Source organism: Scardinius erythrophthalmus (assembly GCF_964197995.2).
Source record: "Scardinius erythrophthalmus genome assembly, chromosome: 9".
Taxonomy (NCBI): domain Eukaryota; kingdom Metazoa; phylum Chordata; class Actinopteri; order Cypriniformes; family Leuciscidae; genus Scardinius; species Scardinius erythrophthalmus.
This window is the reverse complement of record NC_138229.1, coordinates 39,422,903-39,494,991: the sequence shown is the minus strand read 5'-3', so window position 1 is coordinate 39,494,991 and position 72,089 is coordinate 39,422,903. Positions and strand designations below refer to the sequence as shown.

At 39.4% G+C, this 72,089-nt stretch overlaps 2 protein-coding genes across 6 annotated transcripts; one reads left to right on the top strand and one right to left on the bottom strand.

Moving 5' to 3' along the window:
• The first annotated feature begins 20,883 nt into the window (after window positions 1–20,883).
• On the top strand, window positions 20,884–22,624 carry LOC308695465 (cerebellin-2-like). Its single transcript, XM_081373615.1, has 3 exons — window positions 20,884–21,208; window positions 21,646–21,786; window positions 21,892–22,624. The coding sequence occupies exons 1-3, from the start codon at window positions 20,908–20,910 to the stop codon at window positions 22,173–22,175; spliced, it is 726 nt and encodes a 241-aa protein (XP_081229741.1). The 5' UTR covers window positions 20,884–20,907; the 3' UTR covers window positions 22,176–22,624.
• Window positions 22,625–40,647: 18,023 nt separating this feature from the next.
• LOC308696403 (uncharacterized protein) lies at window positions 40,648–54,250 on the bottom strand. 5 transcript variants are annotated; one of them, XM_081375122.1, is made up of 11 exons: window positions 54,158–54,250; window positions 53,341–53,456; window positions 52,489–52,554; window positions 52,297–52,377; window positions 50,964–51,017; window positions 50,132–50,197; window positions 49,940–50,020; window positions 47,628–47,681; window positions 46,217–46,315; window positions 42,725–42,803; window positions 40,655–41,966 (listed from the first exon to the last, which is right to left on the bottom strand). In XM_081375122.1, the coding sequence occupies exons 2-9, from the start codon at window positions 53,374–53,376 to the stop codon at window positions 46,301–46,303; spliced, it is 453 nt and encodes a 150-aa protein (XP_081231248.1). In that variant the 5' UTR covers window positions 53,377–53,456; window positions 54,158–54,250; the 3' UTR covers window positions 40,655–41,966; window positions 42,725–42,803; window positions 46,217–46,300. The 5 variants fall into 5 exon arrangements, with proteins under 5 accessions (XP_081231247.1, XP_081231248.1, XP_081231250.1 ...); XM_081375123.1 differs by having other exon boundaries at window positions 41,954–41,966; window positions 42,760–42,803; XM_081375121.1 differs by having other exon boundaries at window positions 40,648–42,803.
• Window positions 54,251–72,089: the final 17,839 nt, after the last annotated feature.

Genomic DNA, 72,089 nt, shown 5'->3' with positions numbered 1-72,089 from the left:
GTTAATATTTACATCTGAGGAGAGCTCGCGGTTATGAAGGGGCGGGACATTTCCCGAACATGTGCTAAGCACAGCCAATCACAACACACTGGGCCAGCTAACCAATCACAGCACATTTCGTATTTCGGAAAGAAGGGCTTCATCGAAAACAACGAGTTTGAGCCAGACTGGGGAAATAGGTGCTGTAATAATGTAAAATATGTGGAAAATAATGAGTTTTTTTTTTTAACAATCAAGCATGAAAACATTCTAGTACACCCCAAAAACAAAATCAAGACTTTGGAAAAGGGCATGATAGGCTCCCTTAGTTAAAATTTTTAATGTTTATTAAAAAATATATATATATTATTAATATTGATTATTACACGTCTCTCAGCAATTTTTGAACCACAAATACACTATATATATATATATATATATATATATATGCTGGAAAAACAAAGACTGTGCAGAACATGGAGGACTTTTTCTGAAGAACAATGGACAGGCAGTTTAACTGATCAGAACAAACAACGGAGTCATGAACAGCAACAACAACAACAAATAGTTGTGGATCATCCAGGTAACAACACACAGCATTAAGGATCAAGCATCTGTAAACTTTTTATTTTTATTATATGTAAACATAAAATAGCTTACTCAGGACAGAATTAAACAATAAAAAAACAACATTGAATTTTTAGGATCACTCTTATTTTGTTAAAATTATTAACCTTGTGTGTATATGTATAACATTTGTGTCCAGTTGTTGTTTGTTCAGATAACACAGGAGAAGGGAAGCAAATTAAATAATTGTATCAGTTTCTTTTTGGCTAATTCATCAATTCTTCAAGACAAAATTAACTTCTCAATTAATTTCTTTCCTGTCCTCCCACAGCCACCCTACAAATTCCTCTGAGCACTCACCAATGAATGGAACATTCCTAGCAACAAACTCGGATTGGTTCAGTGATCCAACAATGCCACACTGTACTTAACAACACATAATGACATATTAACTGAGGTAAAAAAAAAGAAATCATTCTCATTGATAACAGAGCTTAAACCACATAAAGTTTCATACATTTGCTACAGCAAATTAAATAGTTTCATTACTGGTTCTGGAGTGTGCTCCGTTGCTCCCCAGTTGTCAGGAAACAAAAATGCACACAAACAGTGTTAGGCATGTTTTCTGGCATTCCAGAAACCTACATAATCTATTTAGCTTTAAAATGTTGAAGGTGACCTGAGCATGTGATTTTTCAGTTACACCAGAGAGAATTGGGTTCCAATAATGATGAAATACTGACAAAGAAAGAATCCAGTCATCACAAACTGGATCATATATTTTGTAGTAATGGTCTGGAAACTCCATCCCTGCAAGTGTTGTGAGTTTGGGACACTTTTAACATACATTTGAAAACAAGGAATGTGCCAGCCATCTTCTCTAAGATGTAATGATAATCATTTACAAATCTGCCATCAGATGAATGAATGAATAAATAATGCAATTGTAATACAATTATTTGTATTTTTATTATTCAAATTATTATAATGAAAGACAATAGTATAATAAAAATATATTTCTTTCTTTAATTGCTATATTTCAACAAATTATTATTTGTTGTATAAAAACAATGAATGTGGTCTGAGACAACTGAAGTTTTCAAACTCTGCTTAATAATACAATAAAACAATATATAACAAAATAATTGGTGAATTATTTTTTGGGTTAAATGGTGCAGCTTTACACACAATCATAGCAAAACTTAAAAAAAATGTATTATTAGATTTGTTTCTCCAAATTGTTAAGCTTTGGTAGTAACTGCTTTTGTTGTTGTTTTAATATATTCAAGTCACTAGCCATTGGCAGATGTGGAAAAAAATGAGTTTTGACTTATTTCTCAAAATTTCGAGTTTACATCTTGCAATTTTTTTTCTCGCAATTGCGAGATATAAAAAAAATATATATATTTTTTTTTTTCTCAGAATGGAGAGAAATAAACTTTTATAACTTATAAACATTATAACTTGAAATTACTACTTTATAGCAAGCAATTGTGAGAAAAAAAAGAAAAAAAAATTTCGTGGCGGAAACAACATACCTGCAGGCATTCAGGTGCACTTTAAATATTATTTTATCAGTGTTTCTGGAGAATATTTGTGGATGTAATGTTTGATAATATGAGTATTATTCTCTGTCTGCATGAGAAAAAAAAGTAATAATAACATTTCTATTGGATTCCTAAAATTTCATGGGCATCCTGAACCTGAATCTGAGCCACATTCATCTGCATGGCAAGCAAACGGGAAGGAGGCTCCGAAACCCCACTTTCTACGGCAATTCAAGGTTGTTTAAACTAAACCAACTGTTCCTACGACATCTCAAATCCCCCTCCAGCACAGGCCAGAGCCGCGAGGCCTGTCAGAGGAACGCCGCTTTGCATGTAGCCTTGATTATTATCTGCTCCAAAAATTACTTACAGCTGCCCTCTTCATGGCTGACGGTCAAATTGTTTATATATCGAATCTGTTGGAATGCGGACAATTACCGTTTTTATTTTCTCACACCGCCCTCCACCAAATCCTCCCCACATTACAGTTTACATGAACCTTCTTCTTTAAAATCTTTGTTTAAAAGGTTTTTACAGGCCTCGGGGGTTTGCTGCTGGAGATGAGGAATTCGCTTCGGTGGTCATGTTCTCGCCGTGTTCTGGTAGCTCGCATCTTTAACTGGGAGAAAGGGGAGACGACCGGAGCGCCTTGCCCCCCTAGATACCCCTCCAAAGACAAGCAAGTGATTATAGATATAATGTTTGTCTGAGATTTCATTTGTGTAGCGATACCATCGTGCCTAATAGAGCTTTAACAAGGCTTCACACCGGCACATAAAGAGAGGGTTCTACCACCCACCATTAAGGTCTGCTGAAGGTTAAACCAAGCCAGATTTGTAAGTGGCCCTCTCTCACGGCTGAAACTCACTGGGGTCGCTATCAGGGCAAACTCTGGAGAGCGGAGCCAGAAAACGAGCTCGGTTTCGGCTAAATATGTTATCAACCCAGTCGTGCATGATTTGATTTGTTGCATGGGAGCCAGAAGGGGCTCGAATCACTGAAACTTTACTGCTCCCATGTACGTTGGTGAAATCCGAAGAAAAAGTCATGACAAAGTGCTGAAGTTGCTCTTTACTGACATGCTCGCTGCAAACGTGTGCGCACTTGATGCTGTCGAACATACTGAGACTGTGTGCGAGAGTGCACGTGTGTGTGGTTTGGTGTTTTGCTGTCCCGCTGTCAGCAGTCAAAAACAATTCTGTAACCAAATTTGTACGTGCTCTTGGCATTTAACCCATGATTATTACAAATGAGGTACTCACCTAATAGCACCTAATAGCTTCCAAAAGGACAGATATGAGATAATTCTGAAACTTTGGCCCTTTTCAAAAGATGATATTCTACTAGTCTTTATTTTCTGATAGACAAAGTTGGAATTACCTGCTTTTTTTTCTCTTGATGTTGACCAATTAAACTCAAAATTTAAATTGAATAACTGAACCAAAAAAAAAAAAAAAAGACTCTGGCAAGCAGATTTACAATATGTCTCTTCTACCTTTGTTTAATATATGTCACATACTGCCTTGACTTGATAATCCAGATTTAAGAGGCTTGACACAGATGAACAGTGAAATCACATATACACAATATCACAAAAAAAACCAAGGGAAAATAACGACAATATATATAGTGCACTTTGATTGACTTTTTTGCCCGTCTTTCATAATTCAAAGATTTGTCTCAAGCCAATAAATGGCAGAACATACAAACTCATATGTGACCCTGGACCACAAAACCAGTCTTATGGGTAATTTTTTTTAAAAATTGAGATTTATACATCATCTGAAAGCTGAATACATAATCTTTCCATTGGTGTATGGTTTGTTATGATAGGACAATATTTGGCCAAGATACAACTATTTGAAAATCTGGAATCTGAGGGTACAGAAAAATCTTAATATTGAGAAAATCACCTTTAAAGTTGTCCATTTCTATTGGCGATTGTGCTGCATCCATTCACAAAAATAAATGTTTTATATATTTAAGGTGGGAAATTTACAAAATATCTTAATGGAACATGATCTTTACTTAATATCCTAATGATTGTTGGCATAAAAGAAAAATCTTTAATTTTGACCCATACAATGTTTTGTTGGCTATTGCCACAAATATACCCGTGCAACATAAGACTGGTTTTGTGATCCAGGGTCACATATTTTGTATCCCATAATGTTGTAGAACTCTTTTTTTTTCTGGTAGCATTACAGCATTATGAAAAAATGTAAACATACACTTCAGAAGGAATCTATGCAACAAGATGGATGGCAAGAGATCACGGCTGATTCCTAAATTGAGAGGTCACTGAAAAATGTCAAAGTTCAATCGTAAAATCGTCTGTGCAGTTACGCAATGACTTCACATAAAACTGTCTATAATAAGCAAAGAAGCCATTTTGGGTGGTGAAATGCAGGAATTGCAGTGTGACTCGCTGTGACCTTTTTTGGGAGTGGAGAGGAGAAACTGGCAGGAGGTGACATCAAAGAGGAATGAGTACTGCTGCAATCCAAATGTCCACTGAATGCCCCATAAAGAGCACCCCAGCCTTCACTCTTGACAAAGAGCAACAAGGGAGATTCCAAAGTCAACAATGTTTTCTCCCCCCAAAAACCGCTCCTGTGTTTTACTCTTTTGGCCATGCCCTCAAAGGCGGTGGGGTGGTCTTGTTAAAAAGACCTCCAAAGGACCCCCCTTTCCCCAATTTGTTTTCTTGTGGACAGAAATAACATCAAGTTCCCTTGAAAAATCCCCTCACCCACCCACACACACAGTTAAGTGATGATTAATGAGTCTATCGCAAAAGAAGCTGCGGGGATGTCTGATCGCTAAACTCCAAAAGAGCAGAGAGTCCTTTTTTTTTTTTTTTGAAAAATTGAAAGAGTGGATTCAGGCCCAAAGGCTAGAAGCTGAACCTGAACGCAACGTCAACAACCTTTTGAAGTCTTTCCTATAGTGTCAGTCCAAGCACTGCAGGATGCGCCATTTGACAGAAATTGTGCTGGATATCTCCTTTATTTGTACTCATGAAAAAGAATGATGCTCCTATGCTGAATAGCAGTAATATGGAGCTATAGCTGCGGTTCCTCCCAATATTTATCCTTTCAGGATTATGGATAGTGGCCAAAAGGTGGAAACTGGGAACATGGTTCCCAACACAATAGAAATAGTGAAAAAGAAAACAGAGATAATGCACCTGAGCCACTCTTGAATCCAGTGATGGCTTGAAATCATCTTTTTCTTCACAATGTCCAGCTTCTTGGCGCAAGGCCTGTTCACTATGAAAAAGAGATTCAATAAATGGAACTCTGAGGTAAGAACCTTTTGAACATGAAATGTTATTCAAGTCAGTGCACTTCTCTGAGAATTAGTCATGTTTGTAGGGACATGAGGAGAACAGCTCTCTCCACATCAGTGGCAAGAGCAAAGAGCAGTGGATCCATTTAAAGATGTGTTCAGGTCTTAAATAATATACAAGCTATTGCCAAACAGTGCGAGCAATGTAGAAGTAGGCTGTAGTTGAATATATGAGGACATTTGGAGTCATTGAAAAGGCGCAAAGCCAAATTTCTAGACACTTGTCATTGCCCTGTACCTGAGCAGCAAGTCATTGAGACACTGGGAAAGACTCATGAATGCTATCCTCTGGTTAAACTAAGCCTATATTCTTGCTTTGCATTTGGTGGTGTCATTCACTGAAAACCTGTTTCAGCTCTTAAAGGTACTAGAAGATCTCTAGCATCTTATCTTCACAAACCTATTTTGGAGCCTCATCTTTGTCATATTTAAGTAACAATGACTCACCCTTCACCCTGCAAAATAATGCTTCAAATTCCCATTTAGGGTTGTGGCCATGGCCTAGCGGTTAGCATCTATCACCTCTATTATGTTTCCTCCTAACTTCATGTCATCTCTTTACTGACCAGGAAACAGGATCAACACTGTTCTACGATTATGCATTTTTGTATCTAAAGACAAGAGGCTGTTTATCTTGGTTAAAGTGGCATGGCATCAGTGTCATCGTGGTCCGCTGGCCACATCCGCTTGAGCTGTGTGCAAACCTCATGCCCCCTCTTGTGTCCAGCTGCAGCAAAGGGAAACAGTGTCCATTTAACTAAAGAGGGGAAAGGTTCAGGGGGGTTGAGACTTGGCCTGTCTGGGAGAGAACGTGATGTATGCTGGGACGGAAAACCGCATATCTGCAGCTTGACAACTGGACTGTTTTTCTGGATGGGGAGGCAGACGGAGTGGAGCGCGGTCCCACTGAGATGAGTCTGAGTCTGACTCTGGCCCACAGAGGAAAGATCCATTTGGGTTGCACTAGAGGCTATAGCAGCCCTGCTTCACCCAGCCAAATACACACACACACACATACAGGGTTTTTCATTGGCCCCCCTCACACTTAACACCGCCAGCCAAGTCTCTCAGACAGTACAAACACACACACACACACACACACACACACACACTCTGTACACTTGGCATAACCCTCTTTAACCCCGTCTACTGAGTCCCAGATAAGTACACAAAAATGTGAAAAGAACCATGTATTCTTTAAAATTACATTCTGATGAACACTCAAATACTCCTATGACAAGCAGAAGGAACAGTCTAATTTATAGAGACCATAAAAGCAAAGGGATAAATATGGTTGCACTTGATCCAGAGAGGAACAATTTATTGGTTAAAATAGCATAGTTTGGGTTTGTTACTTCTAATGGCAGGAGAATCTAAATGTGTGCAGTGTCTCATGCACACACATAGTGAGAATTTTAACACATATTATTGGGAGTGCTCAATACCCTGACTTAATATGCTGGCCAGACATGCAGAAAAAGGGCTTACTGAAGCAAAACCTCCCTCACACAGTCAGGGACATGTAAAACACCCGCTAGACTGTGGCTCCACTTTCACTCATACTGGAGGAGAGAAAAATAGCACTCCATTTTTATAATTCCACTATTTCTCTGGAACATGCACCGAAATCGAAACGACCATAATAAATCCATTCTTAATGGTCTTTGTGGGAGTTTTTGAGCTGCAGTCTGGGGTAGAGGAACACTTGCACTTTTAGTACAAAAAAAAAATACAAGAAGGGGGGGTGGGTGGGGGGGGGGGGGATTTGTATGGTTGGGGGAATGAAAGAGAATATGATCAGCCAGTAAAGAGACGACAGAGATGAGCCTTTGAAGGCATGTTTGATTGAAGAGTCAAATAATCGAAGAATCAAATTTCTTGATCCCCAACCCTACTCTTCAATCAAACATGCCTTGTATAGTATATATCATAAAATACTGGAACTGAAAGATTTTTGTGACATTTGGTTCCGTTAATAGTTTTGGAACATCTACATTCTTCCGCCAACAGTTGGAACACTAAAATACTTGAATGCTGTTTTCTGTACAGCTATTTGGGGTGAATTCATAACAATCTTGCTGTATAGCGTGACCAGTGTAGTCTGATTTGGGATGCTTTTCATATCGATCAAAAGACCAATGACTCAACTGTTTATTTGCATTTGACTTGAGTCAGTGTAATTACAGACAGATTTTACATTATGACAGAGTGTAGTTAAACATACTGTAGAGTCTGAATTGTTAAAATGCTTACAATTCCCATTCCTATTAAAAGGACAACCTCCTCTTAGAGTTTGCGCTGTGCATGTAGGTTTTATCAAGGTTCCACATCCAATAATGAGCTTTTTTTATTACTGTTGTCTCATTTTCAAGAGTGTAAACCTCAGCAGGCACCTGGTTCATCCAGGCCTGAGTCGACTATGAAAGGCCCCATTAAGATAACAAGGGTGTCCGTGTGCCTCAGGCCCCGAACATGTTGTTGTAATGCAGATCCCCAGGAGCACCCAGCTGCACTGAGCTCTGAGTGCCACTGCCCCGTGAACCATGGAAAACGGCCCCACTGCAGTTTAGCTCGTTCACTTTTCAACAATGTAAGGTGTGATTTTGCACAGGCAGCTTGTGTGGATTCAGTGTACCATTTGTGCCAGACGCTGGCTCAGATTCTCTGCTTTACGTCAAACCCAGCTACAGGACAAAGGTTTAGGTATAGATCATTAAAGAGGTTTATCAGTAAAACTAGTTTCCAGCGCTCTGGAAGTATCTGCTGCTACAGTAGATCATGCAGTAGAGCGAATAGGTGGTGATAGTTATGAACTTTTTTTCCTGTATTAGTGCATACATGTATCCAGACAACATGAAAAAAGCACAGTTTGAGTCGGGGCAATGCTGGAAAGGGCCAGATTTGCAGGACGGCATCCATCAACAATCTGCCCCAAATTCTGCACATTAATTTTCCCTTCCAAGGAAGTCAGGCAAAAAGGAATGGAACAGAGTAAGAGGAGAGAAAAGGAGAGGAGGGAGTAGAGCAGGCGTAATTTAAACAGGCGGCAGACAGGAAATTAGCAGATGGCTAGTTCCTGCATTTAGATGGTACCAGGAAGAAGAAAGCGCAGTAGTGTCGGTAAGGTAACAGTCAGGTCATTGAAAGCATGGCTTCCTTCTTTTTAAAAAACATGATTTTTTTTCATGCTGCCTCTGCTATCTTTGTTCCCACATCCTCTCAGAAAGCTCATTTCAATAGCTCGGTTACAGAATATAAAGTATGAATGCTGCAGTCTGCGTGAGGCCTCCCGCTGGTGCGGCTGTTCCGTTCCAGACGCCAGTTGTACCGTTCAGTCCATTTCATTCTAGAGTTGTTTTTGTGTGCAAACGTATTGCTTCGTCCAATGGGAGGAAGTCAGGGCATCATATGAATGCGAGATCAAACGGTGTTAGACGGGAACTTAGACGTGATCTGATTAGTAACTGTTAATGGAATCTCCTGACTTGCTTTTTGACTGAAAGCAGAAACTTTGGCGGGCCAGGCGCATGTGGTCTGCTCAACATGCTCTGCTGGTAGAAAGCTGAGGAAGCACAGATGTCTGCTAGATTACCATCGGTCTAATCAATATGTTTTTGTAAATGCAGCAGACATCTTGGCTCAAATCTTGGGTGAGCATGCTGTATTCCCACAGTATAGTCTGCCACATCCAGCGACAAAGTTCACCATTTTACGACATGCTAATTATGATGATTCTTGTGTAGCTAAAGAAGATCAAATCCCACAAGGGTTCAGATTAATCATACAGATTCTTTCTGAGCCGAGAGTTGTTTACGTGTTCTATCCAAAATTTGAAGAACACACACTGAAAGCATCAACATTTTTTGTAAGAGTAAATAACCAATTCAGTAAGCTTGTTAAGAGCTGAAATTTGTCCATCTAATACACACTACAAATGTGTTTTTTTTAACCATGCAAGATGGTTTAAAGGAAGGTTTTGAGTTATTTTCAATCTAATGTTTAAGTGCCGCATCTGTGGATAGCTGTTGATTATCATAGCTGTCATTTTATTCATATTTCAGTGTGTGAGCAAATTCAAAAATGTGTGTGCAGTAAATACTCTTACAATGTACATTGGACTCTGAAAGCATTTTCATTATTGATCATAACCAATTGGCCAATTTAATGGACTCAATCAATCTAAATTCACACTCTGTTGCTATTATGCCATTTCTTCAATCTAAGATACAGCACTATATATGCGAATAATTCAGATGGATGGATGCAGCACTGGCTCCACTGAGACTCCAGGGCATTTGTGTGCTCTATTATATAGACGAATGGTTGATTCTAGCACAGTCTCAGGAAATATCGGTTCGACATTGAGATGTCGTCTTCATCCAAATAAGGCATTTGGGTTTGAGGCTCAACTAGGGTGACCACCTGCTAATAAGCCCAAGGGGGGACAAGGGGTATGTTTCTGAGGGACAATGTGGGACACTGCCTGGCGCGGCGGTGCCCCCACCCCACTGGCAGACTCACTGATAGTGGTTTACCCATTTCTAGCACATACCACCTTACATATTAATAATGCCCTATTCTACTAAACATGTAATTGCTGATGTATGCTCATGAATAGGCCAACCAATGTGTATTTTTTTTTCTAAATAAATATTTTGAACATTCAATGAATTGACAGATGTACTTCCACTTAAGATTTACTATTTAATTTTATTTATTTTCCATTACAATGTATTCACTTTAAATAAATTATAATATAAAATTGATTAACAGGAATTGTAGTTGCTCAACACCACAGGAAGAGTAAAAAAAAAAAAAAGAAAGTATTTACAAAAAAAAATACGATTGACATCGTATTCCCCTCCATGTCCGATTGAGAAGGACGTTTTGCAAAAGTCACAAAAAGCCCTCTCTGTATCCCCCTCAACACCTGTGAGCCACAAATATTCATTTTCCCAGTCTTTTTAATTGATGATGGCGGTGCCTCTCAGACTCAGCCTCTTTATCCATTTTTCGAATTGGAAAGCGCGCATCTAAAAGTTCCTTCCCAGTGTGTCTAGTACTATGCGCGTGCGTGCGCTGTCATGACAACAACGAAAAAGTTGACAACAACCTCAGCAGTTCAACTGAGGGGTGGGTGTGGCAATAATAGCGTGCTGAAATGTCAAGTACCGTTATGTTCGTTTGTCTGCTTGGGGCTCGAGGATATAGAGCGACCAACTTTTTTTTGAGCAAGCATAGATTATGCGTGACACGGTCTCAATTTGCGGGACGCATGAATTGGGCTTCAAACGCTGTGCGTGCACGCGCTACGCGGGACAGGTGGTCACCCTAGGCTCAACTCCAAGAAAAGCGCACTGTCTCCTCGGCAGAGGACTCGTTTTTGGCAGAGGCATTTCGGCATTTTGAGAGGGTTTTCCAGAATGGGGTCAGTCTACTATCGGCCTTGCTGGTCTTTCCCCATTCACACTTAAGGTCTACACGGTGGCTATAACTGTCCCTGTCTTCCTCTGAACCTATTAACTCGATTCCAGAGAAATGTATCACACTAAAAATGTCTTTCTTGCCAACCATCACTTCCCTTAAGAGGGTGGGGGATTTGCAGGCCCTTTCTATCGCTCCCTTCTGCCTGGAGTTTGCTCAATCTATGGCGTCTGTTTTACGATATAGATGCACCAGCAACAGTAATATTGTAATTTGTGTTGGGAGTCCAAATGACAACATGCAAAATCAATACAGGACTTCATACCTTTGTTGTGCGACTATCACCCCGCAAGAACAATTACAGTGCCTTACAACTATAGAACAAATAGAGTTAAATAAACGTATCGCTTCCTCTAAAACAACAAAATGTTTATTAGATCCCATACCAACTAAACTACTGAAAGAAGTGTTACCTATAGTGGAAGAGACTCTCCTCAATATTATTAACTCATCTTTATCTTTAGGTCATGTTCCAAGACCATTTAAACTGGCAGTTATAAAACCACTCATTAAGAAACCACAATTAGACCCAAATAACCTAGCAAATTATAGACCCATTTCAAATCTTCCTTTTATGTCTAAAATACTAGAAAATGTTGTGTCTGCCCAACTAGGCTCTTTCTTACAAGAAAATGACATCTATGAAAAGTTTCAGTCTGGATTCAGGCCGCACCATAGCACTGAAACTGCGCTCGTTAAAATCACAAATGATTTACTCTTAGCTTCTGACCAAGGCTGTATCTCAATACTAGTTTTACTTGATCTTAGTGCTGCGTTCGATACTATAGATCACACAATACTCTTAGATCGACTCTTAGATTATACTTGTGTTCAAGGACAAGCATTAAGCTGGTTCAGATCATACTTATCAGACCGCTACCATTTTGTCTATTTAAATGGAGAACAATCGATCATAACTCCAGTAAACTATGGAGTGCCGCAAGGATCTGTGTTAGGCCCTCTATTATTCTCAATATATATGCTGCCACTTGGAAATATTATAAGGAAACATGGAATTAGTTTCCATTGTTATGCTGATGACACTCAAATCTATATTTCATCACGGCCGGATGAAAACGCTAAATTATCCAAATTGACAGAGTGTGTTAAAGATATAAAAGATTGGATGACGCGCACTTTTCTTTTATTAAATCCAGACAAGACAGAGGTAATACTTATCGGTTCAAAAAACCACCCACAAAACCTCTCACAATACAACTTTAACATAGTAGGATGTCCTGTTACTTTATCCTCTACAGTAAAAGACCTGGGTGTTATTCTTGACTGCAACCTGTCTTTTGAAAATCATATTTCATATGTTACAAAAACAGCCCTTTTCCACCTTAGAAACATTGCTAAGCTACGTAATATGCTTTCTGTTTCTGATGCAGAAAAGTTAGTTCATGCGTTCATGACCTCGAGACTAGATTACTGTAATGCTTTATTAGCTGGTTGTCCTGCATCCTCAATAAACAAGCTACAGTTAGTCCAAAATGCCGTTGCTAGAGTTCTTACTAGATCAAGAAAATTTGACCATATAACACCAATTTTATCATCACTACATTGGTTACCTATAAAGTTCCGTATTAATTACAAGGTATTGCTACTGACTTATAAAGCCCTAAACGGCTTAGCTCCAGTTGATTTAACGGATCATCTATCGCCCTATAATCCATCGCGCTCTTTAAGATCACTAAATTCGAGGCTTTTGGTCATACCTAGGATATCCAGATCAACCAAAGGAGGGAGATCCTTTTCACATTTAGTTCCAAAACTCTGGAATAGCCTTCCTGATACTGTTTGTTGCTCAGACTCGCTCTCCCAGTTTAAAACCAGATTAAAGACGCATCTCTTCAGCCAGGCATTTATATAATATTTTTAATCTTACAGTTAAATTCGGTCTCTAGTTCATAAACGCCAGAGGAGAACTGGCCCCTCGACTGAGCCTGGGTTCTCCCAAGGTTTTTTTTTTCTCCATTAGGTCACCTGATGGAGTTTTTCGGTTCCTTGCCACTGTTGCCTTTGGCTTGCTCAGTTGGGGATACTTAATTTAATTAATCAATCAACAATACTATTGATCAGCATTACCAAACGTGGACGTTTTACACTAGAAACAAACACTGATGTACTATTTTATTTAATACTGTGAAGCTGCTTTGATACAATCTGTATTGTGAAAAGCGCTATATAAATAAAGTTGACTTGACTTGACTTATGAAATCGCAAGATGAATCCAATCCGCACTTGGGTAAAATGTCCATGATAAGCGTCCATTGAAAAACATCCAACAGCACTTTTTGTCCTGTTAAATCCATGAAATATTGATACATTGTCCATTGTTTGCCAATTTTGTCCAATTTTTCTCTTGAACAATCTGCTCTCCATCATCTTTCTTCAATGAATTATGCAATCTGAGAACCGTTTATGTTGTAAAACTTTATACGATTGTATACATTAGACTGTCATACAAATGAGCCGCTTTTAAACACCCCTGCGTGAGTGCGTCATGAAGCACGTATGGAATCAGTCCAATGGCAAGACGGAATGTCATAGGCGGGTGATGTCATCGACCAGGAAACTATAAAGCACCCCTGAATCACAACTGCACTACATTCTGATAGGCTGAAGCAAGTCGATCACAGGCATGCAGGGAGTATGGCAGGGCGACGCAGCGTCTCACTCCCTCTTAAGGGAACTAAGGTTACAAACGTAACCGAGACATTCTCTCTCAAGGGAACTCGAGCTGCGTCGAAACACTGCGGGAACGCTAATACCCACGTTGCCATAAGAGCAAATGTCCGTCCGTGTGAAGTCAAAGCGCACATTCGACGAAAGCACCTGTGCCCCTGGAGTGGAGCTTAAGTCAAGATCATAGAACTTAACGAATGTATGCGGTGAGGACCAGCCTGCCCCATCACAAACATCATGTAGGGAAACTCCTGACAATAAAGCTTTAGAAGAAACCATACTCCTAGTCGAGTGAGCTCGTACAGCCAAAAGTGAAGGCTAACCAGCCGACTCGTAAGCAAGTGAGATCTCAACCACCCACTTGCTCATCCTCTGCATAGATGCAGGACATCCCTTCCTGGGTGACCCAAAACAAACAAACAGCTGTTCAGATTTCCTCCACAGGGCAGCTCTGTGGACATAAACATCTAATGCCCTTGCCGGGCAGAGCAGATTTAGTTTCTCTTCGTCTGACGTCAGAAAAGGAGAAGGACAGAAAGCCTGCAGTACTATTGATCTAACAATATTTATATTTTCCTGCATGGCCTTTACCATGCCAGGCGGGAATTCCAGGCACAAGGGAGAAACCGAGAGTGCTTGAATGTCTCCAATTCTTTTGAATTGGATGAAATAGCAAGAAGAAAGAAAGTCTTTAGAGTAATGTATTTCTCAGAAACTTCTTCAATGGGCTCGAACAGAGCTAGGTATAGGCCTTCCAATACAATGGCCAAGTCCCATGTTGGCATCCTCGTGCGGACTGCTGGCCTTAGCCTCAAAGTGCCATGAAGGAAACGTGTTATTAATGGGTGTCTCCCCAGAGAAACTCCACTCAAAGTAACGTGGTAAGCAGCTAGTGCCGCCATGTATACCTTCAGTGTGGAGGGGGATAACCCTGCGGAGAAGCGCTCCTGCAGGAACTGCACCCACGACCTTGGCCACACCTGCACCATAGCGTGGTGCAGGTGGATAGCTGAGAGAGAACCACAGTGGACATTGTGATGTCTCCTTGGAAGCAAACAGGTCTACCTCTGCACGACCAAAATTCTTCCACGGGAGTGTCACAGGTCGGGGCGGAGCGCCAGCGGGCCGCCCACCCCTCGCTTGCGTACCGCCCCTGAGGAGCTGACCGAGGACACAAAGGAGGCAGACACAGAATTAAAAATAAATGTTCTGTATTAAAAAAAAAATACAAACAATTTCTCTTCAGCATTAATTTTTTCGGGGAGCAGGTTCTTCACTGGACTCAGACAGAGAATGGAGGATACGCATAACTCACAGCTTTAGCAGGCTCTTCACTCGCTTCAGGCAGATAATGGAGAATACGTATAACTCACATCTTTAGCAGGCTCTTCACTTGCCTCAGTCAGATAATGGAGGATACGCATAACTCCCAGCTTCGGCAGGCTCTTCACTAGCCTCAGACAGATAATGGAGAATACGTATAACTCCCAGCTTTAGCAGGCTCTTCACTCGCCTCAGACAGATAATGGAGAATACGTATAACTCACAGCATTAGCAGGTTCTTCACTGGACTCAGACAGAGAGTGGAGGACACGCACAACTCACAGCATTAGCAGGTTCTTCACTGGACTCAGACAGAGAGTGGAGGACACGCACAACTCACAGCATAAGCAGTCTCTTCAAGCTTTAGCAGGTTCTTCACTGGACTCAGACAGTGAGTGGAGGACACGCACAACTCACAGCATTAGCAGGTTCTTCAAGCTTTAGTGGGAGAGGAATGAACAGCTGTGACTGCGAGTGAACAGCAGAAACACAATTCCCACACTCGTATATTCACCACGCTGTAAGGTTTCACTCGTGCTCATTTCCATAATAAAACTGCAATTCAACAGACTCACGGTGCAACCAAGGCTTACACCCGCAATCCAGCCGAAGTCTTCTCTGTCTCTCTCTCTTTCTCTCTCTCCCACGGCCTCCCTCCGCGGCTTCCGCCTCGGCCTCGGCCTCTCTCTCTCCCTCTCTCTCTCTTGCTGCGTGCCTCACATGTCGACATCTTCCTGCTGCTGCGTCCTTTTATAACCCCCCTCGCGAATACATGTCTCTCTCGCGGCTCAATCGCCGCTCGTTACACAGCTGATGCTCATTTCCCCATTTACTAAGCCCGGCCGGACTATTTACACGGAAGGACCCGGAACCGGCCTGGTGTTACATTGAAATTGCTCCCACTGGGAAACAACATTGGGCAAAAAATAGTTCCACTTCGCGTCACCCCGTGACAGGAGCTCCACCACCTCGGGGAGGTCTCCATTCTCCACCTGAGTCTCCATTCCCTGGGCCTCGGCCCCTGCCTCGACAGGATGTCTGCCCCCTGATTTAGATACCCTGGAATATAAATCACCCTCAATGAAAGTAGCTTCCCCTGGGCCCACAGGAGGATCGGGTGAGCCAGCTAGGGGTTGTATAAGGGGTGTGATCGCAGACCCCCCTGATGGTTCATGTAAGAGACCGCCGATGTGTTGTCTGACCGAATAAGCACATGATGGCCCCTCAGGTCTGGGAGGAAGTGTTTCAGGGCCTGGAACACCGCCAACATTTCTAGACAATTTATATGCCACGAGAGATGATGGTCCTGCCACAGACCTTGGGCTGGGCGACCACTCATGGTCACCCCCCCAACCCGTAAGGGAAGCATCCTTCGTTAGTGTGATGTGCGGGGTGATAAACCTAGGCTGAACAGAAGAACACAATATTGGTACGCTTTACCCCCGAAAGTGAACCTCAGGAACTTCCTATGTTGTGGAAGGATGGAAACATTGAAGTATGTGTCCTTTAGATCTATCCTGACAAACCAGTCCTCTGATCTGATTTGTGACACAATCTGCTTAAGAGTGAGCATTTTGAATTTGAGCTTCCCTTACTGAGCGATTTAACCTGTTAAGCTGCAACCCCACTTTTGAAAAATCCCAAGAAATGACATACCCAAACTGAAACAGATACAGTTCATGAACCCTTTGTACTAAAAGCACAAGTATGATCTCATTTGAAAGCTGACACCTGGCAGTTTATTGTAATGTAGAATTAATTATTGTCATAATGACAAAAATTGTTATAAATAGCTTCAAAGTTTTGTAAAGTTATTAGAAATTATTTTTTATGAAACATCCTCATGAAAATAAAATTGAAGTTGGCCCTGGAGCAGTCTAGAAATGCACTACAGCTAATGCCACATGTCTAAACATTTTATGTTTAAAATCTTAAGATAATAAGTCCAAAACTCTGTATTTAGTGAAATGTTTTTCAAGACCATGTCATGTGACTTTATTTTGATTTGATGCTAAAATGCTACTGATATTTAGTGTCATCTTCTTACCATCTATGCAGTATATTGTCTTTATTGTTTTGTGGTGCAAACGAGCCCCATTCAGTCTCAGTCTCCCCCTGCACACATTCACACCTCTCCAGCCAGGTTATGGCTCTAAATATGCATTTCTTTTGTCTGCATTAGTTACTAACGACTGGCTATTCACATGCTATTCATATGGTTTCAGTCACTAATTTATTTTCTCAAAGTTCACCCTTACATTCTAAACTGTTTTAAATGCATTTCTTGAATAAAGAAACATTTCAGTAAGCGTTCAAAAAATAATAAAAATATAACTTCTAGGTGGCAGGTGCACCTAGGGCTAGCTAGCATGTTAGCTTAGCACACCATCAATACACGACAATTTATGAGATTAAAACCATGTTTGTGCTTATAAACTTACTTTATAAAGCAAATCGAGTATTTTAAATAATTTTCTGTGATCTAATTTGGCTTCAGATAAAAAAATCAGACAGAAAATATACTATTGTATACTGTTCTGCACAATGATAGTCTATATAGATTAGCATTACATTATAAATATAATCTATTATTATGGAAATACCTGGCATGGATTGAAAAACACAGGTAACTCAAATATCATAGCAAACATGTTTATTGTCTTCAAAACGACTGTTTCTCCATGTTACAGCGCGATCTGTTGTTAGCTGTGTGTGTGTTCGAGGCTTCCTGGATTGTCACATGATTATGGCACTTCTTCATGTTCTAATACTGTGCACAGGGCGGCGAGGGCGCCCTCATGCTATTGGTATGAATTGAAAACGCATTAACAGAGTATACAAACGCTCATAATGATTACATCGACGCATTTGGGTATAAATTCAATAAATATTATTCCTGTCTATAGAAATCTGATGTAAACCTATGAGAATATATCAATATTTCTCCAAATCTGCACATTTTTTAGCTAAAAGCCCGGAAGGACGTTGTTTTGTGTATCGCTGTCATGACGACGGCACGGGAGTTTTTTTATGAATGAAAGCGGCTGACGCGCATAATTCATATCAAAGGTATCGACTCATTTTTTCATTTCATAACTCCTGACACAAATTAAGAAATAACTGTCGCTATAAGTTTCTCAGAATACAATAGTGGTCAAATTCTGAAACTTGAGTCTTATATCTTTGTAATGATGTATAGTTTGTCAAGGTATAACATTAAATCTGATAGTAACTTTGAACTATTTATAAAAAAAACCGCTTCAGTGCGCCCGCGCTCTGGCAACGGTTAACAGGTTAACAGGCGCAGATCCAAAATTGGACACAACCCCCCATCCTTCTTGTGGACAATGAAGTACCGGCTGTAATAACCTGACTCTCTACTAGGAGGAGGAACCCGTTCTATAGCCTCCTTTTGCAGAAGAGCTTTTACCTCTTGTTCCATTACCAGAGCCTGCTCGGGGCCCACCACTGTGGGCAGGACCCCTCTGGATCGTGGTGGACAAGACCTGAACTGAATAGCGTAACCGTTTTCGATTGTCTGCAGGACCCACTGAGATAAATTTGGAAGTCTTTTCCACTCTGCTAGAAAATCTACTAAGGGTACCAGTCTCTTGAGACTGGCTCCTGGAGCATTTTGAGCCGCAGACACAGTGCCCTGTAACAGCGCATCGGCAGGGAACAACTGGTCTAACTGCTCTAGGCCCCTCCTCAGAGGAAGCGAGCACCCATCGGAAAAATGCTCGCTGGGACCGTCTACGCCCTGGCATAAAGGCAGGGTTGGCAGAACGGACCCCTGAGGGCACCAAGAGAGAACGGGCACAGTGTAATGCGGTGAACTCAGTTTTATCTCGGTGGGGACTACCCTCAGCCAGTGGCGTCAGGACTTCTTCTTAGACAACGCCTTCTTAGCAACAATAACTCTCCTCAGATCAGTTTTGCCCCTAGAAGACTTCGCCTGAGAGCACCGCGGCGCGCCAAAAGAATGCTGTGGGGGAGCGCGAGACGCGACAATCTGCTTTTTTTCTTCCTGAAACCTATTGATGACAGTATTTACTGAGTCACCGAATAGGCCAGCAGGGGAAAGTGGGGCCTCCAGAAGGAAGTTTTTTTCTCTTTCCTCCATTCCTGAGACGTTCAGCCATAAATGCCTCTCCGTGTCCACCAGGACTGCCATAGAACGACCCACTGATTTGGCTGTCTCCTTGGTGGCACAGAGAGATAAATCAGCTGCCTGTCATAATTCTCGAATTACGTCAGTGCTGATCTCCTCACTCTCACTCATGTCTTTTAACAGGTCGGCCTGGTATGCCTGCAGAATGGACATAGTGTGCAGGCATGCCGCGGCCTCACCCGCCGCTGAATACACTTTACCCACCAAAGCCGAGGTGTTTGGCTTGGAGGTTAATGCCGGTGCTTTAAAGGACGATGCCAAATCGGAGGAGCGATGGCTCGTAAGCGTCTCTTCAGCCTTAGGCATCACCCCATAACCATATTGTTTGGCTCCAACGATGTTTGAATATGTGGATGTTTGTGGACTAAATATACGATATGATACCGGTCTTTTCCAGGACTTCGACACCTCAGTGTGGAGGTCTGGAAAAAAACGGTAAGCACCGGCGTGGAGGCTGTATACGGGAAGGTAGAAAGCGTTCATCAAGTTTGCTTTTCTGCCTTCTCTCTTGTTTGTCTGTTGGCCACTCTATGCTTAATTTCTCTACAGCTCGAGTGAGCACCTCCACTAGCTCCTCACATGCAGGAGACTCAAGTGACGAGTCCTCAGTATCTCCTGTACCAATACTAACAACAGCCAGTTCCTCAGAACTGGATAGTTGCAGTACCGGGGCCTCAGCCTGGGTGCCAGAAACCGCAGAGCATTCTTCCAAACCCTGAACTGAGGCACTGGATCTGACAGGTGAAGGCTGAGATAGGACTGGGCCCGTCTCAAACCCCCCTGTCAGATCCATTTGCGAACACCACGTCAGAAGTCGCCGCTCTGCCTCGGCAGAAGCGGGACCCGAGCCGCGGGGACCACGAACCGAACCGATCGGCGGGAGCGCAGCGTTCTTAATGGTAAACGCTCACAATGCTCACAATCAGCCCCCTCGAGAGCTGACTGGGCATGCTGCACTCCCAAACAAATAACACATAGTTGGTGTGTATCCCCACCTGTGAGATATCGAGTGCAAGGATGAACACACTTCCTATAATGCTGCTCGCTCGCCATTATATATATATATATATATATATATATATATATATATATATATATATATATATATATGCTAAAACTCCTGCCTTGATTCAACTAAGGACAGACAAAAACATTTTTCAGACAATGATTCACACAGAGCGCCGCTTGCTGAAGGCACAGAAGCTAGCGCGGTTGTGATTTAGGGGTGGTTTATGGTTTCCTGGTTGATGATGTCATCCGCCTATGACGTTTCGTCTCGCCATTGGACTGATTCCATACGTGCTTCATGACGCACTCACACAGTGGTGTTCCTGTAGCGTTTGACCCAGCTCGAGTTCCCTTGAAAGGGAACTAAACCAATCAGTGACCATGATGACAAACAGGCTGGGAAAGTGAGAGAACTGAACTAATTAAACAAACTGATAACCGACCTAGAAACACAGACATGAACAGACTCAAATAGTGACATTAGTGAGTTTATAAGTTAATAATTTTCTCATAATGTAAAAACTGTATTACATTATGAGTTTAAGATTTTATTACATTTTGAGAAAATTATTACATAAACATTTTATTACAATAATAATGTAATACTTATTACATTATGTGCAGCTATTACATTATTGCTACGTACAAAGGTTAGAGTTGTAACCAGGAATGTTTTTGGAGTCCAAAGTCTATTGGACAATTTAAACAATTACGCAAGTTGATTTTTAGACTATAAGAGAATGATAATTCAGTTGATTCAGTGCATCGCTAGAAACCAAGAGCACAATCATGTTGATTTGTGTAACAGTTTTAATTCTCAATGTGTGGGCTATATCAGCAGATGATGTACTTTCTGTAAACATAAACATCCTTGAAGAACTGGGGAAAATAAAGACCATGGAAACAAAAATGAAATCTATGGAGATTGAACTGGAGAAAATGAAGACTATGGAGATTGAACTGGAGAAAATGAAGACCATGGAAACAAAAATGAAATCTATGGAGATTGAACTAGAGAAAATGATGACCATGGAAACAAAAATGAAATCTATGGAGATTGAACTGGAGCGACTAAGAACAGAAAACAAAGGTAACATGATGGGACACTACATACATGACACGGTAGTCTCAGCGTAAAATTAAATGCAATAATTTGCATATTCATAACACCATATTGCTCATACTGTGATGCAATCTGTCTAAACTACTAGGTTGACAAAGGTTAAGAAGGTGATGACAAAACATTAAAAAAATGTTCAGTGAATACATACACAGAGACTGAGAGCTGTATGCACTGAACATTTTTTTAATGTTTTGTCATCAATGTAGCACTGACTACAAAGCTGAAAAAGTTGGAGGAAAAGACAAGTGTTTCGGCTAAATAATAAACGATTAAGTCCCTTTGCCTTTATTTTGACGTTTAAGGCCCTGAAACAAGTTCCAACAAGAAATAGCATTACATCAATGAAATTAAAAGACATCTGAAGGTTATGCCTGTTCATTTTCTTCTCCCCTCTTTTTTTTCAGCAAGGGTGAAAGTAGCATTTTCAGCCACACTGTCATCTTTAGGGAATGGCTACAAATTCAATGGTCCTTATGAAAATGCAGTCACTCTTGTGTATGAAAATGCATTAACTAACATTGGAAATGCTTACGACACAAACACAGGTAATCATGATATTGCTCAAAGAAATTCTAAACATGATGCTGTAAAATTTTATCAGGTCATTTATAAACTATTTTAAGAACCCACGTTTCTACCATTATCAACAGGAATCTTCACTGCACCAGTAAAAGGAGTGTATTACTTCAACTTTGTGCTCTTCAATCACAACACCATGTCGACCGGTTTGAGAATGCTAAAGAATGGCCATCATGTGGTCACAGCAACAGATAACCCTCCCGGGCAAGACACAGAGGACACTGCGTCCAACGCTGTCTGCCTTCTGCTGGAAGAAGGGGACCAGATAAATCTTCAGCTCGTTGAGAACCGTCGTGTCTACACAGATGGGAACAGACGGAACACCTTCAGTGGACACCTTCTTTTTACTATGTGAAGTTTCAGGGGTTGTATTTACTTTCACACTGTTGCAAAAATATGTTACTTTGCACACTCTTCATATCACAGTCCTACAAACATGAGAATTTACTCACATTTGCTGATCTGTGGCAAAACATGAACTGTTTTAGCGTTTTAGACCAAACATATTGTTGTAGCCTGGCCCTTTAAGTCCCTTAACTGCCTACTGTGTTCTTGTAGCTCATTGGATGTTCAGATACGCACTCCTAAGTATAGAGCATGAAGTTACGTTGGTAACGTTAGTTGTTGTTCTCGCTCGCATGCTCATCGCTAATCGGAAAAACTGCCGTCCAGTCCCGGCGCAAGAGCGCTTATCAACTGCAGCAACCTGATAAAAAGTCTGTGTTCATGAATGTAACACTGTTGGTGAGTGTGCTGTGAACTGTAACTTACATCTGTGTCCGAAGAACTTCAATAAAACTTGTGAAAAGACTCTCCTTGTCGTGGCTCATTCCACCCGCGTTTCCATGTGCATTAATACATATCAACGGCACGACAACTGGTGTCAGAAGTGGGACGTGTTTGAAACTCCGTGAATTAACCCAGAAGAATATCGGATATTGATTAAGAAAAAGAAAAAAGTGGATGCTGCAGTGGCATGCTAATTTGTTAGCGCTTCACTTGAGGCCAGAGTCGCGTTGGTTGACGTCATCGCGCCCGATGAGAACCGTGTTGACTCAACTACACTGAATTGCAGAGACATTAAGAAAATCAAATGCTACTGGAGGACGTCTGTAAGGATAATTGACTAAAATAAAAACTAAGACAAAACTATTTAGATTAAAAGTCCTTAACCATTCTTCAAGACCAGACGGTTCACTTGAGGCCAGAAGCGCGAGTTTGCTGACATCCTCGCACCCGATGAGAACTGTGTTGACTCAACTACACTGTGAACTGTCAGAGACATCAGGGAAATCAAACACTCCTGGAAGATTTCTGTGAGAATAATTGACTGTAGTAAAAAAAATAATAATAATAAAAAAAAAAAAATTAAAAAAGAAATAAACAAAAGACAAGAAAAAAAGATAAAAAAAGAAAGATAAAAAAAAGATATATAAAAAAGAAAGATAAAAAAAAAAAATACAAAAAAAACAGAGAATGAAACACGAGAGATAAGAAACACAGAAATAATAATACATGTCCCAGGAAGATTTATATCAAGGAGCAATGGCAGCAGCAGCCCCTGATCCCGACCAACCTCCAGACTGGTTGAAGGCAGTGCTCAAAAATCGGAGCAAGAATAATGAGCAACTGTGAACGATGATGGCTCCAATATTGCACCATATTGCAAGTAGTACCCAAGCCCCGCAAACATCCATGTCCACTGCACCTAGGTGGGACACCCATGAGAGTTTGCAGCCCACGGTCAGAGATAGACGGACGCCTTACTGTGATTCACAGTTTCCCTTAGAGAATCCAGAGAGGTCGCGTGACATTACAAGTGGACCGTTTGCTGCTGAGCTGGAAGTCATACAACAGAGAGCACGTACTTCGGGCCCCACCAGAGCTACCCCCTCCATAGAGACAGGTGTAAGGCAGCGAAATAGTGAGCGTGGCTCTCAGCTACTGCCACCTACCTACACTGCTGAACAAAGACACAGCATTCCTCTTCATCAAGGCCAACCCGTTTCTCAAGAGGGTCCCAGAGCAAAGCTCGCTATTTTTGATGGCAGTGGGGACTGGGAATCATTTCTAGTACCATTTGAACGGCAGGCCAGGACGTATAGATGGAGTGGAGCCCACAGGGTGGATTATTTACATGAATGCCTGAGGGGGGCAACAATTAACCCCCTGGGGTCGACGGTATCGCCGGCGATACCAACTTGCTTTTTTTTATCAGTGTAAAAGAGACTCAAAAATACTCTGTTGACTTTTATTTTCCATAGGAGTTTCATACATCAACTGATCCTGTTAAGTGTGTATTATTTTTGTGTATACTCACAATAAAAACAAAGTGTTGTGCTTTTTGCCAAATAAAGAAAAATAAACACGAAGCGAGTTCTGCCTTCTCTCTGTCAGTTAAGTCCATTCTGAAATGCGTCTGAAAATGAACCATAACTCAGCGAATACTCAGTCAAACAGTCACACAGGCATGAAGCTTAAATTCTCTTCTTTTAAATGAAAGAATCAGGTCATTTATAAACTATTTTAAGAACCCACGTTTCTACCATTATCAACAGGAATCTTCACTGCACCAGTAAAAGGAGTGTATTACTTCAACTTTGTGCTCTTCAATCACAACACCATGTCGACCGGTTTGAGAATGAAGAAGAAATGAAGAAGTTTAAGAAGAAATTTTTATAAAAAACAAATATCCTCAGTTTATGTAATATGAATGAAAAGAGAGAGATGTCAGTCGTTCTCATCTCAGCTCATTATGTTTTAATTTGACTCCGCCCACGGAGAGCGCGCGCTATTCAAACGCAAATGTGAGGCAATCCTGTGAAACACCCACATCAGCTGGATAACACACACTGCGAGTTCACTTTCAGACTCATGTACTTTACGACGCTGTGAGGAATAATACTATCTTGATAATAATCCTGGAAAATTTACCTCAGAAGTTCTGGAAGTTTCATTTCGAGGAGCAACGGATCCGGCTGAGGAATAGGTCAGTTCTATGGTTTGTTCTAATCGCAAGTGTCTGTACACGCAAAAAGACTGTTTAAATATGAATTGCGTTTCTGTGCTTGAATGAATGAATGCACAGATGCGCGCTGTTGTGTAGCTACAACAGCTGGCACAAATACTGTTTCAAAATGAATCGCGTTTCTGTGTGTGAATGAATGAACAGCTTTTAGCAAACTCCATTGCTATACTAAGATGAGTAAAAATCGACTGCAAAAATCGGATAGATTATAAAGTTTTTACTGTAAAATACTGCCACATCAAATGAGCTTATAATGTTGCCAATTTCTGCTCATGTGTTTTATATATATATATATATATGTGTGTGGCGATACGAGGGCATTGAATGGTTGAGGGGCACGCTCTCCCATACGGAGCTATAATGAAGTCACGACTACGCCACCCCAGCATTAACCCAGCTGGGGAAATACCCATAAAAAAGGGGCACACAAGTTCGTTTCTCCTTCCCACAATCACAAGACACTGAGACGTGAATATGTATATATGTAATTCTTTATTTAATGATCATAAATAATTTAAAAAGGGTACTAGAGTCAGTCAAACAATGGGGCTGGATGGCAAGGCCACTACTTTGTATATGAGCAACGAAGTTCAATCAATAAACAGACATGTAGATTCTCGTGACGGAGCTGGGGTGCACCATTAGCTGGGCAGGCTGAGCAGTAGGCCTCGAATCAGCCCGCAAGGAATACACCGTGCCCAAAACTTCCAAAGCACACACACACACAGGTGAAATCCACTACAAGAAAATCTCTACCGCACACTTAAGGAGAATTGCTGTACACCAGGCACAGAATGGCTAGCCTGCCTGCCTTTGGGTCACCCCTGCTCCTAGAAAATAAAAAAAGGAAAACCAATTACAAACAACCAGCATTAGTTGGTAACAGCATTAATTGTTAATGTGGCCAGCAATAGGCAGTTAACGCTCAAACGCACAAAAACACAGTTGCTTACCGACAGTGAAGACAAAAAGCACAAAAACAAATAATCAATTATATCGGAATCTAAGCATACGCAAAATATTACAATGAGAAAAAGAAAACCCAGAAGCAAGCAGCTGTACTCAAAACAGCTGCACACAAAACAGTTGTCAGAAACGGTTATCAATAAAACAGATAGAAACAAATCAAAATAAACAAAAACAAAACTAATAAAAATAAAACAAAGCAAAACAAATAGAAACAAAACAGCAGCGTCGAGGCTAAGCAGCGTTGCGATCAAGCGCCATCTTTAACGGCCTAAAATACACAAGAAACAGAATTAAAACCACACTTTTTGCTTCAAAGTGGACATGGACATAAATGGGTTTACATACCGATCAGCAGAACTTCCGTTCAAATATCCGGCAGACCATTCCCTCATCCTATTTACTACACAGAGGAATTCACGCGTCATACATTTATAAAATACATACAGTCCCACGCCTGCATATACACAATACAATGGAAACTACCGCGCAGGAGAGCAGCAGTCATTTACAGCACGCCGTGTTATATGTGCGATCGGATCTCTTTTCTACACTGGAACTATAGCAGCAATGCGGAGGGAAAAAAAACCTTGAGCAGTACGCTCCGCACCTCCACACAGACACCAGCTGCGTGGAAAAGTCAGCTCACAGAGCAAGCGGGTACCAGCAACCATGACACCCAGATGAACGCAAGGATGACGCCATATTCTACCACTCTGGAAATGCCCTTTATATAGCCCAAATAAGGCCCGCTAAATAATGATGGGGCGGAGTCATGCTTAAAGGGGCTCTTCACCACATATATATATATATATGTTTTGTCAAAAATAATCAACTAAGATGTTATAGTGTTTGTTCCAATGTAGGCGATATTCAAACTAATGAATCCTTAACTTTGAAATATGTATGATAAAATGTATTTTTACAAAGAAAGATTACACTGGAAATATTGTTAAAATTGTAATTGTTGTAATTGTATAACCTTTTCAATAAAATAGCTAAAATATATAGAAGGATAGATGTAAACAAAAACTTAAAAGGTCAATATAAGCCTTCTCTTTAAATAATTTTTTATTGTGTTTTATTGGTGACACATTTGGGTAGAGAATATATTCCAAAACTTTCTGAAAATACAGCATGAGAATTAACTGCACAATTACTAGAAATGTTTACCTTGGATATTATACAATTTGCAAGCACAATTTGTGAAAAAAAACAACAACTGTGTTTCCAACTGTGAACCAATCTCACACACATACATACATACATACATACATACATACATACACACACACACATATATATATATATATATATATATATATATATATATATATATATATATATATATATATATATAGTCCTTGCATTCTTTCCTGAATGAAATGCTCATTATGGGTGTGAACTTCTCAGTGTGAACCACTAAATATTCATGATGGTGTTGGATCGTTTACGCCCCATCCGCATATTGCCTTTCCAAACTAAAAGTGTTTCACAAAATTTAAATCAATGTATCGTTTTATGTGAATGATTAGGCAGGATGATTTTCACATCATTTTGAAGAAAAAACTATAGGCAAAAAAGTCTTATTGACACGTATTTAGTATGTGTTTTGTGGCATTATTTCAGAAACTTTCATTTTTAGTTTTTTTCAATAACCATTCATAAACATTATTCTCTCAAAAATGAAAACATGTACACTACATGTTGCTCACATATTATGGTAGCCCTGTTTGTGCTAAATAGAGTGTAATTTCACCTTTGCCATTAATATGTTTATAAGCAACTGAAAAAAGCACAAATGTCAGGGCATGTCAGAACATCTCAAGGACCCTAAATACACCTCAGACCCCAGAGGGTTAAGTACGTCTGTTCACTTCCTGAGCATATTCGAGAGGACTATACTCTTCTGAAAGAGCAGCTAACTCAACGTTTTGGTCAACGAGACCCCCCAACCACAATTAGAAGGAAGCTTGGAGAACTCTGCCAGTTCAAAGAGTCTGCAGCAGAGTTTGCAGAAGAGGTACAACGCTTAGTCACATTAGCCTACCATGGTGTGGACCTCGATCTGCAAGACCAACTTGCCACATATTTCTTCCTCAAGGGGCTTCGTAACCAAAAGGTGGCTTATGAAGTAAAGAACAGAGATCTGAATTCATTGGTGGAGGCTCAAAGACTTGTAGAGGCCCACGAACACAATTATCGAGCCACTGTGGGGCGTGATGTTGATGCAAGGAGCAGAGCCAGGTGGATTTCATGGGCAGATGATGATGACATGTCCATTGAAACTCCAGCAGCCTCACGCAGAGTGCATAGTCCAAGCTACGTCACTGCAGACCAGCTAGCCCTTCTCTCGCTGAAAACTGCACCCCTAACAGAGACAGTGGAGAGAATTAGTAAGAACTATGTGACTGCTGACCAGTTTCACCTACTGATGAAAACGATCGAGCAGCTGCAATCGAAACTAGACCCTGTGGCTAAGGAGTCAAGAAAGCTGGAGGAAGCAAATCAGGAAAGTAGGCGAGGGCGGTCTCCATCACAAAGAAGTGCAGCACAAACCAGATCCTACTCCCCAAGTCCCAGCCGTGTTGGAACAGGTTTGTGTTATCACTGTGGTGAAGAAGGACATTTTCGCAGAGAGTGCGTGAGGCTGGCAACCCCGCCACCCAACTCTGGTCAGAGTAGTAAGGATCAAAACCACAGTACTGCTTCAAGAGACTCGGTAAGCTGGAGAAGTCAGTCCCCCACACCTCAGGTGGGACGTGCTACAAGTAGAGCCCCAAGCTTGCTAATTGATGCAACTGTGAACAGCATTCCAGTGAAAGCCGTTGTAGACACAGGAGCTGAAGGGACTGTAATCTCAGAAACCTTGTATTAGCAGTTTCCCTCAAATAAGCAGACGGCTTTAACACAGACATGCCTCCATAATGCAGAATCAGGGAAAGACATGAGCACCAAAGGTGGACTAAAAGTTAAATTCTAAATTGGTACCTGGAGTGCAGAATGGGATGTTTTTTGTGGCTCCGATACGTGACTCTGTTCTTCTGGGCCTCGATCTTCTGCAAGCTGCAGATGTAACAATCCACACTAGCGGCAGAGTATTAATTGAGGAGGAGCTGGTTCCTGCTAGGATCTTTGGCGGTGATGGAAGAGACTATCATGTTGCACGAGTCGTCCTGGAGACAGACACAATGTTACCTCCAGAAAGTGAATGTCTTGTCTGGGGAGAGAAGTTGACAATCCAAAACCTGGTGTCTGTGCTGTTTTGGAACCCTACCTGATCACGGAAACTGTGGCTTCTGGAAGTGTTGTCACAACCATGGAGCAACGGGTGATTGTCAGGCTCTGCAACCGTTCCAGCCACAAAACTACCTTACTGAAAGGAGCCTGCCTTGGTCTCTTAGTTGAAACTTATTCAGATGAGAGCTTATCAAATTACACACAGCAAGAAGAGGATTGTAGTCTTCAAGAGCAGAGTGATGACACAGCTCATTCAGAACTGAGAAGACTGACAACTGCCACTGACTTACCCGAGCACCTCCAAGCCCTTTATGCTGCTTCAAGTGGAGCATTAAGTGAGGAACAGCAACAATGACTTGTTAAGCTCCTGCATTCATACAGGTTTCTCTTTGCCATGTCAGATGATGATCTTGGATTCTTAACAGCTGTACTGTAGCTTGTATTGGGTTTCAAGGGGAAGAGGAGGGGCATCTCAAAGCTATGTTGGAAGCAGGAGTCATTACACCTTCCTCCTCGGAGTGGGCATCACCTGTGGTGCTAGTCCGTAAAAAAGATGGTGGTGTCCGCTAGTGTGTCGACTATCGGCGCCTAAACAGCCTGACAATTAAGGATGCTTATCCTCTCCCCAAGATTGAGGAATGTCTTGATGTTCTTGGTGGCGCTTGTGTTTTCTCTACCCTAGACCTCCAGTCTGGGTACTGGCAAATTGTAGTAGATGAAATGGACAGAGCAAAGACGGCCTTCATCACTCGCTATGGCCTCTATGAATACAATCGTATGCCCTTCGGATTGTGCAATGCTCCAAGCACTTTCCAAAGGGCAATGGAGCTTGTTCTTTGAGGACTTAGGTGGGAAACCGTTCTAATCTACTTGGATGACATCATAATCCTGGGTAAAGAGGTAGATGAGAGCCTTGATCATCTCAAAGTCGTATTCCAACGCCTCGACAGTTACGGGTTGAAGCTGAAGCCATCAAAGTGTAATCTACTCAAAGATGAAGTCCTTTTTCTGGGCCATGTGGTCAGTGGTGAGGGCATACGCCCCAATCCAGCTTTAATTAAGGATGTGGAAGCTTGGGAAACCCCCACAAGTGTGCATGAGCTAAAGGCCTTCCTTGGACTGTGTAACTTCTACAGGAAGTTTGTCCCGCCATTCTCTGAGTTGGCCAGCCCTCTGAACGAACTCCTTCAAAAAGAAGTAACATTCCTATGGACTGAGGAGCACCAAATGCCTTCACACAGCTCAAGGAAAAGTTAACTTCTGTACCGATACTTGGGTATCCTTCTGCAGAAGGGAAATATATCTTGGACACAGATCTAAGTCCCTTAACTGCCTACTGTGTTCTTGTAGCTCATTGGATGTTCAGATACGCACTCCTAAGTATAGAGCATGAAGTTACATTGGTAACGTTAGTTGTTGTTCTCCCTCGCATGCTCATCGCACGTCTGAAAAACTGCGCTTATCAGCTGCAGCAACCTGATATAAGTCTGTGTTCATGAATGTAACACTGTTGGTGAGTGTGCTGTGAACTGTAACTTACATCTGTGTCCGAAGAACTTCAGTAAAACTTGTGAAAAGACTCTCCTTGTCGTGGCTCATTCCACCCGCGTTTCCATGCGCATTAATACATATCAACGGCACGACAATATAATGGTGAGTGTGTGCGACCTGGACGCATCAGTGAATGCTGAGATATTTTGCTATAAAAAATAAAACTATAAAACTAAGGTTTCACGCATACGCAGAAAGGTGAATTTAATGTTTTCAGGCATTTTCCAAAAGTTTCTCATCCACACTGAAACGCTAGTGTGGACAGAGAGCATGTTTAAACTTAAACGCTGTTTTAATGTATCCGGATTAATGTAGACATAGCCTTAAAAGGACACCACTGAAAGAACAAAAATCAAAGTAAAAGTGCTTATACTTACTACCACCTATACATGCGTTCGAGTTATAATGCCACTTCATTCATTCATAACAATCACTGCTTGACACTTGGAGTATAAGTATTGAACTTTCTGTTTTGCGCTCGCAGTTGATGACGCTGACGTTCCCTTCCTATTCTGGGAAATAATCATTTAAATTTTAGCCTGACTTTATCTCAGTCCAATACATTACTGACATATTTTAATTTAAAATTAAGCTTCTCTGAATCTGTGCGTAATTGATGTCCCTTTCGCGATGAACGCTATTATTGTGCTTATTTAATGAAATCACACAGGAAATGTCTGCGTTCATTTGATTGTCCTGCTACAATGTAAACATGTTAATAATTTTAACGATGGAAAAAGTAAACTGCTACAGTAGTGCTTTTAAGTCCTTGTCAGCCTATCATTCTGAATGTTCATTGAGCTGTCGAGTCAACTACTCTCGTTTTAATCATCAGACGCGAGTTTATATTTCTAATGGAGAGCAAAATCTCAGAATCCCAGGTCCTCTCCTTTGGGGATTTCTTCTTTCATCTTTGAATTTTGTCTCAGAAATCAGTCTACTATCAAAGACTAGTTCAAGTTCTAATTAAATAAGTTCATGCTCAGCGTGTTCTTAGTAAAGTACAGCACTGAGATCAGAGAACATTGATCGGTTCACAGTAAATGCCGCTAGATTCATCTTCATTCATCTAGTTTCAGCGCAAAGATTTGTCATTTATAACATGCATTTGAAAGCAACACGACCCTAACATCTTACAACACGCTTACAAACCTGTTGTCCAACAAAATAGAATATTTCATGACATGTTTTTACTCCAGCTCATTTCATAACGTCCAGTATTTAAAATAACTTCCTTTTGTGATCTGACAATATCTTCATATCAATGTATGAGGCTGAAATAATATTATTTGTGGTGTTCTATACAGTGATAAAGGCTATGTCGATTAGCATTGCATTATACATATATTTTATTCTGGTGGAAATACCCGATATGTTTCAAGAACTTAACAAGAACTTTTTCCAGCACTTCAAAGCTTAAAAAGTCACAATTGTATCTAATTTAAAGGTTATTTTTAATGTGATGACCAAAAAAATTTTGGTCAAAAACCAAAGACCAAAGATTGTCCTCATTTGTAACTAAAAGTTTGATGATGTATGGAAACTAACTCTTGATGAAAAACAAACTTTTGGTCACACTATTGGTCCAATTCTCACTGTTAACTAGTTGGTTATTAGCATGCATATTAGTAGGATACTGTCTGTTTATTATAAAGCACATATTAATGCCTTATTCTGCATGAGTATATTCTACATCCCTTAATCACCCAGTACCTAAACTTAACAACTACCTTGCTAACTATTAATTAGAGGAGTTTATTGAGGCAAAAGCCATAGTTAATAGTTAGTTAATAGTGAGAATTGGATTGTAATCTAAAGTGTGACCTAAATCTAAAGTGCAGACATTAAATTACCGCTATAGCCAGCAGAATAGTGGTCAGAAAATAACATACATATTAGCATAGCTTGTTTGGAAGAAAGTGTGGCTGAGTTTATTTGGATTTAAAAAAAAAAAATCTGTTTCATTTCCCACTGTTCTGAAATCTGCTCTCTTTAGGCCCGATTGGTGCATTTCTGATCTCAGATCAGTTCTTTCTCTGTTCACCAGCACACGTTCCCACCGCTGGCTGTAATAACATGGGCATAAGTCACCAAGGCCCCCTATTATAAACAGGTGTCAGGGTAGCAATAAAAAATGACAACTTAATTCAGACCTGAGACGCTTTGTAAGAGTGGATTAACACATCGTCAGGGGCCATTTATTTTTATTGCATCTACATGGCTTTAGGGAGGTGGCAGTCCTGCCTGAGAAAGACACCTCTGTTCAGAGATGGATCTGTCTGTGCATGTGCTCGTCTGGGAATATGTGAACGCCTGTCTTTCCCAGGCACAGTATATGTAGTGGATTTAAATGGGTTTCTATGAGATTTAAAATATTTTCACAAATCAAAATCCTCCTGTACTGGATTTAAATATCTAAACATGTCCAGCTTACCAATATTGATCTGTACACTTCAACGAGTATACATTCACAATATATGATCTCTACATTAACTATATTCAATCACTCATTATCATCATACCTGTATGAATATCTCTAGAATATTGAACATTGTATTTGTTTGGATAAGTATTGTGTTAATGGGAATAATTAAGCTTGATTTGATCTCTTTTACTTTTTAATGATTATTTACCAAAGTTGTAATATTGCAGTTAAGTGTTATCAAGTTATTAATACTAAATTACAATTTGTTAGTTGAGAGTTTTGAATGGAAAGTAATGTGATACGTTACTTTTTCTCACCTGGGCTGGGCTTGCCTGTGTTTTTCTTTTTTTATAACTAAAAAAGTTCTATTTTTTTGCCAAATGCAAAGGTCCTTTCACACCAAAAGTGAAATGAATAAGCCTCAGGCTGAAGGAAATGCATATTTACTCCTGTACAGTAGAGGGCGCCGCTCAAACAATCCTTTCAGCTGTGCTGGTGTTCAAGATCGCAGAAGAATATGACTCAAAAGAAGAAAGTTCAACACTCTTACTTAAGCAATAAAAACTCAAATTAAGCACAAATGTGATGTTTAAAGTCATTTTGTGGATAAACTGGATCATCGAAGGTCATCAGCAACATGACTGACCTGAAGGAAAATGCAAAATCTACTGTAAATGCAGGTACACTCGCTTACTCGTTCTCTCACAATACTCTACTATAGCTCCAATGAAAATATCAATGAGATCAAACATGTGTTTAAGTTACTAAGAGTGGTTGCTACTAGGGGTGATGTGTAGTGATACATAGAACAGTTGGGTGAAGCGGTCATAGCCGTGTTTTATCGTGAATAAAGCACAGCTATTGACCAATCAGAATCAAGGATTGGAATTAACTGTTTTATCATATTAGTCAAAGCCTTAGTAATAGTGTTGTGTTTTTTGTCTTTAATTTTTAATTTAGTTTTTAATATGTATGTAGTTTTATTTCGAAAGTTTATTTTGATTTAGTACTTTAACTTAAACTAAACGAAAATGGAATTTTTTTACCTTGGCATCTAGCTAAAATGAAATAAGTTTAAGTTTTTTTTTTAACACTTCATTTTATTTCAGTTGAATGTTTATTTTATTTAAAGTAACTTTTTTTTTTTTTTTAGCTAACGTTAATAACCCTGGCTACTGGCTATTTTGAAAAGGGCCTTCGGTATTTCCTTAGAAGTACTTCCTCATTCAAAAGGCAATATATCAACAAACTAAAGAAATCAGCACTCGCCATTCAATTTATGGGAACTTTAAGTGTTAATTAAGATCATCAGAAAGTGAAAGTGAACAAATATTTATTCCTTTTCACAAATAGTCCAGATTTGTAGTCCAAGGATCAATGAAGCACATCAGTCTTAACCAATGAGAAGATACACACATCGACAATAACTAAATAAACGTAAAGATTATTATGAAAGAAAATGTCTCAGATAAACTGTCTTCCGTTCTTAACACAATCAAATGAAGCCTGAATCCCCAGTATTTATTTGCAGAAGTGTAATGGTGTGTATCTTTCTCTCGGCTCGGCACTTTGCATCTGTCTTTTATAAAGCACATCAAATAGAGACAGAACAGCTGGAGTTGAGCAGCACCTGTTTCCTACACTTCCACTACACATGCAGTTCACAGGCTTCAAAGAGCCACAGGAGCTGACCTCTGCTGAGAGCAATGCCAATATCAGACACATACAGAAGTCATGGAGGACTGAATGTCAACAAGAGCATGCGCAGACAGCCAGCACTCCTGCGCTGAAATACAAGAAAAACTCAAGTAACACTGAACAGTCCTTCAGCCTGATACTAAAAAGTAATTAAACATAATCCATTTAGTCACGTTATGCTTTAATAGCATAATATAGTACTTAATAATATAAGATATTATAATATAAGTAAGGGATAATGTACATCCAGCCGGTTGTTATCTCAGAATAACCCCCGACAGGGTGATCAGGATCAGGTCTTGCTTCACACTGAAGGGGTTTATTCTGCGATAACAACCGGCTGGATGTACATGATCCCGCTTATTACACGGCTACTTGCCGTAGTAAATATTTAGACACAAAATATTGATCTGAGTTTAAATATTTTATTAGGTCTTTAAACGCAAAGCTTCCGCGGAGAGAGCAGTTTCAGCGGCGAGGTCAAACTAGACGGACATTTAAGAGATACGGTATACAGTCATATCACTTATTACACAGCATTTAGCCACATAAATAATTATGGGAATGAGAGATATTGATTTCAGGTTAAACTGTTTTAAGATCATACTTGTTTGTATCTCATAGTCCAACAGTGTTTAAAACAATAGTCACAAAATGGCCACCGCTGCGTTTGTATGAAACAAGAGAGAGCGAGCAGAATACTGGATGGCATAATTAAATAACTGTACACAAAATATTGATTTGACTGAGTTTTAATATTCTATTAGCTCACCAAATGCAAAAACTTCCACGAAGAAAAACCGTTCCAAGCAGGCGTATATCACTGCTGACTTCAGTGACCCGGATGAGCCTGTGTTTCTGTGTTCAGCGGTTGTTATCTGGGAAAAACACTTCACTGGATGGCGCGATTGACCAATCAGAATCAAGTATTCCATAGAGCCATGTAATAATATAATATAATATAATATAATATAATATAATATAATATAATATAATATAATATAATATAATATAATATAATATAATAATTTTGGGTAACACTATTTCAAAAGTCCACTTTAGATATTCTACTGACTATATGTAACTTTGCAACTACATGTCAACTTATTCTAACCCTAACCTTACAGTACTCTAATGACAGTTATTGTACTAACCTTTACTCATATGTTTAAAAAACAATGTAGTTTTCCAGCTTTTTCATCAAACAAGTATCATTTTACATCACAAATCATTACATTACTGTATGCACGCATAACTGTACTGTTATTTGTTTACTTTTTTATTTGTCTACTTTGAGATTCTCATTGTTGCATGGCCAGATTATTACTGTTTTCGATAGTTATGACTTGATGAGACATGATCTATACACACCAGTGCAGCACAACAGCATGTGTTACAGCAGTGTATAATAATGAGTTGCCGTGCTCGGCATGCTTTCTGGAATAAATATTGATTATGCATTTATTTATTCACTGGTTAAAATTTTGCATGTTTGTTATATTTAACTAGCCTACTTGACTTTAAAAAAGCTTATAGCTTGCCAAAAACTTTCTAAGTAGCTTCCTCAACACTGTTGCACACTGAGCGCATGCAACTACATATAGCTATAATTTATATGCAAGGTAAATATACACTAAATCTGATAATTAATGAAACCTTAGATCAGCAGTTGAGAATGCAGACATTAAAGTGTTTTATTTTACTGTTGACATCTGTGAACACACAGGTGTGTGTGTGTGTGTGTGTGTGTGTGTGTGTGTGTGTGTGTGTGTGTGTGTGTGTGTGTGTGTGTGTGTGTGTGTGTGTGTGTGTGTGTGTGTGTGTGTGTGTGGGAAAAGGACTCAGATTGGGGTCAGTGGTGTGTGAGTGACAGCAGGAAGGTAATGAAGCCAAATCTGACCTGCAACATTACTCACAGCTGAGACCCATCCCCACTTGTGTTTGTGAGCTTTCTGAGTGGGTGGCCAATAGCTGATAAACATTAGAGCTCGCTGAACGCTAATAGATTTGAATTGATAAGTGAATCAGATAGGATAACTGCAATATATGCAGATCTACTGTATACATTCTGTCTCATAAAACACTTTAGATATATCACATTCACAAAAAAGTATGTTAAATAAAATCAACGGTTACACTTTATTTTAAGGTGTCATTGTTACAGTGTAATTATATATTTAAGTACTGAGTAATATTAAGTAACTACATGTACTTACTATAAAGTTAGGGTAGGATTAGGTTTTGTCTGAGGGTTAGTTGCATGTAATTATGCATAATTTACTGTTATTACTATGGTAAGTACATGTAACATATAAGGACACTGTAAAATAAAGTGCAACCAAAAGAACTATTTATCATCAGAAAAAATCTGATTGTACTATATATACATTTAACCGCTGTATATTTATGTGTAGAGCGGACTGGTTTGAATCCATCAGGACTTGATTGGATCGTGAAAGGTCACTGATTGGTTAATATTATTCATCCCGCCCACATTGCCTTGATTATGTCAGCAGAAAGAACAAATCATTTCAGAGGTCAAAAAATTGATTGATTACACTTTATTTCGATAGTCCACTTTAGACATTCTACTAATACTTTGCAAATACATGTCAACTAACTCTCATTAATTTGCAACAACATGTCAACTAACTATTTTTAGTTAGTTAGTTCCCAACACTGTTGTGTGTGGGTGAAAATAATCACACTGACATGATATCAGTATTCTCAAATGCAAAATCAAAGTGCATGTAAAAATTATGACTTCTAATTAATTACATTTTTATATGTTGATTAATATCTTATTTACTCATAATATTGTAAATAAGAATGTAATAATATAAGTTCCAGCTTCCACAATCAGTCTTTAGTGATTTCGGAATCGCCATGTTTGTCATGTTTGAACCATCAGGAGATTTGAGAACAGCAAAACAGTTCCCTGTTTCATTCAGCTTGTTATTTTGTGGAACGTCACTGCTGGCTCAGATAAGCAGATAATAAACAGATATTCACAGTAACCTGTGAAAACACAAAGCCAGTTCGCAAACACTGTCCCGTGTGCCACTGCGTCCCACGCCGGCGCTGTCCACACAGCTTATTTCATCTTCTCTGCTGTTGTTTTGAGTCACACGCTATCTGTCCTGTCAGCAGGAGGGGTGTTCATCCGACGAGGGACACAGGAATATCAGCCTCTTCCTGGATCTGCTTGTTTTGAGTCTTATCACACCTGTTCACAACCTCTCCTCCCTCTAATGTTTAGAAGAAGAAAAAAACACGAGCTAGGTGGCGAACGTACATCATTAGAACTTTAGAGCTCAATAGATAAGCTTTGCGAATACATTAAATACATAATTGCAGTATAATTATTTGGATGTATACTGAAAAAAAAAATAGGTTACACTTTATTTTCGACATTCTACTTACTCTAGCTTTGCAACTACATGTAAACTAACTCTAATTAATTTATATTACATGTCTACACTCTCAGAAAAAAAGGTACAAAAGCTGCCACTGGGACAGTACCCTTCAAAAGGGTTCTAATATGTACCATTTAGGTACTAATATGTACACTTTTGGAACTAATATGTACACTTTTGGTACCTATATGTACCTTTGAGGGACTAACATGCACTCTTTAGGTACAAAGGTGTACCTTTTGAAAAGGTCCTGCCACAGTGACAGCATTTGTACCTTTATTTCTGAGAGTGTACTAACTAGAATATTAGTAGACAGTTAGGTTGGGGTTAATATAATAAGTTAACATTTAGTTGCAAAGTAACGCATAGTCAGTAGAATGTCTATTGAGGAGCATCAGAATAAAGAGTTTATTAAGATATTAAGCAGAGAGTCTACTAATACTCTAATGACTGCTAGTTAACATGTAGTTTGCAGAGTTAAAACCAAGTTCTGGCATGAAACTCTAGATGGCGCAGGATGAAAGGTCCTCAACTCAATTTGTTAGCGATTATCTACATGGCACAGCTGATTGGTTGCTGTTGCATCAGTGGCCAATGAGCAGCGGCTCAACATTCAAATACTGGTAGAGTTGCTGTTAGCAGTATGCTATGCTTTCAGAAACCCTTCCCCTTCCCCAGCTCCACCTGTATAGATCTGCTATGGGTTCATTCATGTATGTTACATGTGCAGCAGCAGCAGCAGCAGCAGCAGCAGCGTAACAGATCTATTCCGCCAAGACCAAATACATTAACATTGCCATATGTTGTGAATGACCCTTACGGTTAGAGGCAATGAGGTGACTGGAACAAGCAGGAATCCGTTCAATGCAAACTTTATTTTACAACAAGTAGAAAAATCCCACGGTGCAGAAAACGTAGTGTTACAAACCAAAAATAACAAAAAATAAATAAACACAACAGGAAACACGTTTGTGCCAAACAGACTAAAGTGGCGGTTCTCTGACCATGCTCACGCCACACTCACCACCCCGCCTACTGAATGTTACGGTGGCCATCTTAACGCCGTGGCCCTGCATACGGAACATACCAAGCCATAGGTAAGTCTAACTTAACATTTACACACAATAATCCTACATATATTGCACCTAGGGATGTCCCGATCCGATCCACGGCATCGGTATCGTGCCGATACTGGCCCAAAACGCTAGATCGGATATCGGAGGGGAGAAAAAAAATTATCCGATACCTATGATCCGATACCCATTAGGGGTGGAACGGTACGTATTCGTACTGAACGTACGTTCGGTGCATGGATTTACACAGAGAATACACGGTATAAAAATAAATAAATCTCGCGTGCACATTAATTAATGTAATACGAAACTAACGTTACTGTTAGCTACGCGCATATGCGGGTTCTTTAGGGACACCTAATCTGTAGCCCGCCTTAGCTCTGAACGCGCGTCTATATCCTTCAAACGCTCACTTTATCATTATACGCGCACGGCGCGTCCTACTCGCTTTGGTAGGACGCGCCGGATTCGGAGGACGCGAATGGATTCAAACTGTTCAAGCATCGAACTAGACGCGATAGACGCAAATTTGACGCTCTATTCGCGTTTTGGTGTGAACGCAGCAAAATGAACAGGCTGCGATGTCAAGATTGCAATGCTGGTGTGTGTGTGTGTGTGTGTCAGAGAGAGAGGCACGGGCGCGATCGAACAGTGGAAACAAAAAAACATACTCCGTCATTTTCATACAGGACATCATTAAAACTGGAAAAAGTGTTTAGCCTACTTATATTTGTGTAAAATCAAACTGTAACTGTCACCCAACCAAAATCACACACACACACACACACACACACACACACACACACACACACACACACACACACACATACTTGTTTTTGTGGTATAGAAGGACACTGATGCCCAAACAAGTTTGGTGGTGGTATATGGGGACACCCCTTTCCCAATGCCCTACAGTGATGATACAAATATCAAAAATTTTGTTTTAATCTGCAGATCACAAATCTGACTTCAAATGTTCTATACACACAACAGAACAGAAAATATTACCATATGATATTTTGGTGGTACACAAGGACATTCCCGCCCATCCTAAAATGTTCCCGCCTATGACATAATTGTGATTTTTGGGGCCCGACTTGATTATGAGGACACTCTTTTTACAATACACTAAATATGTCATTTCAGTGGATTACAGGGACCAATGTGTTTTACTGGTACATGACCACACACACACACAAACCTGACAACACAGTGTATTACCAAGACTAAGGTGATTTAAGAGGACTGGATCTTAAACACAATACACAACTGCATAATCCAACATTATAAGGACGAGTGTGTTTAATGGTACATGCCCACACACACACACAAACCTGACAACACGGTGTATTACCAAGACTAAGGTGATTTAAGAGTACCGGATCTCAAATACAATACACAAAACAACTTGCAACATTACAGGGACAGAGGTGTTTTAGAAGTGCTTTAATTATGACTTCAATAATATCATCATAAACATTGAGTTTTTTCAGTTTTACCATGTAATACAATCATGACATACCATTTTAAGGGGAAAGTGACATCCACAAACTTAAAAACATGGTCAATAAAACTTGCACAACTGTGTGATCTTTCAGAAAGCATACAGTATCATTACTGTTTTGACATATTAAAATGACAAGCAGATGAACCATTCAAAACTTCGAAAAGATTGACAAAACAGCCCTTGGAAACAGGCACAATTTAAAGACGTCATTAAACAGGCTTTGAAATGTATAAAATGAACTCACTCAACATGCAATAAATGCTGCAACATGTAGAGAAACCGACTTACAAGGGACGGTTTACCTAAAGACAATTCTGTTATTTCCAGAAAATGTAAACAGAATTGTCAAGTTTCAAAGCAGAATTACAGAGATAACAGGAAAAGTATTCAACAAAGTTAGTTTGGGCTGTACATCAGCTCTAGAAGAGTATAGTGTCATTAGAATACAACTATCATTGTAAGTACAAAAGCTCTCATGTGTTTAGAGATTACTAAAGCATGTATTATTCTGTACAGAGAATGAGAGTGAGGCAGAAATTGAAAACCCACGGAAAGGATCCTCAGCGGTCTTACACTGCTGGCATTCAGTCAGTGTGGCCAGTTTTTCTTTGGTTATACACTCACCTAAAGGATTATTAGGAACACCTGTTCAATTTCTCATTAATGCAATTATCTAATCAACCAATCACATGGCAGCTGCTTCAATGCATTTAGGGGTGTGGTCCTGGTCAAGACAATCTCCTGAACTCCAAACTGAATGTCAGAATGGGAAAGAAAGGTGATTTAAGCAATTTTGAGCGTGGCATGGTTGTTGGTGCTAGACGGGCCGGTCTGAGTATTTCACAATCTGCTCAGTTACTGGGATTTTCACGCACAACCATTTCTAGGGTTTACAAAGAATGGTGTGAAAAGGGAAAAGCATCCAGTATGCGGCAGTCCCGTGGGCGAAAATGCCTTGTTGATGCTAGAGGTCAGAGGAGAATGGGCCGACTGATTCAAGCTGATAGAAGAGCAACTTTGACTGAAATAACCACTCGTTACAACCGAAGTATGCAGCAAAGCATTTGTGAAGCCAGAACACGCACAACCTTGAGGCGGATGGGCTACAACAGCAGAAGACCCCACCGGGTACCACTCATCTCCACTACAAATAGGAAAAAGAGGCTACAATTTGCACGAGCTCACCAAAATTGGACAGTTGAAGACTGGAAAAATGTTGCCTGGTCTGATGAGTCTTGATTTCTGTTGAGACATTCAGATGGTAGAGTCAGAATTTGGCGTAAACAGAATGAGAACATGGATCCATCATGCCTTGTTACCACTGTGCAGGCTGGTGGTGGTGGTGTAATGGTGTGGGGGGTGTTTTCTTGGCACACTTTAGGCCCCTTAGTGCCAATTGGGCATCGTTTAAATGCCACGGCCTACCTGAGCATTGTTTCTGACCATGTCCATCCCTTTATGACCACCATGTACCCATCCTCTGATGGCTACTTCCAGCAGGATAATGCACCATGTCACAAAGCTCGAATCATTTTAAATTGGTTTCTTGAACATGACAATGAGTTCACTGTACTAAAATGGCCCCCACAGTCACCAGATCTCAACCCAATAGAGCATCTTTGGGATGTGGTGGAACGGGAGCTTCGTGCCCTGGATGTGCATCCCACAAATCTCCATCAACTGCAAGATGCTATCCTATCAATATGGGCCAACATTTCTAAAGAATGCTTTCAGCACCTTGTTGAATCAATGCCACGTAGAATTAAGGCAGTTCTGAAGGCGAAAGGGGGTCAAACACAGTATTACTATGGTGTTCCTAATAATCCTTTAGGTGAGTGTATGTGCCTTAAAATGTTCAATTACAGTTGTAACTTCAGCATTTGACCAGCACACTTTTTGTCCTTTCCACAAGGTTTTCAATTCCTGCCTCATGTTCATTCTCTGTACAGAAGAATACATGCTTTAGTAAACTCTAACTATATGAGAGCTCATGTACTTACAATGGTAGTCATATTCAGATTTAAACCTCAGGTACCTTGAGGAACTTCAGTGGTTTCTCGATAGGCATCTTCTGAACACCTGTAGGAAATCAGTTATAGACAGATCAGAAACTCAGATGTAACTCAAACCTGCATCTAGAACTTAAAACTGGTTATACATCTGATCTCTAAAAATTACATTTCAAATGACATTCAAAACATTATTCTGGAGATGGAATGTTGTGTTAAACATCTCCTTTTCAAAGTTTTTGACCAACATGAACATGATAAACTTATTGGTTTGGTACTGATTCCATTCATTTTGTTCTAGAAAAATTGTTATTTATAATAATATCTGATTATTGATAACTGATTTTTACAATTAATGGCAAAAGGAATGTTTAGAAATGTAATTTGATATTATCTACTGGCACACTATAGTATGATATATATATACATACACTATGAACAATTCTAAACGCTTTTGTTTTTGCCCCCATTTTTCATGAGCTGAACTAAAAGTTCTAAGACTTTTTCTATGTACACAAAAGGCCTATTTCTCTCAAATATTGTTCACAAATCTGTCTAAATCTGTGTTAGTGAGCACTTCTCCTTTGCCGAGATAATCCATCCACCTCACAGGTGTGGCATATCAAGATACTGATTAGACAGCATGATGATTGCACAGGTGTGCCTTAGGCTGGCCACAATAAAAGGCCACTCTAAAATGTGCAGTTTTGTGTGGTCTCAGGGGGTCTGGAAACAAGTCATTATCTGGTGTGACCATCATTTGCCTCACGCAGTGCAACACATCTCCTTCGCATAGAGTTGATCAGGTTGTTGATTGTGGCCTGTGGAATGTTGGTCCACTCCTCTTCAATGGCTGTGTTGGATATTGGCAGGACCTGGAACACGCTGTCGTATACGCCGATTCAGAGCATCCCAAACATGCTCAATGGGTGACATGTCCGTTAGTATGCTGGCCCTGCAAGAACTGGGATGTTTTCAGCTTCCAGGAATTGTGTACAGATCTTTGCAGAATAGGGCCGTGCATTATCATGCTGCAACATGAGGTGATGGTTGTGGATGAATGGCACAACAATGGGCCTTAGGATCTCATCACGGTATCTCTGTGCATTCAAAGTGCCATCAATAAAATGCACCTGCGTTGGTTGTCTATAACATACGCCTGCACATACCATAACCCCACCATGGGCCACTCGATTCCCAACGTTGACATCAGCAAACCGCTCACCCACATGACGCCATACACGCTGTCTACCATCTGCCCTGTACAGTGAAAACCGGTATTCATCCGTGAAGAGAACACCTCTCCAAAGTGCCAGACGCCATCGAATGTGAGCATTTGCCCACGCAGGTCGTTTACAACGACCAACTGCAGGTCGAGACCCCGATGAGGACGATGAGCATGCAGATGAGCTTCCCTGAGACGGTTTTTGACAGTTTGTGCAGAAATTCTTTGGTTATGCAAACCGATTGTTGCAGCAGCTGTCCGGGTGGCTGGCCTCAACGGTGTTGGAGGTGAAGATGCTGGATATGGAAGTCCTGGGCTGGTGTGGTTACACACGGTCTGCGGTTGTGAGGCCGGTTGGATGTACTGCCAAATTCTCTGAAAAGCCTTTGGAGACGGCTATGGTAGAGAAATGAACATTCAATTCACGGGCAACAGCAGGTGGACATTCCTGCTGTCAGCATGCCAATTGCACGCTCCCTCAAAACTTGCAACATCTGTGGCATTGTGCTGTGTGATAAAACTGCACATTTTAGAGTGGCCTTTTATTGTGGACAGCCTAAGGCACACCTGTGCAATAATCATGCTGTCTAATCAGTATCTTGATATGCCACACCTGTGAGATGGATGGATTAACTCGGCAAAGGAGAAGTGCTCACTAACACAGATTTAGACAGATTTGTGAACAATATTTGAGAGAAACAGGCCTTTTGGGTACATAGAAAAAGTCTTAGAACTTAGATCTATAATTTTGTTCAGTGAATATAACTGGCTTAAAACCATTTTTCTTTGGTGAAAATACTAACGTAAAATTGCACTACAATATATATTGGTTTAAAATAATAATAAACATGTTCATAAACACAAACTTGTTATGCTGGGTACACACCAAAAGATAATCAGGCTGATTTTGGGCTGATTTCCCCCTTCTGAAAATCCTAGCTGTGTCCCGATTATCTTGATGGTTATAGATTATCTTATCAGATTTTCCCTTGGTGTGAGGTGTGTTAAGAGTGTCCGAACCTGATCGGAAGAACGTCAGAGCCGACCTGATCGCGAATCGCAAATATTCAACATGTGGAATATTTACGATCAGAAATCCTGAAATGTGGGGGGAAGCCCGAGGACAAACACGCGCATGCTCTGGAGATTATCACGTGAAAGGAAACCATATCCAATCAAAAAGCGAGATGAAGGAAGACGGAAGCATAAGAAACGCAGTCATGGCGCAGCACAAACTGAAATTGATGTGGACAGCAGAGATGGAGGATCAGCTTGTTGATTTGTGGCGCAAATGTTTACACAACGTGTTGTGTAAAACATTTCCAAACACTATCATCGCAATTGCTTCCTGCATATCGTCCGCCATGCTTATTCTGAGGTCTCTAGAGTGTTAACAGTCGAGACTCTGGTTGCATGGTCTTTAGGGTTGGGTATCTAGAACCGGTTCCAAAATGCCAAAAACCGGGGATTCGATAAGTCGCGCACACTTCGATTCCGCTTATCGATTCCTTACTTTGGTGATGCTCACATGCGCGAGGTGAATGTCAGTGAGCATTTGTTTACAGTTGTATTGATCTGCCAGGACCTGCCTGCCGCACATGCGCTGTACGTTATATTTACGATGGCGGAGCGCAGCAGACTTTCGAAAGTTTGGTTAAGCTTTTCAAAAAAAGATGAAAATACAGCGAATTGTATCACATGCAAGAAAGACAAACTAGAGCCGCATAATTCTGGATAAAATGAGAACCAGTTTTGTTTAAAATAGAGATCATGAATAAATACATCAGACAATTAATACGAGTCGAGTCTATAATTCCTTAAAGTGTTATATATATATATATATATATATATATATATATATATATATATATATATATATATATATATATATATATATATATATATATACAGTATATTGTAAATTAAGATGCATTGTCACAGTTTTACTGGTAATAGCCTAAATGTAACAAGAATAAAAGGTAGAAAAAAGTATTTGCTCTCTTTTTTCTCTCCAATAAATATTGGAATCGAAACCAAGAATCGTTAAGAACCGGATTCGATAAGCAGAATCGGAATCGTTAAAATTTAAACGATACCCAACCCTAACGGTCTTTTCACATCATGGCACACCACACACTATATGAGCAAAACGGTTAAATCTAGGATTTTTTGTCCTCATGTTTGTGGTCCATCACATTTTGAAAATCTTATAAGATGTAAAATCTTTTGGTGTGTACCCATCATTAGTTGACACATACCAACATTACTGGAGACGCCTGCAGCTCCAGCAGGAACATCACCTTCAGAACCGCTTTCATCAGGATCACTGGCATCAGAGTCCGTCATACTGATCTCATCTTAAAGAAAAAGAGACATTTAAAACAAGAACATCTTCAGTTTAACCTGTATTGAGAAGTCATTTATGAAACATGACAAATGGCACCGTTTAATAATAATAATCATATTAATAACAACTATAATACTTCACTAAGATCACTATTATTAGAATTATCGCCTAGACAGTGATATACTAATACTGTCAATGAAAAATTAATATTTTATAATGAGTATATTATTTTACAATAAGAGGTTATAATACTTTCTTAATTTCTTCACTTAAGCTGTTATACTGGCAGAAACCTGCAGTTTAAGTGAAAACAGGTTTATAAACGCATCTTATTGAAAAATTGTATTACTACAAAAAATGTGGATATAATGCGAATGTGAAAATAGAGAGTAACTGGTGCTGGTTGCGTTCCCAAATGCATGTTAAACTTATGGCACATGCAGAGATGGAGTTCACTGCATTCATTCCCTGTGAAACGAGGCATGGAAAAAGCCAGATCATGAGCTGATCGAGCGAGCAAAGTGTGCTCTTCAGTTTGAAACACGCAGCACAACAGACTACAGACTTACTTTCTTATCGTCTTTTGCGATTTGATAAGGGCATTGAGCCATATTGTGCTTTTGATTTTAGTATGTTTGAGAGATGCTTTACCAAAGCAATTGCGCAAAACACAAAGACAATTTATGTTATTATGAGGCGTAAAAATATTTTCGGTTCTTTTGGTTCAAACTGTGGAGGGACAGATTAGACTGTGGTCAGTCACTAGAGTAAAGGTAATTAATGGTAACACTATGAATTTTACTCCTCCCAAAAATGCCAAATAATAAACAGGTGACAGCGTATTTTAGGCTATATGACACGTTATAGTGAGATATGACAGCGCTTCTGCAACACGCATCACTGCAGATGAGTAGCTGAGGATCTCTTCAGCATGCTGATGCACAAAATACAAACTAAAAATAAATTAAAGTAAGTCGCAGATGCTCAACACACAGTCATCTTCATTAAAAGTAGTGAGAATAAATGATTTTACCAGTGCTGATGCTACTCTCTCTCCTATTGATCTTAAAATTAGCTGATGATACAAAAAATGCTGCTCATAGCGGTAGCTTTCGATGACGTGAACACCGTTAAATCTGATATAGCGCGGGAATTGAAGATCGGATTTATGTCCGTTTTGTGAAGACACATTTATGTGGCCAAGTGTAAATGGAATTGTTTTGACAATGAAATGACCAGGTGTAAAACAGCCCCAAAGATGATGTGAAAAAGTTCTTTCTAGACTAGCATTTCCTAAAATGATGCAATGCTCTTTTTATTACCATCTCAACACAGTCTTGATCCTCCAATGATGATTGTTCCTTCTCAGGGCTCACCTGAAAGCAAGGCAAAGAAAGAAAAAATAAACATCTATTAGAGACAAAGGATTCAGAGATTCTCCAAATGAAGCAGCACAGATACTTGACTCCATTAACACTGACTGATCACTGTCATAAAACATAAAATTAAAACATTACATTATCAATGATATACTTGAGCAAAAGAAGGCTGATGACGCCAAACTAATTCAGGTATGATGGGACATTTCAAACCACTCAGTATTAATACTGATCAAATTAATGAGATGAATAGTGACTTAAGATTTAAAACACTGTGACATAAGTTGTAATCAAGTATAAAGTTAAAACCCTATAAATATATGGTCATAACCAATCAGGGATGCATGAAAATAAATGCTCATTGATGTTGTCGTTGTCAATCCGATAAGAAAATTAGGCCGCTATATTAACACTAATAAATAATGGATTTCTTCCTTCAGCTTCAGATGTGCGCTGTTCACCGTGATGGTTTTGAAATGTTTGAATCACAAATCTGTGAAATCAGCGCATTGTTACAGGGAGAGTTCGCTTGTGGAATTGTAAGTTGTAATATTTTTTATTTTTGTTATATATCTGATTTATCTCATATAGGATGCATTTGGCTGAGTTAATGAGTGCTACAGTAAACACTTCACTGTAGGCCACACCGGTGGTCAGCAAAACATTAATTATGATTGGGACTGTCATATATACATAACACTATAATGAGCAAACTATTGCATTAAAAACGTCGTGAATTCTTTGGGTTTAGTTGCTGTGTTTCAGCGTGTTGTCCTGGGAGGAGCGCATCCACAACAGGAGTTTCACTATGTAATAGTTGATTACTATTAATAATAGCTCAAGTTAATCTGTGCATGATTTTGTGCAAGTATAAGTTGTAATATTGTGTTTATTTTGTATAAATATCTAATTTATCATATATAGGTTGTGTTCCGTTGAGCTAAAACCATCTAACAAAGCCTCAGGTTTAGGGGTGTTCCTTCAGCTCTTTAGGCCATTTCATTTTAAGTTTAATGTTGTCTAATAACATTTTAATTTCATTTGATTTATTATTATTATTATTATTATTAAGGCAATAGATGTTTTGGTAAAACTTCACAATACATATGTTATTGCATTAACTAACATGAACTAACAGAGAAAAACTTTTGTTAATGTGAGTTAATAAAATATGTGAGTTCATGTTAGTTCACAGTGCATTAAATTAACAGATACAACACTGGATCCTAAAATGTCTTGGAAAATGTTGAGATTAACGTTAAGTAAGATAAACATTAAGTAAATCATGTAGAAGTATTGTTCATTCATTGTTAGTTCATGTTAACTAATACTAACAAGATGAAACCTTTTTATAAAGTATTGCCATTTTTTTATAAAGAAAGTTGGAAATATGAATGTAAAATTTATTTTAGAAGCTAAGAAACCTTACACTGGTTCAAACTAGGCCACTACTGTATATGTTTGATTTATGTTGAAGTGTTTGGGACATTGGCTTTAAAGTCGGCATGAAATGGAAGTTGAGATTGTCATTTTTTCCTTGTTGTGATGTATATCCGAGTGAAACTGCTTCTGAAATTAGAAAAAAATGTAGGGCGGGGCTTGATTTCGTCCTTCGGGAATTGATTGGATCGTTGGAGGTTGGGCGTTGCAAACAAAATGGAGGCAGATTTGAATGCCAGTTTACATTCAGTTGTGGAGGATTTCTCTCCACCGGACTCCCCCACCGTTACCCTCACATGAAGGATTTTTTTATTGAGGAGCCCAGCGACGAGAACAAGGACAAGCAGCTAAATTTTCAGGCAGGAATCAGACCATATTTATATGAGCCTCCCGCGAAACGAGACAAACACCGATAGCCGCACCCTCATGGGCTCTGGCCGCACCCTTTCGCCATGGCACATGACCAAAAGAGAAGAGAGGTCGTTTTCGAGGGGGGAGGGAAGGGTAATGTATTTGATTAAAGATTATAAGGGTACATGAATTTTGAAAAAATAATGAAGTGCACAGATAAATCATTTATAATAAACACTACAATATTACATATAAAAAGAAGATTTGTCAAATTTGATTTCATGCCGACTTTAAATGATGTGCGTTTCGTTTTTGTAATCAGGCTTTCAAAGTATATCAAATTTTGGATTTAGATTCATCGGCTAATATATCAGATATCGGCTTTCGAATATAAAGAATGATCAGTTATCGGCCCAAATGTTCATATCGCTGTATCCCTAATTTAATTTCCAAAAAAACAATACCTTCTGTACATCTCTGGCCTCTGACTGGGACGGGGACGGACTCTTCATTTCGAGAGTGGAGGGTTCAACCTCACTGAGAGTCTACAAAACATAACATTAGACATGAAACAGTGGTGTAAATGTGTGAACACTAGATCTCACAGATGTCTCTGCTTCGTTTGCTCGTTCTCTTCCAGCACAACTCTCACTTACCTTGTCTAGTCCCACAGTCAGAGCAGCACAATCACTGTCTGATGACCACTGGCTCTTATGGCTCATCTGAGAATATGAAATTAAGCGTTACATACAGAAACACTTCACCTAAGAGTTTAAAAAAAGCATTATAAATGGAATATATAAAGGATAATGTACAGTCAGTCAGTAATTAATACAAAATAAACTGACAGGATAATAAGGGTCCTGATACACAGCTACCTATCAATAAATATTTGCACATGAAATACTGATTTGAGATAATATACAAGATTACAAAATAGTTAAAGTTTTCAAATCAATATTTAAATGCTACCACAAGGTAATGTTCACGGCTTTTATGCATCACATTACATGTGTTTTCATTACAGTGTGTCAGGTTGTGTGTAGCTTTACACCAGTTTTATGAGGACACCGTTTTATGAGGACATCATAAGAACAGGTTCCTGATGTTTGACTTGACAGAAGAATCTCAGTGTGTTGTGTAAGTTTGACAGAATCCTGGTCTATGAGGACACAGTTTTATGAGGACATCATAAGAAAATGATCCTGATGTTTGACTTTGACTGAGTGTGTTGTGTAAGTTTGACAGAATACTGGTCTATGAGGACACTAGATTTACTGGGACACTGGTAACTAGATACATTTGGACGGCACTGAGTTCAAGTGTGTGTATGTATGAGAGTGATACGAGACATTGCGCCTGTGCTAGATGTACAGTAAGTGATCGTGACTCACTTCTTACACACACAATCATAATTCAGTGACTGATAACTGTGGCAAATAATCTGTTTCTGAGGAAACAGAGTTATTACATTAACTTATTGGATACCTTTAGAGTTGCTGTATCTTGTTCAGGTTTCATCTGATTCTTCAGAGTTATCATCTGAAAAAAAAAGTAGTAAAAATATATAAAAAAGACAAATAAATAATAATTTTAGTATCACTTATTGAAAGCCAAACAGAGGTTGCTATTTTTTACCAACTTCTTCAATGATTATATTTAATCTGACAAGCACAAATAGTTTTCGCTATTGGTATTAGCCACAATGAGCTGTGAATTATGGGTTATCAGTATCGATCCTAATATTCCATATGTGTGTCCCGGTAAATCTAGTGTCCTCATAGACCAGGATTCTGTCAAACTTACACAACACACTGAGATTCTCCAGTCAAGTCAAACATCAGAACATTGCTCTTATGATGTCCTCATAAAACGGTGTCCTCATAAAACAGGTGTAAGACACACACACACTTGACACACTGTAATGAACATGCATGTAATGTGATGCATTAAAGTCATGAACATTAACTTGTAGGGCTGCACAATGTATTGCTTTATCATTCATACCCATCTGTGGTAGTGACATTGCAGTACAGGCCTCTGTGAAGTCAGGCTATGTAAAGACTCTGCCGTGTTATTTTACAGTTGATTACTCAAGTTCTGTACCTAAATGCTGTTAGACTTACCTGGAATATATGAGGCATTGTTTATTTCACATCTTTGTTCATTTTTTTTATCTCTGCTTGCAATTTATTATTTTCTATGCAGATGCAAACCCCTACAAAATCACACCAATCATTCTAGAATGATTAATTATTTCCAAATAGAGCTATTCAAGACATCTGGTGAAATTGCTTTTCATATTGAAAAACTTTTGTTAATGTGAGTTAATAAAATATGTGAGTTCATGTTCGTTCACAGTGCATTAAATTAACAGATACAACACTGGATCCTAAAATGTCTTGGAAAATGTTGAGATTAACGTTAAGATAAACGTTAAGTAAATCCTGTAGAAGTATTGTTCATTCATTGTTAGTACATGTTAACTAATACTAACAAGATGAAACCTTTTTGTAAAGTGTTGTCATTTTTTTATAAAGAAAGTTGGAAATATGAATGTAAAATTCATTTTAAAAGTTAAGGAATCTTACATTAGGCCACTGTACTATTATGTTTGATTTATGTTGAAGTGTTTGGGACATTGGCTTTAAATGATGTGCGTTTCGTTTTTGTAATCAGGCTTTCAAAGTATATCAAATTTTGGATTTAGATTCATCGGCTAATATATCAGATATCGGCTTTCGAATATAAAGAATGATCAGTTATCGGCCCAAATGTTCATATCGCTGTATCCCTAATTTAATTTCCAAAAAAACAATACCTTCTGTACATCTCTGGCTTCTGACTGGGACGGGGACGGACTCTTCATTTCGAGAGTGGAGGGTTCAACCTCACTGAGAGTCTACAAAACATAACATTAGACATGAAACAGTGGTGTAAATGTGTGAACACTAGATCTCACAGATGTCTCTGCTTCGTTTGCTCGTTCTCTTCCAGCACAACTCTCACTTACCTCGTCTAGACCCACAGTCAGAGCAGCACAATCACTGTCTGATGACCACTGGCTCTTATGGCTCATCTGAGAATATGAAATTAAGCGTTACATACAGAAACACTTCACCTAAGAGTTTAAAAAAAGCATTATAAATGGAATATATAAAGGATAATGTACAGTCAGTCAGTAATTAATACAAAATAAACTGACAGGATAATAAGGGTCCTGATACACAGCTACCTATCAATAAATATTTGCACATGAAATACTGATTTGAGATAATATACAAGATTACAAAGTTAAAGTTTTCAAATCAATATTTCAATATTTAAATGCTACCACAAGGTAATGTTCACGGCTTTTATGCATCACATTACATGTGTTTTCATTACAGTGTGTCAGGTTGTGTGTAGCTTTACACCAGTTTTATGAGGACACCCTTTTATGAGGACATCATAAGAGCATGTTCCTGATGTTTGACTTGACAGAAGAATCTCAGTGTGTTGTGTAAGTTTGACAGAATCCTGGTCTATGAGGACACAGTTTTATGAGGACATCATAAGAGCATGTTCCTGATGTTTGACTTTGACTGAGTGTGTTGTGTAAGTTTGACAGAATACTGGTCTATGAGGACACTAGATTTACTGGGACACTGGTAACTAGATACATTTGGACGGCACTGAGTTCAAGTGTGTGTATGTATGAGAGTGATACGAGACATTGTGCCTGTGCTAGATGTACAGTAAGTGATCGTGACTCACTTCTTACACACACAATCATAATTCAGTGACTGATAACTGTGGCAAATAATCTGTTTCTGAGGAGCACTGGTCGCATGGCACTGCTTATGCATGGAAACCCTGAACTCACCTTTATAATGATTGCTGAATCTGCCCTGGAGCTCATCTGTGTCTGTAAACGGCATGCCCTCTTCCAGATCTTGATCTTCTCCTTCACTGACTCACTTCAGCCATCATCCCATGTGTCTGCGCGCATAGAAAAAGACTCTCACGACCATTGCATTTCATTTGACCTATTATTCAAAAAGCTTGTTTTAAATAAATTGATCAATTATGGTAAACAGCATTCAAGTTATTTTAATACTTTATTATATGATATTTAAGGAATATGTTAATTGATAATAACTATTCATTCATAGATTTCATTCACAATTAATATTATAGGCAATAATAGTGACAGTATTAATAAGACTGAATCAAACAGAGTTCTAATAATATTCAGAGTAGCCTATATTTTATTATAGTCAGGAGTAATAAGAGCACATATTTGTGTCTTAATGTGTTTAAAGCAAGCATAACTGTAGTAATATTAACAGTAGCATATCAGGATACTGTACTGGGTGAAATAGCCTCCCCTTCACATACTGAAACGTTAGTCATGCCAACGCGTTATTATGATGGCTAGACTATTTTATGAGATCAGAAAAGGTAGCAGTTACAAATATAGTGCAATCGAAAACGAGTTTAAAATGACAAGCATCGCTGATTCCCTCATGTCAGTCTGTAAACAGAATCACTAACTTATAGGTCCGCTAGCACGGTTAGCATCACGCGCTAGCTGCTTTCTAACTGTAAAACGAGCAGCGAAGAGCATACAGAACATGCACAAACAAGCCAACCGGACCCACGTGCTATTAGAGAAGCAATTAAACAACATTATAACTTACCTTTTGGATAACAGTTGCCTTCATCAGGTCCACAGATGTCTTCTCAGGTGCAGAGTTTGTCCAGTCCAAACAGGAAATGACGTGACGACGAATGACTACACCTCTGATTACGTTGTACTTATCATAATATAAACGGGATTTTATTTATTTATTTATCATATATTTAATGCACAATTAATAAATTACAGGCAAAAATACTTAAATAATTAGTATTTTGCATTAGTTGCTACACATTTTAAAGCTGATTGAAGCTCCGCCCACTGGCGCCATCTTGTTTTCGCGATCTCCCGCCTACCGGTACCGATCTGACCAATCACTAAAGCTGATTGAAGCTCCGCCCATTGGCGCCATCTTGTTTTCGCGATTTCCCGCCTAGCGGTATCGATCTGACCAATCACAGGCCCCAAATAATACACTTGTGTGAAAGATGCAAATTTTTGATGACACGGGTGTAATACCAGGACCTGGCTACAGGGGCGCACTCTCGAAATCAGGGATACACTGTGTATGGTAAAATTTCAGGGTTTTGTGGTATGTAAGGACATGGCGCCAAACTTTGAGAGGGAGCGTCTGGAACGTAGTAAATGACATCTACGCTGTCGGATTTATGAGGACATGGCCTCTGTCCTCATAAACCCAAATGTCCCCATAGTGCTGGTGCGTATTCAGGTCAAAAGTCCTCGTAAACCACAAAAACAAACACACACACACACACACACACACACACACGCACACGCTGTTTAAAAGCAAAAATGATCTCATCTTTTTGGACATTCATCATTGCATTGGTTTTCATTTCTTGTCCTAAAACAGAGCACTAATCTGTTTATTTTTAAGTTACACATTCTACATTGAATAAAAAAGAAAATCAAATGTGTTTTTAAAAGTAGTATTATTTTATACATAAATAAATTATTTATAATTCAGATGAGAATAAAGTTAAAGTTAATTAAAATTTAAAGGAAACAAATATATTGATCTGAAATATAGCAAATTAATTTTAAATTCATTCAGGTTGCCAAACATATCTCGAGGTCTTTTGAATAAAGGCTGGCAGTCTTTCATTATCAACTGTTGTTGTGGACTATATACTGGAGAAGTATTTGTTCTCCATTTGAGTGAGATGTTTTTAAGTGGCTAATTGAGGAAAGTGCTTCCATTATATTTTATTATTAGTAGTATTAGTTCAAGAATAAAATAAAAATATCGGATTGATATCGGTATCGGCAAATAGCCAAAGCTGCGGCATCGGTATCGGTATCGGAAGTGAAAAAGTGGTATCGGGACATCCCTAATTGCACCCAACCCTTCTATGTCTTTCCAGCATCCCAAAAAATCTATATAAATGTATTTTATATAATGCACATAAAATGCACAGATGCAGTGTGTGCATCTGTGAAATGAGGGAACATGCCCCATAGTCTGTAAATGGTCACGGAGTATCTCTCCAAGAGTTGTCCTGACAGAACTTATAGTCAGTAGACTGTCTAAAGTAGACTATTGAAATTGTGGGCCCTATTTTAAGGATCTAAGCGCATGGTCTAAAGCACACGGCACAAGTTCACTTAGGGCATGTCCGAATCCACTTTTGCTAGTTTAACGACGGGACAAATGGTCGATGCTCCCGGTGCATGGTCTAAAAGGGTTGTCCCTATTCTCTTAATGAGTATTGGGTGTGATTTGGGCTTTACATGCAATTAACCAATCAGAGTCTCATCTGCCATTCCCTTTAAAAGCCAGTTGCGCTCGCGCCATGGCAGATTCGCTATTTACATGCCGGAATTTGCAAACGGCAAGACTGAACACGTCTCCAGAGAGGAAATGGATCTGCTCGTATGCGAGGTTAAACTGCGCAAGCAGACCATCTATGGGACAAGCCGGATTCCACCATAACTTTATATTCACAATAATAATCTTTTACATTGTAATCCTTTTATTTTAAATATTTGGCATGTTTGTGTGCTGCTGCTGTGTGTTTAATAAGCAGAGTGTAGTGCGTTGTGGACCTATAGGCGCACATTACTAACGCGCTCTTTAAATGACAAAAAAAATAATAATAATTGCGCCATTGACTTTAGACCAGGTTTCAGTTGGTCAATGGCACAGTCTATTTCAGTTCCTCAGAATAGCAACACGCCAACAATGCGCCAGACACGCCTCGTTTTCAGACCAGCCGCCCATGGGCGCAAATGCATTTGCTTTTTAAACAACGTGATGCAAGACATGAAAATTATAACTGCGTCAGGCTGAAACTAGCAAAAAACACTTGAGTCGCGCCTGGTGCTGCATTGCGCCGGGTGTGTGATAGGGCCCAAAGTGTTTACCAATGCATTAAAATAAACTTTTTTTCTTCACAATAACATTCACTGATGAATTGTGCACAATAAGACTAGATAACTGATTCATTAAGAATGTAAATAGGTCCCATTGTTATTTAATGTTGACTCTCTCTGACAGTGTGATGGGTCCAACAAATGATTTGAGTTTGGTTTCTCACAGTCCGTTTCTGGCTTTAATAAACCCGGCATATTAATGACATCAAGATGTGTGTCCTGTGTGTCTTGTGGGGCAGTAGCACAGCTCCGGTAGTGCTCAGTAAACACGCTTATAACACTTACATATGTGACCAAAATGAGCAAAATGTATTTTATGGGGACCATGGCTTGGTAGTGGGAATGGCCTGAAGTGTGTGGCGAGAGTGTTGAAAGCACTGAGGTTACCGGTAGGTTGAGTGTTTGTGTGCGCAGCGCCTGTTTCAACCAGCAAAATAGGTGGATGGAAATTCAAAGCGGACACACACGCACAAACACACACACACACACACGCACACACACACACACACACACACACACACACACACACACACACACACACACACACACTCCTGCACCTGATCTTCATTTTTCAATTTGTAGCCAATCTTCGTACAATTGGGCACCAAATTAAAAGGTAAACAGCGCAGATATCCATCTTGTTTGCTTCAAAGCTTGCGAAGGGCCCCTCCTCACACACACTTACAGTCATGGCTGAGTTGCTCCCTGCTGTGTCTGCATTAGTCGTAATCAAGTGCTTGTTTGAAGCAGTTATCTTCTGACCGCCTGCAGAGCGCTGATGATGACAAGTGACATACTGTCCCGGGCCAAACAAAAATTTACCTCCAGATCAGACCGCAGACAAAGGAAGCTCTCCAAAAAAAAAAAAAAAAAGAACTAAAAAAGTATATGCATACATACTGTATGTTCGTCATTTGATTTATATGCAACATATATTTGTTTATTTTGTTAAAGAAGACCTATTATGCTTTTTTACCTGTTCATCTTTCTTTAGTGTGTTGCTTTTTTGAGCATGAAAATTGTCTGCAAAGTTCCAAAGTCCCTCTAGAAGGAGTTATTCTCTATATCAGTGTCAGTGTTTCTGAACTCCCTGAAACGCCTCCATTGTAATCTTGAGTTTTCGGTTTCACTTTATTTTGATGGTCCCTTTTACACATTTTGTTGACTATAAGTAATGTTGCACCTACATGTCTACTAACTCTCATTAGAGTGTTAGTAGAGTATTAGTAGACTGGTAGGGTTAGGGTTAGGGTTAGAATAAGTTGACATGTACTTACAAAGTTAGTTATAGTCAGTAGAATAACTGTTGAGGAGCATCACAATAAAGAGTTAGCAGATATTAAGCAGACAGTCTACTAATGAGAGTTAGTTGACATGTAGTTGCAAAGTTACTGATAGTCAACAAAATGCTCAAAACGGACAATCAAAATAAATTGTTACCGAGTTTTCTTCCGGGAACGAACACGTCACAATATTCCTCATTTAAATAATTCATATGCAGAATAAAGGGGTGGGGCCTGGTTGAGTTAGTAGTTTGTGAAACTACTACAAGAAATTATACTCTCAAACCCAAAAAGGTGAAAGCTGCATTACAATTGTACAAGCCTTCCCATTAATGCAAAATCTTCCATTTTATTTATGTTATCATGAAATATGATCTCTAAATTGCTTTCTGTTAGTCTGTATTTGCCGGTGATGTTGAATTGCATCACAGTAGCAGATGTGCTTCTTCCACAAAGGTGTTTAGGTGCATGTCAGCAGTGGTTTTATGTGCTTTTCTGATTGTCATAACGTAATAATACATGAGTGTTTTGGTGTGTGAATCATAATATTCCTCAGCTGTGGCTTCTGGTTTCCCACTTGAACCTGTAGTGTGTGTGTGTGTGTGTGTGTGTGTGTGTGTGTGTGTGTGCGTGTGTGTGTGCGTGCGTGTGCGTGTGTGTGAAATGTGTGGCTCCTGAGGAACCTTCGGCATGTAAAGTAGCTGTGGATGAAAGAGCTCATTGTGCGATTGCATGTCAGCCACACGTTTCCCATCTGAACGTTTGATTCAGAGTGTCAAGAGGATCAGCAGAGTGAACACACACACCTTCAAAACCTTGAGAAATGTCACAGAAATTAGGCAATAATATAGTCAATGGAACCGAAATGCTGGTTGAGTTGGTAGACTCATCCATCTTGGATCAGCAACAAACCAACTATCATAATCTGAAAAACATCCTGAGACTGGTAAGACCTGTTTCTACAGAGTCATCCTTTGAGCCAAGATGTCTGAATTTGTGCTCGGGACACTAAATGTAAGGCAAAATAACAGACATTTGTTTGTACTTGCTATAATAAATTGCATTTATCTAATATTACAAATATATTAGTATTAGTAATAGTAAATTAGTAAAATATTAGGTAACACTTTATTTTTACAGTGTCCTTGTTACACGTTACATGTAGTTACTGTAGTAATAACTATAAATTATGCATGATTACATGCAACTAACCCTAAACCAAACCCTAATCTTAACCCTGTAGTAAGTACATGTAGTTAATTATTATTACACAGCAATTGAATGCATAATTACAGTATAACATGGACACGCTTAAATAAAGTGTATCCAAATATCACTTATTCATTGATTAGAATTTTATGATCGGAATACAACTAATAAATGCCTTCTAAGTGAAACAGTAGCCATTATTCCAAAACCTGTTATTTTTTCTTTTATTTCTCACTTTTAAAATTGTCATTTTTAAACCAATGAAATTAGTCAATTAGAAATATGAAAGTTGTGGCTGTAATCCAGATCACACTGTAAATGTAAAGGTTGAGTTAAGAGCATTGCTTTGTGTGATATGTATTGTGAGCCGTGTGCTTTATGGTGCAGTAATCGTGTTCGATAGGTCATCCATTTAATGCATATGGAAAATTCACATACTCTGCACAGTCCACTTCATATACAGCAGGAATAGAGAGAACAATGTTTGAAAAACTCTATTTATGTCTGTCAAGGCATCTGGGTCAGGGCCACACATGCTACGAATTAAGCTTGCATACAACATATTCAAAAAGTAGCTGCTCAGTTGACACGTTTCTTGAACGCAGGTCCGTCTCTCTCATCATATCCCTTATTTCTCTCTGTGTTTATATATGGTGCACTTTGTCCACAGGCCAGACATCTATTGTCTTATTGTTGGACATCTTGAGAGGGTAGAGTTCAGTCCACTGTTTTTCCTTCTCAGTCCATAGAAAGCAATTGATCTCAATCAACAGGCCATTATCTGCAGCAGGCAATTATCCACATTGTCACTTTTGCATTTGACCCCGTGACCTCAGCAGATCACTGGGGCCTGGAGAAACCCGAGCTTACCTTCCCTGCTCCCTGTACAACCAATATTACAGAGGCCCCTGGGGGCCCTTTGCCAAAAAGGCTCAAGGAAAAAGAAATCCATTACTGAACCAACTACTAGATCTGTGGCATAGTTACGTCTCCTGGGTAATGCGTAACAAGAACGTTGAGTGACGTCTCACAACTAGTCTCAAATCGGTCTCTGTGAACCTTTTCTGCGTTTTATTCTGAAATCGACTGATTTTATTTGAAAAAGTTTCACTTAAGTACTTGTTGACTCTTCAATATGAGGGAAATAAACAGCTGTATTATTATTGCGCACTCTGGAAATTTTTGAATGATTTTGAAAGTAGTTACACCCCACATAGGAAAGAAAAATCTCAAATGAGTCCTCTTTCTCATGAGTCCTCTAACTCTTTCCCAGCCAGCGCTTTTTTTTTTTTTTTTTTTGCCAGCCACCGCCAGCGTATTTGATCATTTTCACAAAACTTTCACGGCTACCAGAATATTTTGTTGTCTGAAAATCTAAACATGCAATATATCAAAAGAAAGAACAGACCCTCTGCTTTAAGAAAAGAAAAGAAAGAAAAACATTTTATTCTAGCTTCATGCATTCTTGTTTAATCAACACTTAAATGTGGGTGTTTCATAAAAAAAAAAATATATATATATATTTTGAACCAAAAGCTGAGAAAATCTTGTTTTTTTCCTAGACTACAACGTATATAAGCAATGCTTTCATCGCTTGTTTCTGTTCTTCTACGCCTGTGTTTTGATCAGGAGATTCAGTATTCTTTCAGAAGTTGCTTATCCTACCGTATAACAGTGAAAACACTGTCAAACAATGGCAGGGAAGCATTGTCTCATAAATGACGGAAATTTTCATCAACGGTGGTGAAAGAGTTAAATATATTTACGTTTGAATCTATATATTTTAGAATGTCAACAATCAGCGCCGAATCAGTGTTTTTAAGGAGTGAGCATGTGCATAAAGGTGTGAGGGAACCCTGGAGTATGACAGAAACCACGATGAATCAAACATCAAGTAAAGTAAAACAACAAGATGAGGTTTTCGTTCTACAGAAGAAAAGAAGTCATCCAGCGTTTGGACCAACGTTAGGGTGAGTGAATGATAACAGACTTGTCATAGATATTTGGGTACAAAAACAGTTACGTAGTCCTCAGTTCAATAAAGCAGCAAGTCAGTAAATCACGTGTAGGAGAAAGCTGCTGACTGAATGAACCGCCTGTATGAATGTCTACACTGTTTACGGCGCTGGTTCAAACGACAGAGGTGTGACCGTTTTCAGTGAACAGTAGTGACTAGCTAGTTTGTTTCTACAATGATACATTATATTGTAGATACATTAAATATTACATTATACCATGGTAGTTACGCAGTGAGTTATGTTTTTGTATGGGACACACACCCCTGTTTAGTTCCTGTCTCTATGAAGCCCCTCCTTCTGAAAAGCACAATGTGCTCTGATTGGTCGGCTGGATCAGTGTGTTGTGATTGGTCGTCGAGCGCTTCGAGCGTGTTTGGGAAATGTCCCGCCTCTTTCCATAACCGCCAGTTTCAACACACTACTAACTAACTCAACCAGGCCCGCCCCTTTATTCTGCTTATGAATTATTTAAATGAGGAATACTGTCAAGTGTTTGTTCCCGGAAGAAACTCAAGACTACAATGGAGGCGTTTCAGGGAGTTCAGAAACAGTGACTCTGATATAGAGAATAACTCCCGCTGGAGGGACTTTTTTGACTTTGTAACTTTGCAGAATTTTTGATGCTAAAACAGCAACATTACACACTAAAGAAAGCCGAACGCCTAAAAACATAATAGGCCCTCTTTAAATGAAGAATCTTTTTATGCTTTCTACTTCTCAGAAATCTTTCCTGAAAATAAGGCAATGGCAATCTTCAATGGGTCTCATCTGGAGTTTCAAAAGAGATTTGAACATTTACAAAGATACTCAATCAAAAGTCCAAGATTTCAATATTATGGACTCTTATATTGTTCATCTCCCAAGACCAAAGGATCTGAGCTGTCTGCATTCACTGTATTGTCCTTTACTCTTGTTGCATTGTTCCCTTTTGTGTCTACTTTATTCCTCCCCAGCAAGCACCTTTTAAAATGATATTTGATAGGCAAGTAGATACTTTAACTATGAAAGTAAAAAAGGAAGATGTGGATGGGACTCACTGGTTTGCTTGCGCACATGGCATTTGTGTTGTATGTTTGTGTAGCTTACGTCTGACGAGAGCCTCCACGTAAATGAAAAGCAGGGCGCTTGTGCTGGCATGGCCATGGCCAGGGCTTCCTGCTAGATTACCTGAGCTCTGGCTTCCTGTTGCTTACACAGACCTTTCCCTGACACAATCAGATCTGGACACCAGTCAACACAAAACTGCTGAGTTACGCGATGAACATCGATAAAACACACAACGGTTGGAGGTTTTCACTGAATGATAAAGTCAACAGGCACTGCCAAAACTCGAGAGTTCATTTCAGATTCGTCTTTTTCTGGCATTGTGCCCTGATTAGAGCTCGAAACATCCAATAAATTCCTTACGTTTCCCATCCCTAATCCTGATATATGTGGTAAATGTAAATGCTCCAGAGCAGATCAAATTTAGGCCGAGCTCTTTTCCGCAGCACTGAAGGCAAACGTTTGTCCTTGTTTTCTGGTGAGGCATTCACACCCAGAGACTGATGTAATATCATGTAAGCAAAGACATCTATCACCTTTTCAGAGATGCTTTTAACTTTCTTTGGATTACTCATTATTCTTTCATTCATTACTCATGTATACAACAAAACCAAAAAAACACCTCCTTATTTCCCCAGAGCATTTCTTTTCCCTACATTGCAGACTAAACTGCATGCTGTAACTTTTCTATGAACTGATCATAATGGTATTTTTTGTACATTCTCTTTTTTGTTGGGAAATATGTACACTGAAAAAAGGAAAGACTCCAAGGAGGGAAAATAGCACAAATATGAATGCCTGTCTTTAAACACCTTAATGGTCCATGGAACAGGACTTGGCAGGGTTGTGGCGTGTGAGTAATATCCTTCTGTAAGCATCGGTTACATTTGGGAGACTGGCAATAAATGGCTCTTGTGAAATGGTAGTGTGACGGCAGGTTAGGCGAGGAAGGGGACCGTACCGTGAACATTATACGCTGTTATGGCAATGGCAAATAAGACATAATGGTGCTCTGTGTGGATCATATTTTTGAGGAAAATTAAAAATAGTCTGTGGCTTTTATTTAACACAATTTAAAGGAACAGTTTGAAATTCAAATGAAAATACAGTCACTTACTCATTCTTATGTCATTCTTCGGTGGAATACACAATAAATCTTGACATCAAGAAGCATGATGTCAACATCAAAAAACAGCTCATAACAGTCTCATAACCAAATGCGAAATTGGCAATTTAGGTCTAACGAGATCGTTTTCAACTTAAAACGTAAAACTTTGTATGCGGTTTGGCCGTTCGTTTAAACGATAACGGCGTTTTGCAAACTTTTGAAAACGGGTTTCAGCAGAATACAGCGTTTTTAGTCATTTCGCGGATCCGTGTGAACGGGGATCGTTTTGACAATGGTGTCGTCTGTGTGTGCAAAACAGAAAGAAAAAACTTCTCCATTTTAAGCATATCGTTGTCGTGTAAATGTACCCTTGAAATGTGTAAATGCACATGAGATTTGATAACTGAAGTGGGGAATGTGTTTAAGTAAACAGCTTTTTAAATTCCAGTTTGATCCTGACACACAGCTGATCCTGTAAATCATATGAACTAATGTATGGTGGTTTCATATAGTGAAGGTTAAGCTTTCATTGATATGGAAAAGAGCAGCATGAATGTGCTTAATTTTTTCTCATCTTCTTTTTTGTTCCATGGACGAAATTAAGCCACAACGCTAGGGTGAGTACATGATGACAGACTTGTCATATTTGGGTAAACTATTCCTTGAATATGACTATACGAGACTAATGCGGATATATTCCAAAACTCTTCCAGTCCCCTGAGTCACATCTGCCATTAGATTCTTTTTCCAGCTGAAACTCTGAATCATTCAGACCTCTTCATCTCAGAGATCTAGAAGACTTTGTGCACTTCTTCCCCACCTCCAGTTTATGAGTTGCTTTTTAATATCCTCTTGAAGGCCTGGGTGATGGTGAGGCGTCCTTCTACGATTTGCAGGGGAGTTCTTGTAATCCCAGTACTTCCTCTTTTAAACCCCTTCCTCTTGCTGTCACCCTACTGGAGAAACTATTCTTGGGAAAAGCATCTTCCTTATCCCAGCCTCATTTCCCTCTTCTCCCACAGATCTGGGAGATCTAGTTCAGAAAGTGCCTGGGGCAGAGCGGGGCCACTGGGGGACATGGAGAGGTGGACGGGGAGGACACAGCAGCGGTTGTGTGGGAGAGATCCAAAGGTCACCGACCACAGCGAGGCCACGCAAAGCACCTAACTCAAGGCATAAGACGCAAACAGAAAGCAGACCCTGGACTCTCTGAAAAGATAGGGGTCTGCTAAGGGTCAAGACATCAGTTGAGAGACCTTAGCAACATTCTTGGCCATCGAGCCGCAGTAAAAGAAAGTACGCCTAAAGGCCGCTGGCATTTGTGTGTTTCTAATTTGAACTGCACATGCCATTGTGAGAAAAAATATATTCCTCAACATCTTCTCCTTACATGATAAAGCATGGGGATAGCCAGGGATAACCTCTAATGGAGCAGAACAACATTTTTCTTAAACACTTTTTGTTGTTCTGTGTCCAATCATTGCATTCGGTACTTGTCAACTAACTAGAGTATTAGTAGACTGGTAGGGTTGGGGTTAGTAGAATAAGTTGACATGTACAGTAGTTGAAAAGTTACTTATAGACAGTAGAATGTCTATTGAGGAGCATCAGAATAAAGAGTTAGCAGATATTAAGCAGAGAGTCTACTAATACTCTAATGAGTTGCAAAGTTACTTATAGTTAGTAGAATGTCAAAAGTGGACCATTGAAATAAATTGCTGCTAAAGGTTCTTCTTGGAACTATCGATGCCCATAAAGAACCTTTATTTTTAAGAATGTTGTGAGTATGCCAGTAGGGGTCTCGTTGAGGACTCGGCTAGCGTGTGATAGGGACTTGAAATTCTAGATTTCCTGACATGGCATAATTTCCACTCAGAAGAAATGTAGCCAATCATGACGCGCAACACTTAAACCTTGCACTAAACTTTACTGAATTAATTTTTCAGATTATGGCAAGCTGCTTTGACTTTATTCATTCACAAGATATGAATTATTAATATAACACTACACACTATTACACTAGTTAAAATACTTGTTCTTGATATCAGAAATTGGATTTCTACTAGTAACAATGGCTATTTTTAGGAATTACATTTCCAATAGTACAAATGTTAATTCTTGATATCAACAATGACGTAATCACTCGCAGAAATCGAATTCTTGAAAAAACTTTTCTGCATATTAAAAAAGTGAACAAGTACTGCTGATGTTTCCAATGATAACCTCCAGTGGATCAGTATGTACTAGGTTGATTTTTTGGTAACATTTATTTTTGATGATATTTCTAGCATTGCAGTTATGTTTATTAATCCTAGCAAGTAAGATGCTTAGTATTTTATTAAAATCATGTCGCCCCGGGTCGTTAGCACACCAATGGGAGTCAAGTTGAGGACTCTGCCAGCTTGTGTCGGTTGAACTGTGAGGCTGCCTGATATGGCATAAGTAATTTCCACTCGGATGAAACTCAGCCATCCATAACGCACGACCTTAAACCTTGCACAGAGTAAGAAAAAAAAACTTGGTTTGGCTCCAGGTCTGACTGGATCCTGTCTGCATTTCCAATAAAGTGGATTTGTCGCTGGGTGGAATGCCTTAGCGGCGGAGTCCGAGCTGCTCTCCGGCTGATAAATAGCCTTTGTGAGGGGAGGCGAACGACAGGAAGAGTAAATTTTAGCCAGGAAGGCAAAAAGAGAGGGGAGGGAGCAAGGATAGACAGATGAGGGGGAGCTATGTTATATAGCTGTGCGATGAAAGCGCGAGATAGCAAAAATTAGACTTGAGAGTTAAAATATGGTATTCATGGACATTTCCAGTTGACTATGTCAAGAGAGATCTGCATCATTGTGAGCAAACTTTTTTCCACAAGTTTTCAGGGATGCCTGTAGTGTGCTTTTTACTCACTGAAAACAGTGTTGTTGTGTTGCTGAGACACAGTTTCAAATATCTGTGCTCACATTCGTTCGTTGAGTGGTTTCTAAGATGGTGGTGACATTTAAAATATTCCCTAAAGTGCCCTGTACTCACAGACTACCCGGCAGAATCAATTTCCTGTCATTGTTTGACTTAGGAATGCATTTCCCAAACTGAGACACTTAACAAAAATCAGAGTGAATGACATGATGCAAAAAATTATGGAAATGCATTACGCAGTTCCTGTCAATCAGCATTTTGGATTAGGTCCAAGCATGTCGTAAAGAATCAAACTTCACTGAACTAATAGTTTATGAACATAAATATCTATGCACTCTACCAGTAAAAAGTTTGGAATATATATATATATATATATATTTGTTGAATTAGCTTTTTAACAATTATGATATAGAAAAAAGTAGGAAAGGATTTAGAATAGCATGAATGGTGACAGTTTTCATTTTTAGGTGATCTGTTCCTCTAAAAGGGCTGAATATTCTCAAACAATGAAAATCATCCATAAACTTTTATCACGTAAGAATTCAAGCAAATGCACCTACTGTATTATTGACTTATCAGTACAGGCCTCATCAATCAGAGGTTATGAGTCTGTGCTGCTCCAGAGCTTACGTGTGTTAATAGACGAATGTCTTTGAGAGGAGATGTTGTGTTGGTGTTGTGAGGAGAGAGGATGGGGGTGTAGAGGGGTCTATCTCATGCTAACTGAGTTAACTGATAGCCTCAGGGGATGTTGGAGGGGGGGGGGGAACGCTGACCTCTACCAACGTCCCTCCCGGGACCGGTGTGAGGAGAGACAAACATTCCTGAGCAACTCGCCGGCCAGCAAAGACCCCCTGAGAAAATCAGAGAGAAGAGAAGGAAAGGAAGAAAAATGGTCACTCTACTTCTTCTACGCACACATGAGTAAAGCATGCACAACACAAACGCTCCCTGGTCAACGTTTTTGTAATTAATTATGGCATAATTCTTAACAGGGCTTAAAACAGGGGGTCTCTCTGTCATTGTGTTATGGTGGACTGCCGCGGTGGTCCTTGGGCCCCGGACCTCAGATGTAGCTCTGGAGGGGCCCTCACCCTATAACACCACTGTTCTTTCCCAGAGGAAGTATCCCTCATGTGTTCACCCCTTCTGCATGGCCTCTTACTAGATTTCCAGCAGCCTGCCTTAAGATTACCCTGCAGAGCAGTTGAGAAGTCATCATTTCTGAAGCTTGGGTAAATCATAAATCACTTTCTCTCTGTCTTTGCAATATTCTCCCTTTCTCATGAGTAACCCAACCAAAATGGTGCTATTTCTCTCAGATGTTTTGCACGCATTCAAGACAATAAACCAGGATCACTGACTTGGACCAAAAAAAAGAAATTATAGCTTTATGTGATGAACAAAACATCCAAAACACAAACCTGTTTTTGTATTATGGTTCAAATTAGCTGATTTATTGCTGAAAAAAAAAAAAAAAAAAAAAAACATGTAAGTTAACTAAATGGTAAACAATTGTTACAAACAGTACAACAAGCAACTTTTTTTTGTTCACTCTTGTTCTGATTTGACTATAGAAAACGTTGTGATATCCACTGAAAATTATCTAACTTGAGTTAAATCCATTAACTAATATTAGTAATTAAATTAGTATGAAATAACTAATAAAGGTTTTTTAGAATGACTAATCAAATTGATCCTATGACTGAAACAACTGAAAAAGGAAAGAGGTCCTAAGACCGAACCCTGCAGAATTCCTTAATAAGGTTTTATTTTAATTGTATTTTTGGCCAGTCAAAAGTCCATCCTGAATGACCATTTGACCTATTTAATTCTACTAATAGCACTCTGTTTATTAAAACTCAGTCTCAGGACATTCACAACACAAATCCATGCTGCTTGTCTACTACGATTAGGATTAAAAACTAAACTAAAGCAACTTCTACAACTTCGGATCAGTGAGGACTGGTTTGGTCAGTAATGTCTTAGGAAAAGTTGAAATCCAACTTTTTATTCTCTTCACACACTAGGTAAAATCACCAGTCTCTCGTGTTGCGTCATTTATGCCTTCAGGCTACAGGAAACAGTCACATATAGTCCATGTGACCAAAATACTGCATTTCCTTGGAGTCCTAATTCTTCTCAGTATATTTAAAGATTTCCAAAGCAGGCCATTTAGCAGAATCTGCTGATAAACTTGGAGCTATGTACAATGTTCTATACTAAGTTAGCTAAATAAAGCAGGCATCTACTTCTAAAACAGCATTTGCAAGAGAGGAACAGTCAAAAACTGGGCAGAAAAGACATACTTGATATTCCAAAAACACCCCAGAAAAGCTGTGCTTGTTTTAAGCCCTCTCCTCCTCTTCAAATCCCCTGACACGATTTCCAGAGTCTCTATGGCATCGTTTGTCTTTATACGGTCACAACAAACACATGCGCTCATAAGTAGGAAACCAGACTTTTTTTTTTATCCTTTCTTGGTACAGTCATTGCTAGTACATCTTGCAGCATTGAATGGGTGTAAACGTATGAGATGGCTATTCCTGTCCGCTCAGAACAACAGAGACATTTTTCAAACTGAAATTCATGCTTGGATTTCTTTCTCTCAGGACTCTCCTCCATCATTCTAGCAACTCACAGAGAGACGCTTCCCCTTTACTGTCATTTCACATTAACGGTGGGGTCTTACTAAGTGTTAGCCTATGGCTTTGCTTTGAATTACAGCTTACTGCACAGAGAGGGCACTACGCTACGACTTTATGGCATTATTATGCATGCTTACGCTTGACATTTGAAAATTTACAGTAAGCCTGTAAAACTGTTAAGACACTGCCACTAGACAGATAAATCAGACTGGATCAGTTAGAAGGTTTTGATATTTCTTAAAAAAAAAAAGATTTATTAAATAATAGTTTGAGGAAGGCTTGCTAGCACAGAGGAAAAACATATGTGTCCGTTTCACTTCAGAGGCTCTTCAGGTTATACCCTGAGACACTTGTGATATAATATATAATCTACTGATAATATAATATACTTGTGCTGCCACTTTGAGTGTTTTTAGCACATTATATCATGATATTTTCTAGGTATACTTTAATGCAGTAAGTATACTGATATTAAGGCCACATTTACACATAGCCGGGTATTTAGAGAAACGAATATTTTTCCCCCTCCGTTTTCAAAAATAACATCGTGCACACAACACCGTTTTCAAAAAAAGTTGTTGTTTACATCAACCCGCATAAATAAAATGGGCGGCAGTGTAGGGAGAAGGATAAAGCCATGCAAGCCAATCAGAATCCTCAAAATCGACAACAACGAATAGCACGAGCGACTTCCTGTTCCTTTCAAAACAACAGCGCGAGGTTCGTTCGTGTGGACAGACAGCGAAGCAAATGCAAACAGGCCAAAAGCGTTTGCACAAAAGTAAAAATGAGTATCACTTTAACAGCATCCATGATCAAATAGTAGCCAAACAAACTCTAAACATAGGGCGCTCACATGACGTAAGCATTTTCTGCCGCATAATGTGACGTTTGAGAACCTAAAACCCCGTTTCTCCCAGTTGACACGGCAACACATAACCGGCGTTTTCAGAAATCTCCACTTTGGCCGGAGTTTTTAGAAATAATCGTTTTCTGGGATAAAAACGGCGTTTTCGTGTAAATGACAGGCCAAAACGCAGGGAAATATCTGCGTTTTCCCATCGTGTAAACGGGGCCTAATGTACTAGTAGTATGCTTTTATGTGTACCTTTTCAGTATTTCTTGGGACTAAATTGGAACCAATCAGATTAACGTGTGATCGTCAACGAGTGGATCTCTGAGCTGCTGTGAGTGAGTGGAGGCGGGGCTCATTTGCATATTCATAGAACCATGTATACTAAATGAGGCAAGGGTGTAGAGTTACATTCAAGCTATTTTAATGCATGAAGAATTTTTTTTTTTTTTCAAGGATTTGTTTTTTTAAATATGTCATTTTGGTGATCAAAGATGAGTTTTAAGGGATAAAATGATTGACTAAAGGGGAACTTTAAATATGTCAGTTTTCTTTTTAGGTATGTCATCAAGGCAAACACGACAATTATATTCATAGTAGCTCCGGCGACATTATGACGGTCTTTCTGCGCTGAAGTTTTGTTCAGAATACATAAACGCACATGTAAACGAATGTGTGAATCAAATTGAAAAAATTCGAGTAAACAGGACTTTTAGAATCTGAAATCGGATTGGATTGCCAAATTATTTTAGAATTTGATTTGATCTGATTAGATTTGAAAAAAAGTGAAAAACACTTTTTTCGTCGTCAAGGATGACAAAATAAAGTTAAAAACTTGTTTCCCTGGCAGAGAATACATCTCCAGAGCTACTTTGAGATTTATCTGATCTTATCAGGGGCCTCTTAGACGCCTTTAGAGACCACGTCATCGTTTTCCTTCCAAGACTTCGCAGATTCCCACCTCCCCCATGAGTCACAGCTCAAAAATGACAGCATCCAAACTGTGTGTGGGGATTTTGTGTGGGCAATAGATATATATTTCAACTATCATCATTGGCTAAAAATAACGTGCTAGCCCCCATTAATGGGGTGCTGTTAAAAATCACAAATCTGGCATATCTGCAGCCTTCTCCGTCCCAAGAGAATGTCATTAGGCGGGTCTGGGAAACTAGACTGACACTGGCCTGGCCAGACAGAAATACACACCATGAGAATGAGAAAGCGGGCATATTTTCCTTTTTTCCCCAATCTTTTTTATTTTAATGGCCCGATGACTGACACACCCAGCAAGCGGAGAGCTAACCCCGCACGGCCGTTGACAGACGAGATAGCTCATTCATTCAGTGGGCAGCGCAGTATGGCATCTCGACACACACATGCACAACATGTTCTCGGAGTAATATAGATGAGAGAGCTGTCCATCCTCAGGACTCCTGTAAACATCCATCTCAGTCGAGGGGTTTGAACAGTTTGGCCTTTGGACTCGTACACGTTCTGCTTTTCCCATCCTTGAAAGATGCAATCACACGTTGACTCATTGACTTTCACACAGTTTGTATTCAGAAAGACTCATTTAACTTTTTACACTCCAGCTAACACGAAAGGTTGATTATTCACTATTTTCTTCTTTTCTATGAGCTATGGTCACTAACACACAAATTTGAACTTCACTGCACATTCAGTCAAAAATTTGTAGGTAAGCCTAAACATTAAAAATACAATCCTGGTTATGCTGCCTTCTAAGATACAAAAGGCCCCAATATACTTCAAGTGAACTCAAAGAACAAACTGGTGTGACATCATTTTGAACACAATCAGGCCAAAATGAAGTTCGTTTGGAGTTCATTTCAGGAGTTCAAAACAGTTTGCCAAAGATAACTTGTGAGGAGTGGTATTCGTGTGGCTTGTTTGCCAGTAAGTGTTGCTTCGTATGTGGATCATCCTAAATCAGTTACTTATGATGTTTTACTTTGCTTTAGATGCTGCCATTTGAAGGGCGACTGCCTAGACACTAGATTCGAAAGATGAATTAGGAAATACAAACCAAAATGTGCGTGCTATTTTCAGTTTGCAAGCATTTTGCAAATGACAGGGTTGATCATGTCAGTCCTCTGCCCTTTATCTTCAGACAAATTGTTTTTCAGTTTGCATATGAGCACAGATTTCAGTAGATATCGGTGAGCTGCTGCTTACACACACAGAGGAACAGAGGAAGCCAATTGTTTCTTTTGATGAGGTAATTCACATTTTATCACCTTCCAGTGAGGCTGTAGAGGAAGTGTATAGTCTGCTTTCTACACTTAAAGGAGTAGTTCACTTCCGAATTAAAATCTCCTAATAATTTACTCACCCCAAAGTCATCCAAGATTATCATGTCTTTCTTTCTTCAGTTGAAAAGAAATTAAGATTTTTGACTTCAATGGGGTCCAAATGTGAGTTTCAGTGCAGCTTCAAAGTCTCGACACGATCCCAGCCGAGGAATAAGAGTCTTATCTAGACAAACCATCGCTCATTTTATAAAAAATA

Bases quoted from the DNA above. Each gene is read 5' to 3' on its own strand.
- LOC308695465 (XM_081373615.1), top strand. From the start codon at position 20,908: ATGTTGATTTGTGTAACAGTTTTAATTCTCAATGTGTGGGCTATATCA. The intron at 21,209-21,645 runs GTAACATGATGG...CTTTTTTTTCAG, and splicing joins ACTAAGAACAGAAAACAAAG to CAAGGGTGAAAGTAGCATTT. The intron at 21,787-21,891 runs GTAATCATGATA...CATTATCAACAG, and splicing joins TGCTTACGACACAAACACAG to GAATCTTCACTGCACCAGTA.
- LOC308696403 (XM_081375120.1), bottom strand. From the start codon at position 53,376: ATGAGCTCCAGGGCAGATTCAGCAATCATTATAAAG. The intron at 52,555-53,340 runs GTGAGTTCAGGG...TCATATTCTCAG, and splicing joins ATTCAGCAATCATTATAAAG to ATGAGCCATAAGAGCCAGTG. The intron at 47,682-49,939 runs GTATTGTTTTTT...CCTTGCTTTCAG, and splicing joins AGGCCAGAGATGTACAGAAG to GTGAGCCCTGAGAAGGAACA.